General features: G+C 41.3%; 2 protein-coding genes across 6 annotated transcripts; one reads left to right on the top strand and one right to left on the bottom strand.

Moving 5' to 3' along the window:
- Positions 1-22,390: 22,390 nt before the first annotated feature.
- On the top strand, positions 22,391-48,188 carry prrt4b (proline rich transmembrane protein 4b). The gene is made up of 4 exons (XM_079263551.1): positions 22,391-22,476; positions 28,407-29,538; positions 37,171-37,308; positions 45,520-48,188. The coding sequence occupies exons 2-4, from the start codon at positions 28,491-28,493 to the stop codon at positions 47,556-47,558; spliced, it is 3,225 nt and encodes a 1,074-aa protein (XP_079119677.1). The 5' UTR covers positions 22,391-22,476; positions 28,407-28,490; the 3' UTR covers positions 47,559-48,188.
- A 7-nt stretch (positions 48,189-48,195) lies between these two features.
- impdh1b (IMP (inosine 5'-monophosphate) dehydrogenase 1b) lies at positions 48,196-68,574 on the bottom strand. 5 transcript variants are annotated; one of them, XM_079263556.1, is made up of 17 exons: positions 68,487-68,574; positions 68,114-68,409; positions 62,671-62,769; positions 62,439-62,516; positions 57,697-57,745; positions 56,414-56,515; positions 56,250-56,324; positions 55,617-55,823; positions 55,445-55,532; positions 55,151-55,350; positions 54,339-54,429; positions 54,061-54,156; positions 53,507-53,650; positions 53,185-53,329; positions 52,963-53,106; positions 52,792-52,875; positions 48,196-50,139 (listed from the first exon to the last, which is right to left on the bottom strand). In XM_079263556.1, the coding sequence occupies exons 2-17, from the start codon at positions 68,329-68,331 to the stop codon at positions 50,118-50,120; spliced, it is 1,842 nt and encodes a 613-aa protein (XP_079119682.1). In that variant the 5' UTR covers positions 68,332-68,409; positions 68,487-68,574; the 3' UTR covers positions 48,196-50,117. The 5 variants fall into 5 exon arrangements, with proteins under 5 accessions (XP_079119682.1, XP_079119678.1, XP_079119679.1 ...); XM_079263552.1 differs by lacking the exon at positions 62,439-62,516 and having other exon boundaries at positions 53,507-53,668; XM_079263553.1 differs by lacking the exon at positions 62,439-62,516.
- Positions 68,575-72,089: the final 3,515 nt, after the last annotated feature.

Here is a 72,089-nt window from a genome sequence, read left to right as displayed (position 1 = left end):
ACGAGATCTCGTTCTTTCGGTCACGACCCACAGCTCATGACCATAGGTGAGGGTAGGAACGTAGATCGACTGGTAAATCGAGAGCTTCGCCTTCTGGCTCAGCTCCTTCTTCACCACGACAGACCGGCGCAGAGTCCGCATTACTGCAGACGCCGCACCGATCTGTTTGTCGATCTCGCGCTCCATCCTTCCCTCACTCGTGAACAAGACCTCGAGATATTTAAACTCCTCCACTTGAGGCAGGACCTCACTCCCGACCCGGAGAGGGCAATCCACCCTATTCCGGCTGAGGACCATGGTCTCAGATTTGGAGGTGCTGATTCTCATCCCAGCCGCTTCACACTCGGCCGCGAATCGCTCAAGCGAGAGCTGGAGATCACGACCAGATGAAGCCAACAGGACCACGTCATCTGCAAAAAGGGACCCAATCCTGAGGCCACCAAGTCGGATCCCCTCAACACCTCGGCTGTGCCTAGAAATTCTGTCCATATAAGTTATGAACAGAATCGGTGATAAAGGGCAGCCTTGGCGGAGTCCAACCCTCACCGGAAACGAATCCGACTTACTACCAGCAATGCAGACCAAGCTCTGACACCTGTCGTACAGGGACCAGACAGCTCGTACAAGGGGGTCCGGTACCCCATACTCCCGGAGTACCCCCACAGGAGCCCCCGGGGGACACGGTCAAATGCCTTCTCCAGGTCCACAAAGCACATGCAGACTGGTTGGGCAAACTCCCATGCCCCCTCCAGGACCCCAAAGAGGGTATAGAGCTGGTCCACTGTTCCGCGACCAGGACGAAAACCACACTGCTCCTCCTCAATCCGGGATTCGACAATCCGGCGGACCCTCCTCTCCAGGACCCCTGAATAGACCTTACCAGGGAGGCTGAGGAGTGTGATTCCCCTGTAATTGGAACACACCCTCCGGTCCCCCTTCTTAAAAAGGGGGACCACCACTCCAGTCTGCCAATCCAGTGGTACCGCCCCCGATGTCCACGTGATGCTGCAGAGGCGTGTCAGCCAGGACAGCCCCACAGCATCCAGAGCTTTAAGGAACTCCGGGCGGATCTCACCCACCCCCGGGGCCTTGCCGCCAAGGAGCTTTTTGGCCACCTCAGCGACTTCAGCCCCAGAGATAGGAGAGTCCACCCCTGAGTCCACAAGCTCTGCCTCCTCATCGGAAGACGTGTTGGTAGGATTGAGGAGGACTTCGAAGTATTCCTTCCACCGACCCACTACGTCCCGAGTTGAGGTCAGCAGCTCCCCACCTCCACTGTACACAGTACTGATGGAGCACTGCTTCCCTCTCCTGAGCCGCCGGATGGTGGACCAGAATCTCCTCGAAGCCGTCCGGAAGTCTTTCTCCATAGCCTCGCCAAACTCCTCCCATGCACGAGTTTTTGCCTCGGCAACAGCCGAAGCTGCATGCCGCTTAGCCTGTCGGTACCCATCAGCTGCCTCCAGAGTCCCACAGGCCAAGAAGGCCCGATAGGACTCCTTCTTCAGCTTGACGGCATCCCTCACTGCTGGTGTCCACCAACGAGTCCTGGGATTACCGCCACGACAGGCACCAACGGACCTACAGCCACAGCTCTGGCTGGCCGCCTCAGCAATAGAGGCACAGAACACAGCCCATTCGGACTCAATGTCCCCCGCCTCACTCGGGACATGTTCGAAGCTCTGCTGAAGGTGGGAGTTGAAGCTCGCTCTGACAGGGGACTCAGCCAGACGTTCCCAGCAGACCCTCACAACACGTTTGAGCCTGCCAGATCTGACTGGCTTCCTCCCCCACCATCTGAGCCAACTCACCACCAGGTGGTGATCAGTTGACAGCTCCGCCCCCCTCTTCACCCGAGTGTCCAAGGCATGTGGCCGCAGGTCCGACGATATGACTACAAAATCGATCATCAAACTGCGGCCCAGGGAATCCTGATGCCAGGTGTACATATGGACACTCTTATGTTGGAACATGGTGTTCGTTATGGACAATCCATGACGAGCACAGAAGTCCAATAACAAAACATCATTTGGGTTCAGAGGGGGAGGGACCATGCCTCCCAATCACTCCCCTCCAGGTCTCCCTATCATTGCCCACGTGAGCATTGAAGTCCCCCAGCAGAACAATGGAGTCCCCAGAAGGAGCACCCTCCAGCACTCCATCCAAGGACTCCAGAAAGGGTGGGTACTCTGAACTGCTGTTCGGCACATCAGCACAGACAACAGTCAGGACCCGTCCCCCCACCCGGAGGCGGAGGGAAACTACCCTTTCATCCACCGGGGTAAACCCCAACGTGCAGGCACCAATTTGGGGGCTGATGAGAATGCCCACACCTGCTCAACGCCTCTCACCATGAGCAACTCCAGAGTGGAAAAAAGTCCAGCCCCTTTCGAGGGTACTGGTTCCAGAGCCCAGGCCATGCGTCGAGGTGAGTCGAACTATATCTAGCCGGAACCGCTCAACCTTGCGCACAAGCTCAGGCTCCTTCCCCACCAGAGAGGTGACGTTCCACATCCCTAGAGCCAGCTTCTGCAGCCGGGGATCGGACCGCCAGGGTCCCCGCCTCTTGCTGCCGCCCAGCTCACATTGCACCCGACCCCTACGGCTCCTCCCGCAGATGGTGAGCCCACGGGAGGTGGGGCCCATGTAACCCTTTCGGGCTGAGCCCGACCGGGCCCCATGGGCGAAGGCCTGGCCACCAGACGCTCGCTTTCATACCCCACCTCCAGGCCTGGCTCCAGAGGGGGGTCCCGGTAACCCGCGTCCGGGCAAGGGAACATTCATGCCCAGGTTGGTCGTCATCATAGAGGTTTATGAGCCGTGCTTGGTCTGGTCCCTCCCCTAGACACCTCTTTGCCATGTGTGACCCTACCAGGGGCATAAAGCCCCCGACAACATAGCTGCTAAGATCTTCGGGACGCACAAACCCCTCCACCACGATAAGGTGACGGCTCAGGGAGGGGGCAAAACGAATTGATTTGTGGAAATATTGCAATAATTCTTTAACGCCACCGTAAACACCAACGCTTGTTATTTTGGGATTTGTGACTTAAAAGGATGATATGCAGTCCGGAACACCTCCACAGGGAGGCGTCCAGGAGGCATTCTGACCAGATGCCAGAGCCACTTCAACTGGCTCCTCTCGATGCAGAGGAGCAGCGGCTCTACTCTGAGCCCCTGCCAGATGACCGAGCTCCTCACCCTATCTCTCAGGGACAGCCCGGCCACCCTGCGGAGGAAACTCATTTCAGCCACCCATATACGAGATCTCGTTCTTTTGGTCATGACCCACATCTCATGACCATAGATAAGGGTAGGAGCATAGATCGACTGGTAAATCAAAAGCTTTGCCTTTAGGCTCAGCTCCTTCTTCACCATAACAGATTGAAGAAGAGTCCGCATTACTGCAGACGCCACACCGATTTGCCTGTCGATCTCATTCTCCATCCTTCCCTCACCTGTGAACAAGACGGCGAGATATTTAAACTCTTCCACTTGAGGCAGTACCTCACTCCCGACCCGGAGAGGCCAATTGGTGATAAAGGGCAGCATTGGTCCAACCCTCACTGGAAACAAATCTGTCGTACAGGGACCGGATAGCTTGTACAAGGGGGTTCGGTACCCCATTCTCCTAGAGTACCCTCTACAGGAGCCCCCGGGGGACACGGTTGAATGCCTTCTCCAAGTCCACAAAGCACATGTAGACTGGTTGGGTAAACTCCCATGCCCCCTACAGGACACCAAAGAAGGTATAGAGCTGGTCCACTGTTCTGTGACCAGGACGAAAACTGCATTGCTCCTCCTTAATCCAAGATTCAACTACCCTATGGACTCTCCTCTCCAGGAGCCCCGAATAGACCTTACCAGGGAGGCTAAGGAGTATGATTCCCCTGTAGTTGGAGTACACCCTCCAGTCCCCCTTCTTGAAATCCCGTCCTCCATCGGAATACATGTTGGTAGGATTGAGGAGGTCTTTGAATTTTTCCCTCCACCCACCCACAATGTCCTGAGTTGAGGTCAGCCACTCCCCATTTCCACTGTACACAGCGTTGACGAAGTAATGCTTCCCCCTCCTGAGTCACCGGATGGTGAACCAGAATCACCTCGAAGCTGTCTGGAAGTCGTTCTCCATTGCCTCAGATTCATTTAACTTCTCCCACGTCAGAGTTTTTGCCTTGGCGACAGCACAAGCCGCATCCCACTTAGCCTGTCGGTACCTATCAGCTGCCTCCAGAGTCCCACAGGTCAAGAAGGCCAGATAGGACTCCTTCTTCCCTTGCATCCCTCACTGCAGGTGTCCACCAACGGGGAAATGCCACCATGACAGGCACCAACGACCTTATGGCCACAGCTCCGGCTGGCCGCCTCAACAATAGAGGAACACAGCCCATTTGGACTCAATGTCCCCCGCCTCACTCAGGACATGGTTGAAGCTCTGCTGAAGGTTGGAGTTGAAACTTGCTCTGACAGGGGACTCTGCCAGACGTTCCCAGCAGACCATCATGTCATGTTTGGGTCTGCCAGGCCTAACTGGCTTCCTCCCGCACCATCTGAGCCAACTCACCACCACCAGGTGGTGATCAGTTGACAGCTCCACCCTTCTCTTCACCCGAGTGTCCAAGGTATGTGGCTGCAGGTCCAACAATACGATTACAAAATTGATCATCAAACTGCGGCTCAGGGAGTCCTGATACCAGGTGTACATATGGACATTCTTATGTTCAAACATGGTGTTCGTTATGGACAATCCATGACGAGCACAGAAGTCCAACAAAAAAAAAACCTTTGGGTTCACAGGGGAGGACCATGCCTCCCAATCACTCCCCTCCCGGGTCTCACTGTCATTGCCCACGTGAGCACTGAACCGCTCAATCTCACGTACAAGCTCAGGCTCCTTCCCCACCAGAGAAGTGACATTCCACGTTCCTAGAGCTAGTTTCTGTAGCCGAGGATTGGACCGCCAGGGTCCCGGCCTCTTGCCGCCGCTCAGCTCACATTGCACCAGACCCCCACGGCTCCTCCCGCAGATGGTAAGCCCATGGGAGGTGGAGCCCCTGTAACCCTTTAGGGCTAAGCCCAACCGGGCCCCACGGGTGAAGGCCTGGCCACCAGACGCTCGCTTTCGTGCCCCACTCCCAGGCCTGTTCTTAACCATTTCAATTATTTGTGGTAAAATAGACTACATGGTTAGAAGTAATAGAAATTTTTCATAGACTTGTGCATTAATAGAGACAATACTTTTTCCCCCTATTTTACTGGTTTAGCACAAATTGAAAACAGTAATCCATTGGCATCAAAAAAAAAAAAAAGAAACAATTTTCTAAAACGTTTATGTGTGTTTGGAGCTTATGGTGTGTTTATCAACATTGTTATTATTACTTTTAAAATTTTAATTATAAATACTGTCAATTAATAATAATATTTAATAATACATTTATATTGAGCTTTTTTGACGCACAAGTCTTGCAATGGCTCTATTAACCATTCGTTCTTCAGTCACACTTTTTTACAGTGTGTTAGGGCTGATTTATGGAAACGTGGCAGCCAATGTGCACCAACAGCCTCTCTGACCACCATCGGCATTATACACATTCATACAGTACACACATACAAATAGACCAGCAACCAACCTTTGTACAAATGATAATAAGTGGAATAGTGAAATCAAAATACATCAGAAATTCATTTGCTGAATGAATGAATTTACTCAAGTTTGACCCCCTCTTTCCTTTGAAAATTAAATCACCTACATCTGCAAAACTTCCTTCTTTCACCTTTGAAATATTCCCAAATTGTGCCCTTCCCTCTCGCTCCCTGCTGCAGAGAAGCTTGTGGTTTTATCAGTATCTGAAATTAAAAGAAAATAGATATATTGGATATTCGTAAACAAAAAAAAGAAAAAAGAGAGAAAGCCAGTATTGGCATTCACGATACAAAAGTCAAATTTGTTTCAATAGAAAATTACATTCAATAGTGCTGTCAAAAATATCGCATTATTATCGCGTTAACGCTAACCAATTATAACGGCGTCATTGTTTTTATCGCACGATTAACGCTCAGAGTGACCTCGTTATCTTGTAGTTTTTTGTAAGTTGTGGACAATAGTGGTAACATGAAAAAAAAAACTACAGCACGGGACCCGGAAACAAGCCTCCCGGCAAGGAGAAGAAGAACCCGAAAACAAAACATACGCATGTGCTTTTCACTGTCCTAACAGGCATGACCAAAGAGTATCAAAATGGACGAGAACAAGATTCTGAATGGAAAATTTAATTTCAAAAAGTTGCCAGATGGGTTGACTGACAAGACCAAGGTTATCTGTGTATACTGTCGCTGTGAACTGAGTTATCACCGTAGCACATGCAGTCTGAAATACCACTTGATGGCCAAACATACGGCCGATGCTAATTCTCCGCATCCTCCTCGTAATAATCAGACGACAATCGACAGCTTTAGACAGAGGCATATGGATACAGCAACCAAGAACACGCTTATTACAACTATAGCCAAATGGGTGGCTACCGCATGTAGGCCCGTTAACATTGTGGAGGACGAAGGTCTAACTGAGATCATTCGCATAGCATCCAATGACTGGACCTATGAAGCTCCTTCAAGAGCCACTATTACAAGCCGCATAGAAAGTTTGTACGAAACGGAGAAGTCGAAGGTACAGCAGGCATTGGACCAAACAAAGACAGTCACCCTCACTGGAGATTACTGGACGTGGCGCAGTAACGATAACTACCTCGGGGTAACAGCCCAATATTTCGACCCACGGTGGGAACTACAGTCGCATGCTTTGACTGTTATGAAGACAGAAGAACGGCACTTCGGTGACGTTGTTGCAGAGCATTTCATGCAAGTAGCCATGTAGTGGAACATTGCACAGAAGATTGTGTCACTGACTACGGACAGTGCACGCAACATGATAGCTGGGGCCAGGCAGCTCCCTTATGAGCACATGCCGTGCATCACACACAGTCTGCACCGAGCAGTCACGGTTTCCTTGCACAATAGCCTGTTTGACAGCACATTAGCAAAATGCAGAAAAATTGTAGGACACTTCAAGCATAGTCCAGCAAGTGCCGTGGAGCTCGAACAGCAACAAGTTGCACATCATCAGAAAAAAGAGTCGCTCACACAGGAAGTGTCAACAAGATGGAATAGTACCCTTGAAATGATCAAGCATGTCCAGCGGAATGCTGAACCTCTGAGAGATGCACTGGCCCTTCACTCAAACAACGTTGCCATGTCAACAGCTCCCGAGCTTGAGAAAATGAAGAAGCTAGAAGCAACGCTGGAGCAGTGCAGGTAACTTATTGTTTATCCACGTCGTGCATGTTTTTTTTTTATTTATTTATCAAAGTAGATCTGTGTCAGAACACTAATGTATGTGTATACAAGTGTAAGCGAGTTGGAGAACTCAATAAGATATCAATAACACAGAAGAGCTACTTTTCATTATTCTTGCAGATATGTGTCAGAACTTCTGGGTGGAGAGAAATATGTTTCTTGCTCAGTGGTGCTGCCAGCATTGTGTCACCTGTCCCGAGTGATGGAAGTCACAGAGGACGACCCAGCTTATATGATCAAGTTCAAGGGAACCTTCACAGCAGACTTGGATGCTCGCAAGGAGAAGACCAATGTCACATGGCTAAAAGTTGCAACAGCACTTGACCCAAGGTCAGTTTATCATGCTACTCTCTTTCTCTCATTCTCAGTAGTGTTTCTCTCTACTCTGTTTGTTTTGGGTTACTTTTTTTATTTTTACTTCCTAATTTACATTCTGATTTTGGCATTGTAGAGATAGGTGTGTGGCCATAATTTTGTTATGCCTGTTCCTGTGTTTGCATCATGAAAAACATTAATTTCATTTATTAATGTTTAATGTTTATTTTTTCTTTTCAAGGTTTAAGGACCTCAAGTGTCTCAGCAAACCTGAGAGGGTTCAGGTGTGGGATTCAATCCACGCCTTGCTCCTGGAGATGGAGAAGGAGAAGCCTGCACCACCTGCTGAGCTGGCTACAAAGAAACTAGCGCTCTTGCCTGCACAAGGGTCTTCGTCCGAAGAAGAGGAGGACAATATTGAGCAATGTCTGGAGCGCTACAAGGCAGAGCCACTTATTGGCATTGAAGATTCGCCCCAGGAATGGTGGTGCACACATGAAGTATCACACAGTGAGATGGCCAGCCTTGCACGCAAGTACTTAGCAACACCTGCCACATCAGTACCTTCTGAAAGGTTGTTTTCATTATCTGGACAGGTTGTTCAGAATAAGCGAGCTTCCCTGTTGCCTGAAAATGTCAACAGGCTTGTCTGTTTGAGTAACTGGCTCAAAGAAAAGAAGCAATAGGCTAGCACTTCTTTTTTGTAACTGTTTTTGGTGAATGCTTCTTCTTTCTGGAGAAAAGTTAATGGCTGAGTTAATAAGCCTCTGCTAGTATGTTCACAGGAAACGTAAGAAGGAAAGGTTTAAGCCATGGTTTAACTGTACTACAGGCTGAGTCCTAGTTTACAATGATGTGCACTTTATTTTGTATTATCAAGTTTATCCCTTACAGAATTGTGGAAGGGCCTTTTTTTGTAATCAGTTTCCCAACCAAATTTTGTCATTTGTTTACTGACAGTGTTCTGAGAGTCTGCTTCAAATGTGAATGACTGCATTAAGTGAGCATGTTAGTGTAAAATATAACACTGTACATTGTTGGGAATAAAAAACAAAAACATTTGCACAGGGCAAAACTTTTCACTTTTTCTTAAGTATTAAAATAATTCAAAGAACATTTAGAATAGATAAAAATTTTCGATTAATTGTGATTAATCAGGAGTTAACTATGACTTTCATGAGATTAATCGCGATTAAATATTTTAATCGATTGACAGCACTAATATTCAACTAAAATATATTAAAGGACAAGAAAAACAGGAAAAAAAGGGTAGGAGGGCAAACAGAAAATGATTAAGTCCCATTGACCACAACAAATTAAATTAATATTATAAAAAACTTTAGGTTGCTTTAATGATTTAAACATCATATTGAATCACAGAAGCTCACAAACTCTCCAACCAGTGGAGTTCAAGACTCATTGTAAACCTAAAGCTGATTTATTCTGCTTGTCTGGATAATCACATGGATTTTCATTTCAGTATTTTCCTCAGTTGCCATGGGAGCATTGTGTAATAGTAGCGTCACTTGTGATCAGCTCTTTCCATTTAAAATAAAGACAGTTTTAGGTCATCAGATCCTCTCCTGCTTGATCCAATTCCCTCATCAACACACAGAAAAACACATGAACATTAACTTTTATTGTCAGACTTGTGTTTAACATTCAGCCTTTGCCGTGAGTGCATTTATTTTTTGGTTTGTTTGCAAGCATTACTGTCATACGTAGTTGTGATCAGATTTATGAGTCCTCTCTTGGCACACTCAACATGATATCCTTGTTTTAAAGCTCTGGATCAGGCTTTAACCCAGTTTTCACCACAGAAACTGGGATGCTGTGACGTCAAAACACATTCAGGTTTATGTTGACCTACCTGTTTAAACCCTCACAGAAGCAGACAGAAAAAAAAAAACACACCTAAAAGCAGAATGTAACTAACTGGTGTCTAAACTCAGAAACTAAATTAAATTATAACATGCTGGCAAATTCCACTGAATGACACTGGCATTCATTTTGAGTTATGCTTTTCATTAACTCAGTAAGATTGAGTGATTTTCACCCATGCTACATTGATTTCACTAACAACTCATGCTAAGTTTGTGTTCTAGGGTTAATGTAGTCCAATATTTGATTTTTTTTAAATCTCCATTTTCTCGATGAATGAAATACACGGCTCTATAAAAAGTCAACACATTTGAATAAAAAAGGCCAAGTAAACATGATCATGTCTTGTTCAAAGATGAAGTAAGCCATCTTTGAGCTTAACAACAACCAAAGCATGTTTTGTCCACAAATTCCTGGCTGCACACTGCCAGTGACATTACACTGACAACATATCTGAGGATATGCAGTCTGCAACCAAACATCTATTAATTTTCTATGCCACTTATTCCAATCCAGAGTCATGAGGAGCTGGAGCCTATCCCAGGAACTAGCAGGTTATATAAGCAACACAAGCAGACAAATAACTACTCCTAGGGAGAATTTAGGCAGACCAATTAACATCCGTGTCTTTGAAAGGAACCAGAGTATCTGAGGAGAACTCGCACATAGTCCAGGAGAAGCGGAACCTCCCCCCATCAGAGGCTCAAGCAAGCGACTTTCTTCCTATGAGGCTGCAGTACCAACCACCACAAGCCCATATAGCCTACAACCAAATATAAACTGAAAAGTCTAACCTAACAATAAAAAATACATGTTTATCTCAATTATGTTGTGTGTTGTGTCAGGTTCTTGTCTTGTCTAGCTTAATGACTGCTAATGGAGCTTTTCTTTTGTTTTAAGGCATTAAAACAAAACATTTCTCAGTAAGATGATTGCAATAGTCTGCTGGCAGAGACAGGCTAGCATGATGTAAGTAACCGGTCTGCACATAATGCACTTTAACACTACATGTCACATTCACACACACACAGCACGTCTACATACTAAGTTCCTTAACTAGTGCACAAAACTTTCTTCTGGAAAAAAAGATGTGATATATTATAATCTGTGCTGCTTTTGTATCCATCTACCATTAAGAATCACAATGAGCGTTATCTGTCATTGAGCCAGCATCCCAGCGCAACAAAATTACGGTCATGAAGCAGTTTTTTCTAGTTGAAAAAGCTTCAAATGATCTTTTCTAGGAGTGTAAAACAGCAACGTTCAACCCAGACAACAGATCTGTCAGCTTTACTTCCCACAGCCCGCAGCTTTGTGGTGTAAATCGAGCCTCTTAAGGTTCATTGCATTGATTTCAGATTGTAAATCTTCATTTTGCTGCTCTGAATCTGAAGCTACACAATGCATCTGGATTTAAAAAAAGCAAGAATGCTGAAGAGAAGATATTGAGTTTTGTCTCCTGTGCATTTACTTAAACTCATTGCCAAGTGGTTGCAAATATGTTTGTAGATCTGTCCGAGCCACCTTTTGATAGAGATTTTCCTCCAAACAGGCCTAGCAGAGGAGATATTAAATTAATCTGACAAAAAGCCAAGTGGATAAGAGTGCTTCACTCCCCTCTAACTGCTTGAGTCATTCTGTACTCCATTTGGCTCTGAGCTGGTGTGGCAATCAGAGCTTGCTTGTAAAAAATAACGCTGCCTGCTGTGGCTGGAAAAAAAAAAAAAAAAGGCTGATGAAAATGGCAACTGTGGCCTTGAAACCAAACCAACGGGACTTACACAAGTGTTTTGGGAGTCCACAGAATTATTCTTTAAAACCTGACTGAATGACTCCTTTGACAGTGATCTGCAGTCAGAGTGAAAATATTGATAAAAGCAGCTTTATCTCTGTCTTTGTAACGCATGTCTCTGTGCAGTTGATTTAGTCTGTATTGCTTTTCTGGGCTCAGCATGATCACTTTCAGGTTCATTCAGCCAGAAAAAATGTTTTAGTCCCACAATAGCAGGTCCCTCACCCCTCGGGCCATGCATCTGTGGTAGCCTCAACACCAGCTTCCCCCTCCTCTACCCTTCAACTCTTATTCCCGTCTTACGTCATCCCCTTGAACAGCCTCCTTCATCCCTGCTGGTTTTCTATACATTTCCTCTCCTCAAAACTCTCCATCTGAAGAAAAGAGCCAGCTAGGACCACCCCCTTAGCGCACAAACCCCTGGTCTTTCCCTTTTGCATTGTTTCATCACGGCCTCAATTGTCCACGGAAAAGAGGAGCTGGGAGGGAGGAAGAAGAGGGGGAAATGTGCCCTCTCCATTCTATAAGCGAGAGGGGTCCACCCACATCAGGGTGTGGAATTCCGATGCAGCTTCCTGCTTTTTCTCCCAACATTTCTCCCTCAGTCATCTCTGTCACACGTGATTTATCGGCTTTTCATGTTCACTAACCAGCTGTAACTGATGTGTCAAAAACATTGTATTGTTTTCACGAGTTCATGCACGGCAACGTTGTATTTATGGCTCAAATCTGCAGCTCGAGGAAGGAAAGTTTGACCAGATGAAATGATGGGAAATGTGGAAATTAGCATTCTTTGTGGTCACTCATGCTTGGAGGGTGTAGCAAACTCAAAATGAACCATGACGCAAACTGTCTGAGGGTGCTGTTGTCCAAGCGTTTGTGTGTGTAAGAGCCACTCTTGTAAAGCCGTTGTCATTCCATCTGGTTGCTATTTTGTCAGGACTCCTGGCGTAAGATACACAACAATACACAAAGCAGCCTTTAGTGTCACTTTTTTACACACTGCCGAAAAATACTGAGCATTTCTATGTTTTTATCCTACTTTTTATGCTACTTTAATGTTGTACATAGGACTATATGGTCTTTTCCTGAACCTAACTGAGTCAGATTGTTTTTCCTTAACCTAATCAATGCAGCACATAAATAAAATTAAAGATGTGAAAATATTTACTACACAAGCAGTGAGTCATTCGCTTTCCAGCACATCTTATAAGGTTTGTGTTTTGGTCTCTGCTGTTTGCTGGCATCTATCATAACAGACATGAACCAGAAGTTGTAAAATATTAAACATTTGTCAACAAATACAAAACATAGTCACAATGTAGGGGTAAAAATGTAAAATCATTTGTTTTTATGCAGCTATTTTATGCTGCGCATGTTTCAAGAACTGTGACTAATTGGCGAAAGCTTTCCAAGTTCAACCACTTGGCATTTCAGTGGGTCGCAGGTGGAACGCTGAAGGTTTCAGGAATGCCAAAGAGTTAACCATATTTCCCCCTTATTTTAATTTAAATTAACATCTAAAATGTACAATAATTTTAACTCTAATGTATTTCCAACTCCTCACCGTAATGCGGACCAGAAGGAAGCAGAGTAAGCAATAGAAGCAGAAAAGCAAACAGGCTGACAGACTGCTGGTGATGCTTGGGATTTAAACCAGCAAAGTCTTGCTTAAGGGTCGGTTCATGTCGATCATACCAGCCTGCTTCCTTTCAAGACGCGATTTGATTGGCACCTGTTACAGCCATCATGTTGCAAACATGAATGTGTTGAAACATCAACTACTAGCATGAAGGGAGCCACGTCATGGTGGAGAAAAATGGAAGACAGACATATAATGCACCAGTTTTGAGCCTTCAAAGTGAAACTGCAAAGGTTTTTTGGTGCATACATGGTATACAATTACCATATTGTAGAGACACTAAACATTTTGTCAGAAAGCAGAATTGTTTGCCTTCAATACGATTGGAAACTGCTTCAATGTTTTTTTTCTCAGACAGACGTCTTGCTATTCAGCTGATTCTAAGCAGAGGCAGCAGCATATTTCTCCACCCGAGTACAGAAGGAAGGAGTTGTAACAGAGTTACAACTAATGTGACATATGTAGAATTTGTTTGCTGCATGAACTACCTGCTCTTCTACAGAGACGCTGCTGCATTTTTTTGCTAATTAAAAGCGACAAACTGCAGTTGTGATTTGCAACTGTTTCCACTGAACAGTTTTTAAAGCAGAAGCTGCAGATTTGCTGACGAGATTTTGAGAATTGTGGCTTATTCGAGGTAGCCATGTAGCATTATTTCAGGGTTTTCTATTTGCTAAAGAGGATTTGTCACAACTTTTCAAAGCCCCTCTCCCTTATTTCCCTTTCTATTTGTTCGTCACACTATTTTGCTGTTTGCTCCTCCTGCGCCATCTTTACAGGAAATAATTAAGTCACAAGACTTCTACGTCACTCCCAAAGACCTGTGAATGTGCAAAAAGTTTTTCAAAATTTCGGCGTTTATATTGCAGGTTTTTATGGTGATATTTAGGTTTTCTGCAACTCTAGGAGTAGCTGAAATGCAGCTTCTCTGCTAAACATCGTAATTCCAACATCCTTCTAAAATCAAGTATAATCTTTAACCAGGGCTGCACGGTGGCGCAGTGGTTAGCACTGTGGCCTCACAGCAAGAAGGTCGCTGGTTCAATCCTTGGCTGGTTTGGTCAGTGGCCTTTCTGTGTGGAGTTTGCATGTTCTCCCCGTGTATGCGTGGGTTCTCTCCAGGTACTCCGGCTTCCTCCCACCATCCAAAAGACATGCATGATAGGTTAATTGGTCACTCTAAATTGCCCCTAGGAGTGAGTGTGAGCGTGAGTGTGGTTGTTTGTCTCTCTGTGTGGCCCTGCAATGGACTGGCGAGCTGTCCAAGGTGTACCCTGCCTGTCGCCCAAAGCCAGCTGGGATAGGCTCCAGCTTCCCCGCAACCCTGAATTGGAATAAGCGGTTCGGAAAATGAATGAATAAATGAATCTTTAACCATCTTCTTCCTGTTTGGACTCCCACACACCACCTTGCAGCTTTCACCCTTTTCTAGGGCTGTAATCTGCATTCACATGATGACTAAAGGCTGTTGCAGCGGATGTGTGACACCTGTCATCTGAAGTGGGAGGTTTTTCATTCCATCAGTCTTCATTATTGGTGTGGACACCATGTGAAATCCCCAGTGTCAACCTGATGCATTAAACATACACTCATTGATTACAGATGACACTTCACGTTTCACTGGACCCCAAATCCCATTTTAAGCCTCTTTTGCATTTTAATCAGTCTGCAAAAGTGTTGCGGGTGTTCCGCCATGAACACACAGTAGCCTTTTATTATTATAAAGGATAAATAACACTAAAAAATTGTTCATTCATGAGGTTTCCTTATTAAAGTAACTCCTGAGAAAACAAATATTGTTGCTGTTAGTTGCTTTTGAACATTTTGACAACTTTTTGCATATTTTACGAGTCGTGACTAAACACTGTGTAATGTGACAGCTTTATCGCTTGGGTTCAGTTTTGTGACTCCTTTTTTGTCATTTACAGACAAACACTGTTTCCTAGCTAATGAAACTGTCAGAATATTTATAGCATCTGAAAGATACCAGCTGTGTTTCCATCCAGCTGTTCCTGACTTGAAGCTAAACAGAAACAGGAAATTTTGAGCAACAAAAAGATTGTTCATGAAAGCTGGGGTAGGTAACGTTGGCGAGCTAGCAAGATGTGAAAGCAGCGCCCTGTCTTGGCTCCTACCCCTCTGGTTTTGCTCCTTGCGTGATCCAAGCTTTTTCATTTGCAGCTTTTTCCACCAACAGTTTTCTCTTTCTCTGCTGTTTTGCGGGAGGAGGCAAATAAACCGAGCCGGGTCGGGGAAATCCTTCCACCATTTTCTCAGCCATGTTTGCCTTCAGAGTTTCTTCTTCACTACTTTGTATTTTCATCCTAACACGCTGTTTATATGCAGGATGTTGCTATCAGGTATGCGCTGCAGGAGGGGGAGGAGGGGAGCCGGGAGAAGAAGCTTACAAAATATAGGAACAACTTCAATTTGGTCTAAACGTTTTGATTGGTCAGAGTTTTTACAGATTTACAGTAAACTGAGGGGTCTAACTAGATTTCTTATTGTTCATGATTACAAAATGTATGGACTACTATCAGGACGAGGAAACACTTCACCAAGAGTAAAAAAAAATAATGTCTCAACATTACCTACCCAGCTTCAGTGTAGAAATGTGAAAAGTTCAATGAAATGGATTCAGCAAAAGTAACTACAGTAACTACATGAGCTGTAAAAAGTCCGTGGCTGCAATATGAATAGCTCCAAAGTCTTAGTTTCCATTTTCTAATGTGTGGTTTGACACTGGGCTTTCAATAATTTTCATTTATTTGTAATTTGTTTTCCTTCATTTGTGGTTTGACTGATGCCATTTCTATTACATCATGACTTTGTGCCTTGTTGTTCTGCTGTTGCAGTGGGACTTTTACAAAGGCATGAACAGACACATACTTAAACATGTGCTCACTCATCAAATCCTTAAAAGCACTCAAACTCCGTGTACAGTATGTGATTATTGTTAGTACTAAAAATAAATGAAATCCATTTTTGAACTCAAGAGGCATGATTTATACTGGCCATGTCAACGTACTGTACATGCAAATGTTTTGGCCTGCTGACCTTCATAGGAGTATAAAGGAAGGTCATGTACATACAAAGGAGTATTCTGAGTGTATGTTTATTTTACTGCATTGTCAGCTCCCGTTATAAATAAAAACAACAAACAAAGTTTACATGTTTCATTCTATCATTTTTTTCTCTTGATAAAATGAATGTCATAGTTATACGTTTTCCCAGTACAGCACCTTGCTCTCAGGCTGCAGGTTTGCTTGTGGTATGAAGTACAAGTAGAATGGGAGGCAGCATTTATTGATCCAGTTCTCAGTTTGGGTCAGGAACTTCCCTTTTTTAATAAAGCTTATAGTCAAAGCTTGTTTGGTGAGCCTTAGCCATCCTCTTAGTTACACTGCCATAGACTTGGACTGCAGGGAGACATCCCATCATGTACTGGGAACTTCCCCCATTTTTCTTTTACTCTTTATTTTCTATATATAAAAATAAAAAAAAAGCCCAACAACTTAGCAGATTTTCTCACTGAATCATCCCCTAACAACATCTACTTGCATCCTGTCTCTTCTCCGAGCTCTCACTAACCAGTAAAATTCAACTGGAACTTGTCTTGTCTTTGCTGTTCTTTGCACTTTTTTATTTGTCATTTCTAGAGTCTCCTAAAGTAGAATCGCAGAAGCCGACTTCTGCCAGAGGTTTATCCCTCCTGGTGAAAAGGAGTTTTCCCTTTCCACTATTACCTACCGCAGGGATCCCCAACCCTGGTCCTCGAGGACCGGTGTCCTGCAGGTTTTCCAAGTGTTCCTGCTGGAACACGCCTGACTCAGATAAGCTCTGCACATGCATGCTACATTGATTTGAATGAGGTGTGTTGCAGTGAGGACACTGCAACACACCTGATTCACAGGACACCGGTCCTCGAGGACCAGGATTGGGGATCCCTGACCTACCGCACTGTGCATGCTCAGAATAGTAGACAAGATCTGATGCAATCCAGTAGTCTCCTTTGCAAGGCAATTTTTTATTTATTTATTAGCTTGTTATAACTCAGTTATGAACATGACAAATGTGGATCATGTCATGGATTTGTTATTAGATCATAATGGGGCTACAGCAGTGTTTCTCAACCCAGGTCATCTGGACCAACCACCCTGTATGTCTTAGATATGTTCCTACTCAGACATACCTAGTTTAAAATAATCAGCTTCCTCATCAAATTCTTTGCCAGCTTGTTGAACGAGCCATTCAGTTGTTTTAAAGTATGGTTACCTCTAAGGCTGTGCCCGACTGTCCACACTGGTAACCATCACCTCATTTACAACACAGGGTAACACTATATAGCGTTGGCAATTTGGACACAAAGCGGGCTTTTCTTCTTGCCGCAAATAACATGACTACCAACTCACCATGGAAACCACCACGCGTTGCTCCAAATCCAGTCCTAATAAGTGTAATAATGTTTTATTTTATTTTTTGTTGCCCATTTATTTAACAAATAAGGATATAAAATGATCTATCGTTTTTGTTTTTTTTTTTAACCTGCTTTGATGTTTGTATCATCTGCGCCACTTTGAGCTCCTGCCTGCAATGCATTGTGGTCTACGTTGACCTGTCCAGCGACCATCATGCTTACTACTATTCAAGATGCATTGTGGGTAATTTTGAGAACATCACTTTTTTTCTTTTTGTGATCGTTGGACACCCATAGAAAATGGCGTGTACACTATTTAGGGCTGTATGTGGGGAACAGTGTGAACATTCGGAAACAAGCCCATAACATACCAAGCAGCAGGTCCTGAGAAACACCAGGCTACAATGAATCGGATTAAATGTGATTCAAATTGTTTTAAAATGACGTGAAGTGGTCCCACACAAATAAAGCAGAATTGAATTCAATTGACTTTAAAACCATTTTTAAGAGGAAAGATTGAGGGTCATGGGGAGAAAGCAGCCACGAGCCGGCAGCATTTGTTCTCCAAGAGCCTTAATGCGATTCACAAAAAGCATATAATACAACAGTGCAAACTCACAGCAGAAAGTAATCTTATTTCTAAAAGTTGTAAGCAGCTGTATCAAATCATCGGGGAAATCTTGGTCTCTGTTCTGTTTACAGCCTACATGTTGTGCTGTATGTAAAATTATAAGCTGTATATGGATCCACACAATTTTTTTTATCTTATTTTATGTATCAACAGCTTGGCTAATGGCATGTTTGTCTTTATTATACAAAAAAAGTTTAACAAACAACAATATTACAAACAACAACACATGGTTTCACAAAGACATCTGACTTTACTCTGCTGCAAGAAGCCTAACTGTTTTCAAGACATCTGGGATCTTGATCTTGTCATTGCAAGAAATATGAAACAGCTAAACGACCCCAGGCATGGTCTGCAAACATGAAAGAGCCAATAAACTATTGTGAGTGCCTATTGTTTCCTCCTTTTTTTTTTTTTTTTTTTTTTTTTTCCATTTTTCTTTTTTAGACAAAGAAACTTTCTTTGACCTGCACAATTAACCATTGTCTGGCACTTTCCTTGTGCTGGAGCCAGAGGCCTGTTCAAGGAGAGGACAGTCACACACAACGAAATGGGTTTTTAACATCCTCAGGACGCGAGGGAGACTCGAGAAGTCACGAAAAGCACACTGAAGTCCACAGCTGTTAGTCACAGTGATAACACAGGAATATGTGTGAAAGTGCATGCAACTATGAAGAGAGGTCACGGTAATTTGGAAGAGGAAGAAGGTTTGCAGTATGGCTTTGATGGGCCAGGAATAGATGCAGAGTTACTACACACCAAGGCAAAGGAAAAATACATACCGGTAAGTCCCTGTCACTTCAATTTAAATTGGTAATTAGGATATTTCTTTTTTTTAAGAAAAATCTGTAGGTTCTGTTTTGCACTTTACTTATGAATGTGCAGCAGAACAGTTCACTCCTAAGGAAAAAACAGATAATTGAACTTATATTTATCGAACATTTCTCTTTGTGAACCTTTTTAACCACATTCAATACTAGCATCTAGGCTGGATGACTTGTAAATGTGACATTATTTCATATCAAGTATATTTATTTCATGTTGAAACAAAACAACTCATAAAAATGATAGGTTTTCATATGACTTGGGTGAAATGCAGGTGATAAGAATAGAAAGGAGAGTCAAGGTGAAATGCATTATCGAGGCGATCTTCTCTGAGCCGGTGGGACTTCATCACACACAGCGCCAATCAGACACCATTCAGGAATTTCCTCACTTTTCTGATTGTTTCTATGTTTGAAATTCCTGGAGCCCATCAAGCCAAGGATCCAGGGACTGTTTTTAAAATGTTACAACACCCTTTCACTGGACATTTTAGATGTCACCTGAGATAGGCTCTGACGCCGGTTAAAACAATACCGCAAACTGTGCTAAAGGTCAACTTCTTCTTGCATCATTGAACTCTTTTAAAGGTTGGACATGATGTTGACTGTTCCACAGCTGGATAGGGATAACGAGTAATGATACAGATGTTTGCAAACAGATTTTCAACTTCAGAAAAATTAAAAGGAAGGATTATACCTTTTTCAGTCATGTTTGGACCTGATTATTATCCAATAGCAAATTGACACCCGCACATAAAGCACACAAGACATTAGAATTAAAAAATAACACTGTTTGACTTGTTTAAAGTGAGGAAATTATCTGTTAAATGTTGACTTTCATTAAAGCAATGAAAATATTGAACATAAAAATGCTCAAAGCCTCTGCAACATTTCCATCCAGGAGTTTGTGGACAAGGTTTTCACATTTTCCAAGTCATCTTCTTGGTTTATTAAATCAGATATTACAAGATTATGCTGTATTGAAAAGATCAATCCATCAATTTTCTTTATCACTTAGTCCAATTTATGGAAGCTGGAGCCTATCCCAGCCATCATTAGGTGAAAGACAGGATGCACCCTGGACAGGTCGCCAGTTCATCATAGGGCCAACACAGAGACAAACAATATGTAATGCTCACACTCACTTCTAGGGACAATTTAGAGTTACCAGTCAACCTAACATGCATGTCTTTGGGCGGTGGGAGTAAGGAGTACCTGGAGAGAACCCAGTTGTAACCACTATGCACCGTGCAGCCCATATTCAGGAGATTCACCTGAATGCAGGCATTTTTTAAATTGCAATACCAAACACAACCACTAGGGCATACTTCCATACCCCCTAGTTTAAATCAAATGGCGTAGTGCCAACATCTTGATGAGATGAGATTTTATCAAAACTCATTAAGGTGTTAGTAGCTACATTTGCATCTTTGGATTCGTCTGCTCATGATAAATTTTAAAAATCATTTAATCTAATAAATATGACATCTCAGACAAAGGGATGGGTTTTTTTTTTTGGTTTTTTTTTCTATTAAGGTTTAACATACTAACCTCATTTTTCTCATCTAAATGTGGCCACTTCTTCTGTGTATAAAAACTAAATGTTGGGAACGACTAAATGACAGTACCACTGGAAGTGGTAATATGTCCATCTCTGACTGAAAACCTGTACTGCTATGCATTGTAGATGAGGTAGCTTGAGAGCCAAATCAATGTACTGTATGTGTGAAAACATGCACAATATATGGATATATTGAATGCAAACAAACAACACGCCTGTGATTATTTCTGTGATGCTGATCCCCAGTGCAAAGATGGAAGCTGCGTGATATTGCCACAGACAGCACAACCACATGATGAATCATAAAATAATAGAGTTGGGCTTATCGATTTAATTTGATTCACAACAGCCTGATTTAATGAAATCCATTTCAATTCGAGATTGATTGCTCTGAATATTTATGTAACACCAACAATTTTACTTGAATATCAGACGTTCTCAGACAGCTCTTATAAAAACACCAAACCTGTTTACAAGAATGTCAGTATTAGATATCTTAAAAATCAGATTACTGTAATAATGTGATTTTACTCATCTACACCCACTTCTGATATACAACTGCTGTCCACATTATCAGACTTATTTTATGGTATGTGCACAGTGACTTTACTTCCTGTTATTTTCCATATATTTCTTGTGTGTTGAACATTTCATTGTGTGTAGAAAGATGGCGCAGTGCGAAGCAAACAGCAAATTTCAACGTTTTAGAAAAGAGAATGAGGGAAAAAAGCTTCGAAAATCTGTAGCAAATTCTCTGCAGCAAGTAAAAAAACCCCAAATAACGCTAGGTGACTAAACTGCATAAAAACGCAATTTTAGTAAAATCTCACAGGTGTAACAAGACTTTACGAGACTTGAGGCTCATGTTTAATGGAAATACTCACAAATTGCAATAGTTGTTTATCAAAATTTATAAATATCGCTATCATTTTGCAAAAAAAAATTAATTAGAAATGCAGCTAGTGACAAAGATGATGGCTGACAGTAGTTACCACCATTGGCAAAAGTTCCATGTAAAAGGATTGTGGTTGGTGGTATCCCCAACACACTCCTGTGGCTTTTCAGTGAAAGATAAACCCTTATGGCTAAAATTACATGAAAGAAAATTACATTACTTTTCTACTCTACATCTCATAACTCAACTTTTCCCATTCACAGCTTTACTGGTTTGGTTAGTTTTCCAAGAACAAACATGTACAACATTAATATTTTATAGATTTATCCGATATTATTGGCATACTGATATTATCGGTAAAATTGGTATATCGAATATCGGTTAAAAAGCCAATATCAAACATCCCAACTATTTTTCTGTAGCAGCTGGGTTCCTAAAGAGGAGGTCAGGGTTGATGGCCGGGCCAAAACAATCAAACCCCAAAGCTTGTTTCCTGTCATTTTCTAATGCATAAACCTTACACACAACACCAGAGTTGACTGGATGATATTTTTCCAGTTAACTAGGGCACCGACAGCTTTAACTAATCTGAATATGAATCCGTAATTGTTGACAGTTTGTTGTCAAAGTCAAAAAGTTAACACAAATGTGTAAAAACAGGTCAATATTTCATTGTTAACTCTTCATTGGGAGGCCAGCAGCTCTCTCAGAGAGTGTATTTGTGCATGTATGGAAAAGCTTTGCATGTCATTTCAGGATGTGAGTTTGCATAAGCCATTGTCGTCGGACCAATTGTGTTTCCTGGAGCTCTTGGTTGTGGGTGATCTCCACTAATGAACAATTTGCTCAGTGAGGTGTGACCGCAGGCATTGTGACAGGAGCCACACGGTGGACTACTGATGCAGTAAGCGAGCAAGAGAGAGAGAAAGCGAGAGAGAGAGAGAGAGAGAGATGCAAATAGAGCGACAGAAAAAGAGAGGGGGGGGGGGGGGGGGGGGGGAGAGCAAGTGGGAGGGAGGTAGACTGGAACTCTATTCCAGTCAAACCCACATAAGCTCGCAAATACCATCTCGCCTGCAGCACGGGCACTCTCTGTCTCTCTCTCACACATACATACACACACACACCGCTGGCTGTGGATTCTCCATCTTATTCCACACATCTGCAGGTAAGCAGCTGACATGCTTTCATGTTCCCGTCGCTGTCTGACTCTGCATGTTTGCTCTAAGAAGCTGGTCTTTAGAAACAGGAGATGTACCTCTCTGACTCTTACATGCTACTACACACTGAGGAGCCCAGGCTTGATGCAGTTATAGATAAACACCTCCACACACACACACACTGCTGTCTTTCAGACACATAAGGGCTGCTATGTTGTCACTTTTTAACCTCAGGATTAAGGAGATGAAAAAGAACCATGTAGCGTTAATCTATTAGAAAAAAAAGCAATGTGTGTGTTCAGTATGAGTGTGTGTGTGTGCGCCAGTGAGTCTGACATCTGGATAAGCATCACACAGAACGGTGATAACATCTGCAATCTGCATTAATGTACAGCTTTAATTACATTCTTTCATCCACGTTTGGACATTCTGTTTTAGATTAAGATGGTAGAGAATATAGAAAGGTTTTTAGTGAAAGCAAATCAGCAGGTGTGTGTGTGTGTGTGTGTGTGACTGCCTAATAAGATGCAAGTAAAGCAGACTTTACCAAACTGAGCAACAGAATTCAAAACGTGCTCCAATCCGTGGGATTAGCACGATGTCTTTGGCTTCTGCTGTCGCCACGGCAAAGGCAGCCACTGGAAGATTTGTGTTTGAGAGTCCTGTAAAATAAGCAGGTTCACTACATTCATAAGCCTTAGAGCTAATGCAAGTATTAACCCGGCGCAAATGATGTCATTTAGGAGTGGGCAAAGTGGGGCTTTGACTGGAGCTGGTGTGTCTGATGCATTGGGATACAGCTCAACTAACCTAATGGGGGGAAAAGGGAGTAAATGCATAAGTTTAATACATGTAGGAAGTTTAACTCCACTGCTAATGTTCTGAGGAGAATTCTGCATGCGGAAACTGGGCCTGCAAGAACACATGCCACAGATTAGAGCAGCGAGGGATTAATCTAGTTTGTATATAGAATGACTCAGGATGCCGTGTGGTTGTAGAGGCGACGGGATACACGTCACCTGTTGGAATGTTGCAGCTTTTTTGGAAATACCACAATGGCTTTAGTTATTCTTAGACCTGACAGCACCTCTCGTTATGTTTGATAGTGTTCAGGGACTGCAGCTGGTTACATAATTCTATCTGATAATAAGTTTCAACTCATAATTTAGTTACAGAACATTAGATTTAGAGCATAAATTTGATGAAATTATGAAAGCTGGGGCCTGCTTGATATTTGATGTTTTGGGGTCATTGCAGTACTTTTAAAAATGACCAACAACTAAGAAATGATATGACGTCAATATGTCAAAATATACCCCTGCAGGGTACCAAACACAGGGAGGGAGAAAATGACCACACACAAATGAGGACAAAATGGACAAAACATGACTTTTAAGACATAAAGAAGAGAGAAACTAGATATAGTAATGGAGATAATGAATGTATGATAGTCAGTAAGTAAGGATTTGGTGTGAATCAGCAACATAAAGTTATCAGAACAGAACAAACAATGTGGCAAAGCTGACTAATGAGAACGTAAAGTTAATGTGCAGAGGGCAAACTGATGACAAGCTAAGATACAAAGCATCCATCCATCTATTTTCTATGTAAGTAAACCTGTTAAGGGTTGAAGGGGAGCTGGAGCTGAAACCAGCCACCCTGGACCGGCCACTTGTTAAAGGACGCTGATGAAAATCCAAAACAACAAAGCAGCAAAGACTAAAACCCAGACACCACAGCAATCAGCCACTACAGCATGCAAGCTCATGCTCACACACACTTGTAGACGCATCCCAGCAGAATCTTTTTAAAACTAAATTTGCTGAATTGATGTTGCTGTTTTCCTTCATCTTGCATATCTTGGGTAAAATATCTGCAATGCTTCCACATAACATGACTACTGCAAGAAAGGCTCTCAGAGAACTCTCTGGAAACAGCGAAATGTATGGCTGCACACCATGCAGAGCCAAACAAATAAATAAAAATCCCTAAACTTTAAAAATCCCCATAATTTATCCATCTTCATATGTATCAAACCATCACTTCTCAGCCAGAAGCAGCTTTCTGCAGTCTTTTTTACCGCCGTTTGGTTGCTTATTTCAACTAAAACACAACAAGCAGTGGAAATGTCTCCGTGGTGAACATGTTAGATCCTCCAGTGAGGATTTCACCCTCCAGCAAGCACAATAATTCATTTTCATTGATAACACTGACAGGAAATGTAATCTCTCATCATTTTTATGACAATTGATGAATAAATTCTGTTGCTGCTTGTAATAGAGTTACAAGCTAATCATGAAGAGTTGTCCAATGATTTCACTGACATTTTTTTATATATTAAACAAAATAAAGGAAATTTTAAATGACTATATTCAAATTTTTTTTTTTTTTTTTTTTTTTTACTTTTCTTCCTGACAAATGAAGTAATAGATTTCTAAATAGACACATTCTAGCCAATGAAACTAGCAGGAAGATCTTAACTTCTGGTACTTTTTCCTGCAGTAAAAACCTGCTGGGATATTCAAGCCATCAGATCTAGTATGTGCACCCCTGACGTGCAGCATAAAGTCAGAAAATGACAACATGGCAAAGCCACTTGTTGACTTCTCAGATGGGAATCTGTGATGTTAAAGAGCTGCAATAAAAACACACAAACACGTGGGAGGAAGCACATGCACTCGCATGTAAACGGACCAACATAACCATGGAAATAATACCAGAGGGAAAGCGAGTCGTGGTTGAGAATATGCACACCCACACAACAGTGATCCAGAAAAACACAACCCACAACAGTAGCCATTTGCAGGGAGGTAAATTACTCCATTATCTTGGACCGTCACCGATCTGCAGACCGCGCCGCGCCGACAGCAGGTTTGTTAAATAGTAATGGCATCGACCACAGTCGGTTCATCTCCATTTGTGACTCCCCGCGGTGTAGAGCTTCTTTATTACAGTCAATCAGTAGAAACACACACCTCTAAGTCTGCCACAATGTGTCTATTTCACCTCCTGTTTCAAAGCCTTTTGCACTCCTCCTTCCAATACATTAGCTTCCATATAGCAGCATTATTTATCACAATAAGGGCCTTACAGTGTCAGATTATTACAAAAATAGGACATTTTCTGATAGAGGAGCCACAGCAAACTGAAGGCAGATTGAGATCAAGATGGCTGATTGTGCTAGGAGACATTAAGAGGGGGGCTTCTCAAGAACACACACACACACACACACACAGAGGCTCAGGCCAGCAAACCAACATTAGCATCAAGGAGACTGCAGCAGTTTCCTCCACTGGATTAATAATGTCACAGCAGCATGTCAATATGCTGGGTTTGTCTCTTTCCTTCTCCTCTGCTGCCCTTGTCTTTTGCTCTCTGCCCCTCCCTCTCTGCTTCACTGAATGCAGTACAGTGCCCCCCCGCTTCCTCCCCAGTCTTTGTCAGGAACAGTGAGACAAAACAGCAGCAAAATAATAGTAGGGAGTTGTTGCAAAATTCCCCACAGACACTTTTTATGGTTTTGTTCCACTTGCTGGGCTGCCTGTCAAACCAGCCTCCGTCTCCAGCAGGCATCCTTCTGATGAGGCGATACATGATGACAAGGAAGTTATTTTAACTACTGGTGAGGCGCTAATCAGTAACTTAGCTTGGGTTGTTTGTTTACAGTTCAGCATCTAAACATATAACACACAGAACAAAATTTATGATGGTTTAATTGAACATAATACTTGTAAACTGGCTCAAACGTGCAAAGCTGTTCATACATGACACAGCCGTTCAACATTGTTCCTTTGGTTCAGCCAGACTGTAATGTTTTGATTCCTCGTCCCTGTTTTCAGCAGGGTTTTCAGCTACAGCTTTGCAGCTGCATTTCTCCTTGATTTTTTTTTTTTTTCCCTCTTCAGGGTCGACCGACAAGCACTGGAAAAACACATGAGGCATGTAGGATAGCATACTGGGACAATGGGCTTCTGTGAGATGGCACAGCAGCCCAGTGTGCAGTTTATATTTGTGCTAAAAACCTTCTCTTATTCCGCATGTTCACAGCTTTCACTGAAACAGTGAATAAACTGGGATTAGCTTGCAGACTCAAATGGCACAAGCAGGTTCAGGAAAAAAGCTTTAATAACTTTCTGAACTAATATATATTATAGGAAAAGTTATGCAAGATCATCTATCTTGTTTAACCAAACGTAACAAACTGGTGCATTTCAGTGCTAGAAGATGCTATGGGCTTGTATCCTAGAATAAACCTGCATAATTAGTTTACATTCCTACAGTTTATTGAGAACATTGTGATCAAATGATTACTTCTCTTCTGCAAAGTACACTGAACTCTAACGCATTAGATGAGGTACTGTGGTAGTAACAGAATATACACACCAGATGATACAATCATGCCAAAGGAGATGAAATGAGGCGATTGTTTTCACTCTGCGGAGGCTTCCCTTCACCATACGACACTGAACCAAAGTGATACCCGAAGTGAAATATGAGAACATTTGGCAAAATAAATTATACATTATCCCAGCTGTTTAAACAATAGGAAATTTATGCATTAAATCAACAGCAGGTCAACAGTGGGTGAAAGACAGCTTGCTTAAAGCCTCAGAGAGATACGAGCCATTTTATTGCACTTAGGTTTGTTGCTGTTAGAAATTACTGAAATGCCTTGATGAAAACGATAAAAAGTGCATGTGTGGGTGTTTATACTCAGCATGTAGGTAAACAAGTACTTGTTGCTCCTGATGTGCAGAGCCAGGTCAGATTTAATCTACGATCTTATATGCATGCATAAAATTTGACTGTGCATGTTGGTTTGTGCAAGCTCAAACACACAGGTATCTAAAAACAGCCTTACCTCCTGGGAAACTGATTTTCATGCTGCTCAGTCAAAGTGCTAAAATTGGGGAGTGTGTGGGAAGCTCCCCACTGGTTGTCAGACTTCATACTTGGAGTATGTGACTGTGTATCCAGGCTGGCTTCAGACCCCCCCCCCCCCCCCCCCCCCCCCAGGCGTAAACACAGGAGGGAAGATGACTGGTCAAACCTTTTCCCTCACCATCAGGAAGACTCTTGCAAAGACCTGGCGTGGATTGGGAAAAGAGCAAGCTGCAAATAAGGTTGACAATGAAGTAGCAGCATTGAGGAGGGGGATCAGAGCAGAATAGAGAGGCTGGAGAGAGCTTCAGTGTGTTAGCTGCTTTCTCTGAATATCGATGCTTTTTTTTTTTTTCACTCCCACACAAACATCTCTCTCCATCTGCTTTAAAGAACAAATGAACCTGAGATTGAAAGAGAGCAAGGCCAAAGCCAGGGGTTATTGAGGGGGAGTTAAGTACAGCTAAAGCATACAGGTTGTTGTTCTCGCAGGGGAAATTCCTTTGGTGCTGCAGTCTTTTCACTGAGGCAACAGGCCTAGTGACTTTGAACCATTTGGTGCCAAACAAAAAGAGGTCAGTCTATTGTTAGACGGGCTAGCCAGACCCTGTTCTTTACCGACCTCCCCCCCTCCCAAATCTGGCATTACTTCTTGACCACTCCTCACTAAATAGGACACATATGGATGAAAGCTCGTTCTCTAATCCATCAGTCATTGAAGTAGCCAAACCACCGGGACAGTAAGCAACAGCATGACATGATCACTGACCATCTAATAGAGCACCACTAATTGCAAGGTGTCCATAATACTAAAGGTCTTGTTGGGATTTGTGGTTGGGGACATTTTGTTTAGTCTTTCTATTTGCAATAGGTGTCATCGTTTCTATAGCTGATTTACTTAAAGGAGGTCATACTGAGACTAAAGAAACTAAAGTGCTGCCTTCCAGAAGCGTTTGATGAAAAGAAAAGTGAGCAGATGCTAACCAGCCTAAATGTAGCTGTCCAGCAGTGGAGGAGAAGTGTGTCACTAAGCGTCCTGTGTGTTCTTGTCTTCTAGGGCATTTTATAGGCAAGTCAGCCAAACCAGGTCAGCAGGAGAATGGAGATCATCATGTGACGATCCGTGCAACACTGCGGCAGCATGCTTCACCTACACCGGACCTTGGCTCTCTTCTTCTGGTATTTTTTGCTCACCCACAGGCGGGTTCTAGCCGACGAAGACGCCCTCTGGGGACCTACACCATCGCCTAAAAGCTCACCTGAGAAGAAGCCTAGCTCCTTTTGGTGGACGCCGACCTTACCAAAGCTTCCTTCTCTCCCTTCTCTTCCATTCAAAATCCCTTTTTACGGGAATTCGGGTGGTAAAGATGAAGCAGCTGCCTTAACCACGGCTGCCAAAGGACTGACAAATCCAATCGATCGCTTCCAAGACCACACTGCATCAGGAGAAGGGAGCATTTCAGAAGCATCTCAAGCACCCACCACATTGACTCAGGGGTTGCTTAGGAGCGTGACTGAGATAAGGACCGGATCGCTTCCCACAGGGACATCAGATTCTCCACGCAGCAGCATAACTCACACTGACAATGATGCTCTTGTTTCTCCTACAAGCAGCTTTATCAGAAACACTCTGTTCACTAACAGTCCCACCAACACAAACACTCCTGAACAAAATGCAACACATACCCACTCACCATGGGGCACTGCAGAAACTGAACCCAGCATGGGTGCCACTGCACAATATCTCCTTAAGGAACACAGTGTTTATCGAGAGGCTGTGGACATTTCAGAGATAATATCTTCAACAGTACCAGAAACTACAGTTCCCACTACCCTGACATGGACAACAGCCCAATCTATTACGCCAAACTCAGGATTGGTAAGGTCTACACCATCCAGCACACATGCTTTGATGTCTTTAACTCATCCAACCTCTTCAGGAACCCAAGTTGTCAGAGGACCAGAGGATTCAACTGTTAGCGTTTCCTTCCTTACAACTGAAGTCACAACGTCAGAAACGTGGCCCACTCAAACCAAAGTGGACCTGAGCCCGTCAGAGACCAGTATGGGGAATACAGAGGAAGAGCCAGGGGAAACTTCCACTGCCCCAAGGATCGATCATAAACCAGTCCTTGAATCCATAACAAGCACATCTCAAAGCGAAAGGGCTAACTTTACAATTGCAGAAGGTAAGCAAAGTTAGCCAAATCAATAAAGGGTTGATTCAATGAATGTGATCAATCATGTGCAGGCAGGTCTGTAGCATTCAATACAAAGCTGTCGAAGGGCCCAGACAATTCGGCTTTGATCAATGACACTTTGACTACGAAAAGTGGTCAAAGGCCTGAGATTTGCATAAAAATCAGATCCCGAATCCGACTTTCAAAAATGCAAGGAGGAGTTATCAGCTGGGATCTTCAGGCTTGGAAAGGGATAAATAATGTGATGTTTTGCTCTTCTTCAAACTCAGCACCACAATGACAAACCTTTATTAAATTTCCAGTGCAACCATGTTTGAAAATGAAGAATATGTTGAGCAATGTCTTTGGTAATTAAAAGGATACTTTGCTGTTCTTCACTACTGTAAAACCACAGTTAATTTTGCATTTCACTGTCACTACCAAAGAATAATTTGTACCACCCTATGTAAAACTCCATCCACCCTCCCAGAGCCATGAACTCTCTATAATGAATTTCTAACAAGCGATACCACTTCAACGCTGCATGAGTCATTGCCTCGGAGAGTGGAAGAAAAAAAGGCTGTTTGATTGAAATTCAATATGCATGCTTTTTACTTCCAAAGAAAGGGAACGGTGGACAAAAAGAAGCCAGTTTTTGGCTGAATGTTTCAGGAGACCCCGATGTGACACTGAGGCAATTCTAGCTTCTCATGGACCCATCCCCCCCTCCCAACACTATGGTAGTCTAGGGTCTCTATACCTAATGAGTTTTCAGAGGGCACTCCTCCTTCAGGCACAGACACATTCATCATGTTGGGTCAAAGGTTGGGGCAGAAAATTATGAGTCGATTATGCTGGAGAAGGAAAACTGGTACCCATCTGACAAAATAAAGACTGATGAAGTTCTGCTGTCTAATATTGCCATCCCACCAAATGTCTATTAATTATTGTCTTTCAAAGGTGACATTTAAATTAATCTGTGTGAAATTTGCATGTTCTGTCTGAGCCTGCACAGGTTTTATCTCAAATCATAAGCATGCTTCCTAGCTTTAAAAATACCTTTAATTAGGCTGCAAACTGCATGTAAGTAAGCCTTGTGACCAGCCAGGGTTTAAAGTGGAACTATTATGTGCATTTCAGGCTAATTTATTTTTATGTCTGAGACCAGAAGGGCTGGGATTGATCGAGTTATTGTCACAAATTGCTTTATTTACTTCAGACCAACCCTCTCCGTAGGCTGTCAGATCAGCCTGTGGGCAAAACGAGTGGATTGAGACTCTTCCGCAGGAAGCTCCGCCTCCCGCCACTGCACTACATCGGGAGCACGCACCGCAACTGCTTTCGCCATCATTGTAACGTCTCATAAACAGAAGGATTAGGCTAATATGAACTCATTAAAAAACAAAATACAATGTCAACACATAGCATACAGCCCTACATGTTGGAACCTGAATCAGACCCTGAAAACGAAGTGGAAAACAGCAACGCACAGCAACGAATGCAGCAGGATGTCTCTCTTTGGTAAACTCACCAGCCATCGTTGGAAATAACTTTATCCCACGTTTTCCACCCGCCTGATGTATTTGTACATGCCCTTGTTAACCTGTAGAAGGTAACCAATCACCAAACCTTATCCCCCGGGACGTCACAAGGGTTTCCAAGTAGAAAAAACTCTTTAAAACGACGCGTTTTTCGTCGCCATGGAAACCGAACGGAGAGAGTGCTGGAAATCAAACTCAAACTCAAACATGTGTTTAGGTGATAAAAAACGGTGCCGTTGACATGTTTGATGAGGATTCAACACTGTAACACTGTAGAAAGCTCAGAAAACTCCAAATACCATAATAGCACCCCTTTAACCTGAACCTCTCTCCATGCTGGTGGCAATGAGGAGAAACTCCAGTCCACATGACCCTGAACAGGACAAAACAGGCGTACATGACCTGAAAACAATACATTTGGCAGAAAAAGAAAATTATCTTAATATTACAAACACTAATACATTCACTAAGAATGTTTGCAGATTCATACAGCAATCATTGATACATTCAATATTTCATCTATAATAAACACAGTTATGCTAAATTGCATCAAACATGGCTGCTCTTTGCTTTCATATTCTTCTGGATCTTTGCTTTTCAACAAGTTATAGTCACAGCTTAAGCTTGAATTTACATCTGCAGTTGTTTTTTCAATGAAAGGTGTATTTTTCTGCATTTAAAAGCAAAAGTCTTTTACTGCACCGACTTGACCACATTTTGTTTATCGTCTTCCACCATTTCCAAAGTCAAGAACACATTTCAAGCCTCGGCTTTTTCCTAACTTACAGGCAGATGTGCGTCCTGACATGATTTTACACTTCCTGGACGTGGCTGAGAACGAATGTTGGGATTTTTTTCCCCCCGTTTTACATCAGCTACGTTGCAATTTGACCCCCTCTAGATTTTTATCTCTCACTCCGAGCTGAACCGGGTGGATATTTTGTCTGCAGTGATCAGTGTTGTGTCTGCCCTTGTTTTCATCTGTGTGGTGGCACACAGGAGGGGGAGACGGGTTCAGGTGGGAGGGGAGGGCTGCTGTGTTCATGCATCAGTATTCTGAGCGCACCGTCAGCGAAAACACCAGCTCTCCTGCGGGACTGTCCACACGCCGGCCGCTGTTTTGGATGGTGATCAGGCTTCTTGCCATTTAGCCTCACCCCTCCCTCCCACCGTCCCCCTTCTTCCCTGTTTGCCTCTGTGCAAACACAAATCCCTGTCACCTTATTCTGTGGACATGCACGTCAGCTTTGAAGGTCAAAAATGTCTAGACAGCAGAGATGCTGCTAGTTGTGAATTAGAAATGGAATATTGCTTTTGCGTTTCCCCCTGATGTGCTTATTGAACCTTGCAGTCTTGCAGTGTTTCAAAGACTCCTGCTCGCCAAAGGATGCAGATGGAGAATAACAAGAAAACATAAGCAGAACAGTCCAGTATTATCATACATTATCCCAGTATGAACTCACAGCTGCACAAAGTAAATCATTCCACCATTAGAGGTGGCGAACATCCTCAGCACATGAAGAAAAACAGCCATCTATTTGTGACTGTAGAGTGTTTGCTATGTGGCCTTGTCCTTGAGGAAGCCGTCAGGTATGAAAAAAACAGCAATACTCTGCATCTGTCACATCATCTATTAACAGAGGGGGGAGTGCAACATGACATAGCAAGGACAATTATGAGAATCAAGAGAGGTGGAAAAAAAAAGAGGGGAAGGAGACTGTAGGTTAGAAATGTGGAGCCTCTGCTGTAAATTTTCCTCAAAAAAAAGAGAGAAGCTGTCACATATTCTGCTCTCATTCCCCTCCTCCCACCATTTTCATGCTGCACTAACAGGCAGTGGCAAGAAAAGACCCTTAGCTAAGACTCCATTAATACCTGCGAGGATGTATGTCCTCTGGAATCAGAGCGTTAGGCACATAAAGCGTGGCCCGTAATGGCTTGATTGATTATGGAAATGGGTTTCTTTAACACACAGAACATGCTAAATGAATATCTGATGCCCTTTTATAGATTTTTCATAGAAAATAAGCTTTAATGCAAATAGAGAGAGCTGTGTCGGCTTAAATATTATGGTAATCTCATAATAACATCCTTTTTAGTCCAGTGTGTTTTTGCAGAATCCAGCGCATGCTTTTGGTTTCTGCTGCACCAACCCCAGGAGGAGACTGATTGAAACATCACAGAATAATGAGGATTATTGTAGTGCATGATGAAAGTTGATGCAAGAAGCAAAATTCAAGATCAGCTCCTGTGCTTGTTTTACACTGCTTTATTTTGCATGTAATTATGACCACACAGCTCTTCTCTGCACCAGCCCATCTCTCTTTCCTCAAAGTCAATTTAAATTTATAAGCATATGTATTCTTAGCATGAACCCATTCAGGCTTGCATAGATAATGGTGTAATGGAGTGCTTTATAATCTTTTTTGTTGAGTATAATTAGAAGCTCCTGAGACATTGTACCCTGCATGATAACTGCTAGACCAAAAAGTTCACCTTTTGTTTTGCAGAAAGGCCTCTCTTTAGCTACATCTATGGATGAGTACTTAGTTTTCTTAGTTGGCATGTGAAAAAGTAAAGTTATCACCTCTCTTTGTGCACTAAAGACAAACAGAAACGCTTTGTCTTTGCCTTTAATATCAGATTTGAAAGAGTTCATTTTTTGCTCATTCATAAGAGAAAAAAGTGTTTCACATGGGTTCGGCTGCCACACAGGGGAAGGGACCTCCTCTCACATTGTTAGCATAATAAGTTGCATTGAAATCTGCATTACAAGCAAACTGCAGACTTATAGTAAAATTGCTAAATTTGTCTAACTGCACCCTCCTCATATTGCTGCATCATTGCTTACAAAACCCTAAAACATGGCCAAAGTTATTATGCTATGAGGCTAACGTGTAAAAATTAAACCACCGTCATGATTTAGCTTATGGTGTCGTCATGACAATCACAAACAGCCAGAAAAACATGTTGTCTGTGTCTGAGTTCATGCTTTCCTTTCTGGGTTTATTATGCATTAAGTATTGATCAGTTCATTTCAGACAAGAAATGGAAGTTTTTCACGGCTCAGAAAATAATAGTGCAAGTGTACATAAAGGTATACGACAACCTGAGAGGTTGAGACAAACCTGGAGACTTATCTTATCTGTGGATCTGACCAATCCTCAGGAGTCGAGCTCTGCATCCAAATAGGAATCTGCTTCTTCTAATCTGATTAGAAAATGGGTTTCATCCATGCGGCTTGGGGAGGAATGTTTTCTCTCATCCAGCTTGTCCTTAAACAACTTCTACTCTGTTATTTCTGTTGATAGGGCAGTGTTTTACTTTTGGGAACAAATATTCAGAATCTGGATTAATCTTTTTTTTAGCTAACTGTCCTTCCCTTTGTTCACTCTGATTTCTCCATCTGAGCTGCAGCACGTGATCTTCATTAGGTAACTCTTCCTCATCTTGCAGCTCAGGTGTGACTAGTTCATCATCTCCCTCCCCTTTCCTTTGAGCTTCATGCTGTAAAGGGCTATTTTGTGCATTTTTGGTTTTATTTAGCCCAACCTGCAAACAATTCACACCCTGTTTTATAAAAACACTCTGCTGTGTTACTTCAAAAATGAGCTTGCTGTATTTAGTCACTGAATTTCTGCTGCTTGAGTTCAGAGCAGCAAGATCAACAGAGAACTAACATTTCTAGTGAACTGAGGATGGACTTCAAAGTCCAACCACTTAGAAAAACTGGTCAATATGTGTCTCAGAAAGCAGAATATCATGACAAAAGGTTGAAAATATATAAATTCCTTCACTTATGGGCTTCAAAATCATTAAATGCAGCATCTGTTTTTATAACATGCCCACATTTTTCATTATTTGAAGGTGTCACATATTCTTTTAAGGCTTTCAAAAAAAGATTTACCCACATTTTCTTTTGAAAATATATATTTTCATGTCCATAAAACTGATACTGCACAACTAGATGTTTAGAAATGTGTATAAGGATGTAGAAGAGTGTGTAAGGTAGCTTGATCATGGAACAGAGTTTTATTTTTAATTATTTCTCATATTATGTTGCCTTATAATTAAAACAAAAACCAAACAGCAGCAAAAAACATCAGTCTACCACAGTTGTGGGACATGATCCACTTTGCACCACCTGTCATTATCTCAAATCTCACAAGTCCAATTGTGATGCTCAGAAAAAAACATTTTTAAGTCAGAGGTACTGAGATGGATAAAGAAATGAGTATCTTAAACTGTGTGATACACTGTTTAATGACTGTAAATGAGGGAAGAAAAGCCGTGGCCACAATGAAGACATTTCAGCCAGTTTGGAGGTACAAATAAAATCCTCTGTGAGAAGAAAACCTGGCTGATGTTGAGTTTAAAGTCCTCTTTCATGTCTGAAAAGCGATTAACTCCCCCAAATCATTACAGTAGATGACCTCTATTAGAGCATCATGAAAGGATATTATGCATGTTTTCATTAGTTAAAATGATAACTCAGCGTTCGTATTTTAAGTTAAGCAGGTAAAAATAAGATCTGGCTTGCATCTTCCTGCTTCTCATTTGTTATTTTGCCCTTTCAGCATTCTGCCCAAACAGCAGGTCATCAGAAATGCTGCCTGTGATGTGCTAAAGACGTGCTTTCCGCTGCTTTTATGTGAGCGAGTTAGTTGGGCCGCATGTTTGCTCTCAATAAACCATTCGTGGAAGATTTTATTAGACGTAATTTAATTTTCTGTCAGAGGAACATCTTGCTGTCTGTTGCAGATCTAAGAGGCTGCTCTGATTTTGTGTTGTGCTCGTACTGCAGTAGGAGCTGTCTCCTTACAATTTGTGAAATCTGAGCTGACCTTTACATATCAAACATGCAGCGCCTGGATTTCTAATATCAGATTGGTAAACAAAATGAAAAGCCCACAACTGATGAGAAAAGAAACAGTTTTAGGACTAACGTGTGAAATGAAAAATGAAGATTTCAGTGATAATTTAACTATTTAAACCTTAAAAATATAGCGTATATCATCTTATCTAAGATCATATATGGACTGCATACGCAGTCCATATATATATGTATATATATATATATATATATATATATATATATATATATATATATATATATATATACATATATATATATGTATATGTATATATATATACATATATATGTATATGTATATATATATACATATATACGTATATATACGTATATATATGTGTATATATATATATATATATATATATATATAGAGAGAGAGAGAGAGAGAGAGAGAGAGAGAGAGAGAGAGAGATTACTTCCGAATACTCAACGTACTGTCAGAAGTTGAACCTTAAACAGTTCCTGGATTTATGATAATAAATTGAGTCGAATAGCCCGGTTACTGGTTATTCTTCAGATTTTGACAAAGAATAAGAGGATGATTATTTTTTTCAGTTAGTGGCTGGCTTTGCTACAAAGTCCACATCTTCATCGTGGTCCTATTTTCCCCATCAGTGTGACATAATTCCTGTTTTCTGGTTGCCCCAAATGGCGGCATAAACTGTTGTTTTAGGGACTGAAAACATGTTTTGTTATTGTCTCATGTTGAAACAAAGGAAATGGAAAAGTCCTGACTGCGTATGCAGTCCCTAATTTGTGTTTGCTACGTCTTGCCGTCTTTCTTGGCTCTTTTTTCCTCGTCTTTGTGCTCTTTATTAGATGTGGTGGGGTTTTTTCTTCAGTTCCACTTTGTTGCACTAGAAAGGAGTTTGGATTTGTGGTGGTCCAGGATGTACACACCCATCCACTTGCACAGAAGGATGTCAATGTAATTAGACCACAGAGGCCCTGCGCTATGGATGACTGGCTACAACTAAGTGGATGATAGGCCGATCTCTGACAGAACTGGGTTAAGAAATACAGTTCGTTCATTTTTATTCCTGCAGAGTAAAGTCTCAGACGTGCTGTGATCAGAGCACACAGAGGGTTAAAGTGACCTCTGGTAAGCTCCAGGTTTGCTAATCTGTTTTACTCAGACTACTTCGGAGAAGCAGCGCTTTGTAAATTAAATTATATTCCCGTTTGCTTTGAGATCACTCAGAGGTGAAACTGTACGTGTCTTCCCAGAGCTGCCGGGTAAAGAGGATAAGGAAGAAAAGGAAGGTGTGGCACCCTCAGCTGCAGACAGCGATGCTGACAAAAGTTTGCCAGACGGTTCCTCACCGTCAGCTATGCTGCTGACAACATCTCCAACACGAAGTTCAGGTGAGCAAGCACCATGACTTCACTAAATTCACTTCAAGCATGTGACGCGTTTACACTTCTCGCCATGAGGGGGACAGTTAAACAAGGCTTCTGCTTCAAAATAATACCTGTAACCTTGTCATGGACATTGTTACCCTGTTTTCTTTGCCAATTACTTCTTGAGCTTCTTTTGGAGAACTCCTGCAGAGCAGATGAAATAGGAAGTGATGCATGACGACTCAGCATATATGTATCTGTACTGTCTCCAGGACTGTCAATCACCGGCCTGATCAGAGAGCTTTAACGTTACATTTATCTATATGAAATAAGAACTTATAAAATTACTAATACATAATACAATTATGTTGGTTAGAAATTAAACACATGAACTGTGGGGCATGCACTCAAACAATTGGAGTTGGACTAATATGAATCATTACAATAATTCGATTTTTTCTGATGTGATGTATAAATACTGGCAAATGCCAGCAGCTCTCTGCTTCTAAATGCGGTCTTTGGATTTTTTTTTTTCTCTGTCCAAGGATTTCTGTTTGTACACATTAGAAAGTGGAGTCATGGCAGATGTAACTTTCTGCAGACCAAAGTGAAAAGGCTGCTGTAACAAAGTAAAATAATTATAATGCTGCAAAGAGATACTAAAGCAGAATGTGCAGGATTAACCTCTGCTGAAGAACTTTTATTGGGTTAAGTGGGAGGTGACAATAACATTCCATAAATAAATACAAACAGAATATGTCATTAAATTACAGCATTTTTGTCATTTCTTAATGTTTTAATAAAACTTAACCTTGCACAAAAATGACAAAAATTGACTTAAAAGCAAAAGAGAAAAAAGAAAAATGTCAGATAAAATTAAGCTTAAAGGAAAAATTTAAAAATGAAAATAAAAGATCTTAAATTTATACGCAATTATGAGAATTAGTTAAAGAATTAAAATCAAAGTACTACATATAGTACTATATGTATATATATATATATATATATATATATATATATACATATATATATATATATATATATATATATATATATATATATATATATATATATATATATATATATATATATATACACACACATATACATATGTATGTATGTATATATGAAACAACTATTTAGATGTGCATGTTGTGAGATGAAATATGGTTGAAATTGCACTTATTTTTATTTTTATTCATAATATCTTATGAAAGAATATTTAATTAAATGTAAACATAGCGCTAGAATGAATTTTAAAATGTGCAGGTTTCATTATTTATGGCCTATTATGCAGCTTTTATTACTGGTCCTAAAATATGTAAATTGACACCCTGGTTCAGGTGAGCAGAGAACCATTGATCTAGTATAAAGTCTGATTATCAAAAAATAAATCTGTAATTGATTTTTTTTTCTAGTGAAAAGGACATCAGAGGGGTCCCCAGATCAGGGGCGCCGGTGGGAATTTTGCACCCTATGAAAGACCCAACCACTTGATTGCAAATTTTAGATTTTTTTTTTTTTGTGCTCCAGCTGCTTCACGCTGATCAAATAAATTGCTTTTCATGGAAATAATAAAGATCTGTGGCTTTACTTAACGGATGAAATTAAATCAATGTGTCCATAGGCTACTTCAATATTGCCACCTCCCATAATACAGGCAGCTGTAGGATACTCAGTGTTTCCAGTCAACTGTCCAGTATCCAGTAAAACAATTACAATTGTTTTACAATTACTGATGAAACTGATGCGTTCTGATGAGACAGGGCTAAACCATTTCATGCAACCTACTTTCACAGGGGTGTTTGGTCAATATCAATATTATTTTATGTTTTTATCAGTTTATTTTACTGCTATATTTTCTATAGCTTCTGAAAAAAATGTACATTAATTTTAAAGAAGGTTTTAATAATGTTTTTATATAGTTTGCACATCTTCCTTGGGCTCCTATAAGTCATGCGCCCTTGGGATCTTTCTAACTTCCCCCCATTTGGCGCCCCTGTTCCAGACCATCAGTGTCCTTGACTTTCACAACAGACGCCTTCATCAGCTCACTAATCTATAGTTTCATTTCAGTTCCTGAACCATTTTGGTTCCCGTTCCCTTCTCTGGATTAATGCATGTTTTGTCTCCTGGGTAACATTCATGGCAACACAGAACCAGCAGGCATAAATAAATGAAAGGAGCATGTCAACCTATGTAACAGTAAATAGTGACGTAAATGATGTGTAAATGGTAACAAATCAATAATTTTTTTATGATTGCACAATTGATTATGATCATCCGTCATCATGAAGCGGGTTTTCTCGTCAGATATGTATGTTAAAAGATCCACATTTGGCCCAGTTCACAGCAGCAGATGTAACCCACATTACCTCGCCCAGAATAGCAGATGATGTCAAATGATTAAAAAAAAAAAAAAAAAAATAGACTTATCAAATGTGCCTTGCACTGATGATGGAACGCTGTAGGCATATTGAGTTTAGCGTGTCACAAGTTAGAGAGCAAAGCCACAATGTTACCAGTCTGTGAGTTCTCCCTGAAGCAAAAATCTGTTTGTGAACATATCGGCGAAACACGTTTAGCATCATACAAACCTGTCAATCCTTTTGTCCTGAATATACTCTATCAGAGGTATTTTCAACATGCCTTACACGTAACTATATTCTCCTCTGCAATCCGTGTGATATTTTGCCTGCTTCCAAACGAAGGCAATCAGGTTGAAATTACTCAGAGCCCTCAGGTCCATGATGCAGAAGCAACTAGCAGCCAATTAAGGATCAATGTGAGTTTGTTTCAGTCCTTGTACCATTAAAAGAATCCTCCATCTTTATTGCTTCGGCAAAGCAGCAGCCTCGAGTGAGACCTTTCACGATTTATTAGCCTGGCTGAAAGAGATTTAAGACATAAATGTAGCTCTGTGCACTGAATGTGTTTCCATTAATGATTTGCTTATTGATCATCCTGTTTTCAGCCTCCATTATTAATGGCCTGGTATGTCTTTAGAAAAATTTAAGTCAGCCATCTGAAGGCGCTGTGGCTGTCTGTTGCAGTAAAAGAGAGTTAAACCTGTAATTTAATGGCATTGCTCAATCTGAGTCTTGATTTATTACGTTTTTCATGTCCTGCGAATTTTGTACAGCTAGAGGGATACATTTATGTTTGTAAAACCATCACTTTTCTTATCAGATTTGAAAATGTGACATAAATATGCCCACATTTCTTTTTTTTTAACAACCCTCTGTGAACTTTATACCTATTTTTACAGACTGTGCAGACATTTCATCATCAATCAATACACTAATACAGCCAGAAGTCATATTGCAAAACAGAATAGGGGATTTAAGTTGATCTGTGCATCAAAGCATATGTCGACTACAAGAAGCAGTGCAATCCAACACCTCCTCAATGCTGCAGAAACATCCCATTATCCCTCTATTGACTCCACATGGCAAAGCGGGCCCACTTACACTGGTTTTTAGAGGTGTTTGTTTACAACTGAGGGGCATATTGGACATATTATCAATATCAGATGGCTTATATGAAGCTCTGTGCAGATGTGGTCACAGACTGAAGCTACCATAGCAAATAATCCCCAAAACATACCATCTGATCCATTCTGATCTAATCTACCAATGCACAGAAATCATCATTTTATCATCTGTTGTTTCATTTCATTGATTACAGATTAACTATTTATCTGAAAGAACAAAATGACTAAATGAGATGTTTGGCAGGAAAACTGTAAATATAATGTTTCTACCAGGAACAAGCAGGTCTTTAAAATATTTAGATATTACATTTTGTCCTCTCAGTTGGGATCCGTGTTAAATGCTGTTTATGTCATCTGTCCCAAGCACGAGGGTCCTGTTCCCACAGGAATGTGTCACATGACCAGGCAGCATGCAGTGGAAAGTAATGCTCACAACCCTCCTTGTGCTGCAGCCACCAACCACTGACCAAACCTCATCCGGGCCGCTCAGTCAGCCCAACAGCTCAGATGTGACTCGAACTGACACGAGTGTGAGGCAGAAAAAAATGCATGGCACCGATTCAACACCGTCATGTTTTCCACTCAGCCTGACTCACTGGCATCCCAGTCATCGCCCTGGAAAGTAAACAAATCGGCAGACAAGTCACTGACATCACGCTGGGCTGAACCGCACCTATTTTATCCCGCAGTCTGTGTTGTTTTTCTTCTTACTACTAAAGCCACATTTCCCACACAGAGTTGTCTGTCAGGACAAGATTGCACTGCAGGAGCAATCATACAGAGCAGGTTTATGACCATGCTGCTGATGTCTGAACGCTCAACAACTCTAAAAACAGACTTGAATGATGGTTGCTGGCACAGGTAATGGTTTTCACTGAGGCGGATATTTGTCTTCACAGTTTCTTGATGTAGCCTGAAATCTAGAACTAAAACCTTTCTAAATCGCTACGAGTCTCAGGCATACTTCCTGATTAGAGCCAACTCTCCATGCAAACAGTGAGATTTTGTTTCTTTTTCAACTACAAGGTAATAGCAGCTTGACTGTGAGCACCTTAGGGTTGCCAGGTTGGCCTTAACGATGATGCATACAGATGGTATCTAGACATTTACATTAATCTTCATCCAAAAGTCTGAAAAAGCTTAGACTCCAGATCAGCTTGTAACAGGACATGCTGTGACACCTTGTGCATCTTACCCACAACAGGAGTTGAGCTTTTTGAGCTTTTTGAGCTTTTTCTCAGAGGCATGTTTTAAAATCTGGCCATTATGCTGATTTGTCGCAGAGATCTGGTAACTCTGGGGCATGTTGACTCTTTTTTTAGCTATTCATATGTCATCTGCATTCATCTCATAAAACATTTGTTACAAAGTACATGACAAAGATCGTTCAGTTTTAACCAATTAAAAACATATAAACTCATTAATCAATGTTAGATACAAATAACCGTTTTGTTTGTTGGGTTGTTGTATTTTTCATATAGAGGGGAGGGGGAAAAAGGAAATTGGGTGTTTATTTGCTTTTAGTTTAAAAACAATAAAAACTAAAAATGAAATATGACGCACACTTTTGTTTGCAGAACAAACAATGAAATTAAAACACAAACACAACTCGTAAAGGCAATTCTAGTAACATCAGGAGTGTATCTCTGCAACCACAAGGTCTGAATTATTTTAAAGTCATAATAAAGGCAACTCCTGTGAAGTTTGTTACGACATGTAAATATCCAAATGTGCTGCATTGGTGAAGAATAAATGAAGATGGCACACGGCACAAATGAAATAGGTTTCAGGCTTGCCTAAAAATATATCTATGGATGAATGTAACTGTAGCACTAAAACCTATTTGATCATAGACTAATATGTGGACATCATTTCTGCAAAATACAACTCTGAAAAAGTAAATAAAGACAAAAATAAAGAGTTTTTACTAGAGATGATTCAGGAGATCTCTTGGAAATGGCCACAGTTTGGTGCCATCTGTCTTTATAGTCTCCCAATCAATGAACATCATGTATTAAAGGATTAATAAAAGAACAAGCTTATCCCTTTATAGGGCACTCAATGAAATACCTTGAAATTAGGTATGTACCAAAACCTTCATTCTGTTGTTCCACTAACAAAAAATAAAATAAAATAAAAGTTTCATGCTGAATATGAAAGAAAACGAAGTGAACAAAAATAGTCACTTCCCCCATAGTTAACAGCTTAGATGAGTCCTGTTTGCCCGTTTTGTTGCATAGGCTCGTAATTTTACAAAGAGACCGATTGAAAACAGTCATTTAAGTTTGTAATCAGTCATTCTTAAGTTTAAGTGATTCATTGTCTTTAACTGCAGATTAAAACATATTTTAGAACTTGTTTAAATATAAATGAAAGGGCAACGGGTGGTCCACACATGCCAGGATACTGTGTTTACATTTTCCTCACACCCTCCTGCAAATGATATATCAGCATGAAACAGGATGTTTAATCCATTTGCTTTGCTGAGTTAATGGCTGGACAGCTCGTGCTTTCCGGTCAGAGCTGAACGGTACGACCGCTCTCACACGTCTTCCTAATTCTCCTCCCCGTCTTAACAATACAGTGCTGCACAGAAAAGACAAAGATGCACAAGGGAGAAAGCAGCATTTACCAGTAAAGAATCATCAGGCCTTAATTAAAAAAAAAAAAAAAAAAAAAAAAAAAAGGGGGGGGGGGGGGGGGGGGGGGCGTCTGTCAGCTCAAAAACTGGTCGTTGTTTTTCCTCATGCAGGGTAATTAATGAAGCTGAGGTGAGATAAACGTGCTGCTGATGCAAACGCAGCTTGTTGTGAGGTCATATTTCCTCAAGCTTGACATTTTCATCACAGCCAGGTTTAGGACTGAGGTCAAATGAGGAGCATCATGAAGACAAACAGGTAGCAGATGCTGCAGAGGTCCTGACCTCTTGTGAAACTTTGTCCACCACTTGTGTAGATGTGTGGTCGAGAGTGACCACAGCTTTCCTGCAAAGGTGTTCATGTGAAGACAAGCTGTTTGTATTCTAAAATTTATGAATAAACCCAATGATTCTGTAAAATTTGGTGAAAAATCGTTGCATGTCAGGACTCGTTAGGAGCATTTTATTCCTTTTCTGCAGCTGCAGAGCCAGAAGTCGCAAACTGAACAGTAGCAACTGCTACACACAGTGTCCACACACCAAAAAATAAATAAATAAATAAAGAGCATGGGGAAAAAATTATAGATTTAATAGCAGCAGAAGAGAATAATGTCATTTTTAAAGAAAAATGTCCCTGTTTAACAATAATAAACTCACCTATGGGCGTTCCTCCCTTTTTCAAGGCATGCGGTGAAGGGAAATCATCAACACATTGCAAACCAGGAGATCAGGACAGGGTGGGGTGGGGAAACAAAAGAATACAGCTTATTAAAGACATAGAAGAAAGACTTGAAACAAAAATCCATAACCACATGAATTCACTTTTAGTTCTGCGTAGGAAACAAAGTGGACATCCTCCAATTACACACAAAGATTTAGGGATTTTGCGGTACTGACGTCTGCACATTTAAGGTCTTAAACTGGCACATACGATCACCACCAGCCTTAATGTATCCTCCAGGTATCTCAATGCAGTTTAACCACTTGCTTTGTTGTGTCATGCAAACCCACAACTGGGCTTTTTGTTCTTGCAAGACCTTCAATTTAAAAAAAAAAAAAAAAAAAAAAAAAATCATCACTATTTTGCATGAAAAATGCACATTCCTGTAAACCTGCCATGAGATCAACTGTGCTGTCAGTTTATGCAGCTAAAACGTCCCAGTCACTATGGTCTATTATAGCTGCAGGCAGTTTTATGGAGGAGTTATTGTCTCTGATAAGCATGCAGCAAAATGACTAATGAGCCTGCGTGTGCAAATCAGAAGCTGCTGCTCCCGTCTGTTGTATTATTGCTGCTTGTCTTTGGAAGGGCTGCCACTATAAAATGTATGCTGCACTGTGGTGAAAAGGGATGCATGTGGTGATGTTTTATGAAAAAGACCACGTGGATGTGAAGTTTAAAAGACATGAAGGCTAAGAAAGTGACATTTTTTGGGGTTTTTTTGCCCATCTGTGATGCATTGCGCTGTGTGAAGTGACTCATCTGCATCCAGTAATTAGGCAACATTATGTGCAGTACAAATGAGCTTTGCAGGCTTCTCTGCAAGTTGCACATACAAAACACAACATATATAAATATTCCTTAATCCTCAAAGCCAAACCACTTCCTTTGTAGTGCTAAAACATGTCTTAACAGTTACAAGCAACTTGTATGGAAACTCCAGAAGGCTTATGTAATGCAGGAAAACCAGCCATGTGGTTCTGAGTGGGCTGATCTGACAATCACACACAGTAACACACACGCACGCTCATAGCCTCTTTGCCCTTGCGGAGTTTGAAGTTGCCTTCTTACAAGCTTTTACGCAGGATTAGCACATTAGAGAAAAAGCATCCTTTCAGGATCTTGGATCAGAGCCGGTAGCTTGTATATCTATTAAATGCAACTCTGTTCTCATTAATGCATGCTCTTAAGTGTAATTAAAGATTTTGCATCTGTTTTAATCTTGCAGTGGAGGCATTTGAATAGTAATCGAAATGATAGACATGTTTGGGGAAACATTTAGACCCAATGTGGGTCATTTTGACCCAAATATTCTTCATAGATTAAGAATCTTGTTAGTTATATGTCATAACTTTGATCAACTCCCTTCTTTTTCTTTTCCAGGTGTTCCGTCTGAAACCTCGTCCGTTCTTCTCCACACTGAAGACTGGCTGTCTAACCTGGCAAACAGTGACACCACCTTACTTCCAGACTGCAATAAAGAAAGCTCAGGAATCTGCAACTTCTCCTACACCTGGGATGCCACAACTTTGTCAGAAGTCAAGGAAATTAAGCCCGTGCAAAACACCACTGCCACGAACCGGTCAAACAACCCCTTCCTGAACCCATCTCCACACATGCTGGTGCCCTTGTACACAGACTGGAACAGTGCCATGGCAGCCTGGGGCCTGGCCTGGGAGGCACACATCTACGGTGCTGGCTGCATCTTTGCGATGCTGACTCTGGCTTCAGCACTCAATCTGCTCTGCTTACCGCTGCGATGCCCATCAGGCTGCGGCTACTTCGCTCTGGTCAGCATATTCCTTCTCGCTGCCGGTTGCACCAGGTCCTTCTCACTCCTGTATGATGCTTATGGCCACCAGGACCGCATACCCTCCACAGAGGCCTCGCTGATGCTCTATGAAGCACCTTTCCCCTGCCTAACTGCAGCTTTTGGTCTAGTTTTCCTTCTTCTATCAATGCGCTCAAGGATGCAGCTCTCCTACTCGGCCTTCCAGAGACCCTGTTTCCTGGCCTGCCTGGTGTTCTTGCACTTTGCTGCTGCATTCGGTCCAGTAACCTTACTGAAGTTCTACCAAGAAAAGCCTCCCTTGTGCCTCTTTCTGTCGCTTATCTCCCGCGGAGCCTTCGTGGGACTGGCAACATTCCTATCTGCTGCTTATTTTGTGTTCTACATCTACGTACGGGCAGACTCAAAGCACATCTACCACCTGAACAACACATCTCCAACTCCTGCCGAACGCTACAACCGCTGTCCCTTTGCCGAGAGCCGGGACTGGAACCGTGCAGCTGTCACCGTTTGTCTTTCAGCATTGTTTTCTTTAGCTTGTGCTGGACTTCAGTTGTATGCGATGCTCAACGCTATGGGAGTTGCAGGTGGAGAGGAGGTCTTCCACCCTTGGCCGTGGTGGGCTTTCCAGTTCAGCTGCAGACTATGTGAGCTCGGAGTTTGTCTCACCTTGGCCTTTGTGGTTGCACAACCAGTCTACTGCTCCGACCAGCTTCCAGCTGCTGGAAGTTGCTGGACCGAACTCCTAGCATCCAAGTCGCCCATCCTACCTGGGAGCTACCAGTGGACACTAAGCCAACAAGAGAAGCTTGCCATCGTCGACACTGTCGGCCTTGGAGAGACGGAGAGTCTTCCTCTGTACACTCTGATGGATGAGAGGCTTGGTAGCAGCCTAAACGGTCTAGACCTCCTCTACCATAGCAACCGGGCCTTGGCATACAGAGACCTGGATTTGGATTTGGACTTACACGGTTCAGGAAAACCTGAGGATGGTGGAGGCAGAGAGCCCTCAGGTGGGTCATCTTTTACCAGTGACTCCACTGCAGATCTGCGTCCACCTTCACCCATCAACCTGCGCCGCAGCATAGACGAAGCGCTCTTCAGCGAAGCCCTGTTTCCCATGAGCCTCTTCGGCCCTGCTCGGCCGTTTTGCTGCAGTGACATGCCAGCAAACAACCACTGGACTCTTCCGAGCAAGGGTCTCTGCGATCCTCTCTCAGCCGATTCCGGCCTTTATCGGACTTCCTCCTGCATGGAGATGACTTCTCAACTCCAGCCCTCTTCCTCCCAACCACAAACAGAGGGTGCTCCAGCATCATCGTCAAGCTGTTCGTCACCAGAACGCTGGAGAAGCAGCTCCTCCACGTGCTCCCTCTACCGAACATCCCTTGGAGGCTCCTCACTGGTCCTCTGTCCAAGTCCAGAGAGACATGAGAGGGAGCTCCATCAGGAAGGAGCCATGGGCCACGTGGCGTCATCTGACCCACACAGGCAATACCAAACTCTGGGAGCTGCGTCACAGGAGAGCCTGGACCTGTCCAGCGAGGCAGATCGATCTGTGCAGGAGGAATTCATCAGCGTTTGCAGACAGATCGATGCTTTAAGCATCTGCAGCGAAACCATTGATTTATGACTCTAAATCGGACCATATTCAGGACCTAAAACGAGTGTCTTCTTTGTGGGGAAAAAAAGCTGGATTTTTACAGAATGTTTGATAGTGCATGTTCGTTATATGAGAATTATAGCTGCCAAAAGTTTTTTGAAAGTCTGCTGAGATTTTGTGTGTGGTTAATGAATGTCACTGCAGGTCTCAAGTGCCAAGACTGTTTAAAAAAAAAAAAAAGTGGTTTGTACATTTTACATGTTTGATAAAAAGCTGGTGAAGTTTGTTACAGTTAAATTAAGAGTAAGATTTTACTGAGTGGTGATATAACGATTCAGATTTGTATGTTTTTATTGCATTTCAACATTCCAATAGATAGTAATGTGACTGAATCATGCACTTAAATACTACTGAAGTCATAACCTTTACACCTGTAATATCATTAAACACTAAGCGGGGTTTGTTAAAGTATAATCTCCCCTGCTCCATATAAATACATCTTCCTCAGTTGTGGTGCAGTGGTGCCCTCTACTGGTGGAAAAGCACACTTTATTTATCAACTACTACTTCCAGACTGCATCCTCTGTAACTGGCTTACTAATTTATTTGTCTAAAAAACATTTTCCTAAATACACTGTTGAATAAAGTTTGTTTTATAAGTGACAACAACATGACTTTGCAACTCGTGCTGAAAAAGACGACAGTCCATACACAGTATTATGCTTTTTATTCTTTGACATATTGAACGGCAAAGCAACTTTCCTCTGATGTAAACATGTTTTTGAAGGGATCTTCCTCATAATCCCAAAAAGGATTTACAAAATAACAAGTCTTTTTCTATTTATCTAAACAAAAACAAAAAAAAAAAGTTGCTTTTTTTTGTTTTGGTTGTTGGTTGCACTGTGGTACGGCAGATGTTGAGGAGCTAAAATCATACAAAAGCAACACATGAAAGAGAAAAACAAAAACAAATGCATCCCTATTGTGCTTTTGAAATCGAAAACCAGGACTCAGAACTTAACAATTAAGACATTTTAAAACCTAAATCACATGGAAATTTGAAAGCAATATAGGCATACATTTCTCAATATAGTTTCTTGTACACTTTTTGTTGCACGTTACCAGTCCAGTTGCAAGATCTGCGAGTCAAGTGAACCCTGTGAAGCACGACATTAGCAGGACGGAAAGCAAACTTGCTTTTACGTTTCGGCACACTGAAGAAAATATAAGTGTACGGCAACAACATCCAGTATGAACAATTGTTCTAGAAAAGCCTGCTCCTATACCGGCTTCATAATAAAGACAGATGCAGAAGAAAAGGAGGTGGAAAAAGTCAGAATCAGTTTGAACGCATTTTCACTGAGCTGTCTTGTGTCGCTTTTATCCATCTCTGTCTCAAGGCATATTTCTGGTGAAAAAACAAAATAAATAAAACTTATTACAGGGAATCTAGGAAACACCATGAGAGCACAGGAAGTTGGCGAGACAAAACCTGTTTGCACCAATTTTGGTTTTAAGTTACAAAAGAAGAGAGTCGAAAGAGGTGTAAATACACTTGGCAGTACGTATGCGATTAAAGCAGAATATATAAATACAGCCACGTTTGGCTTCGTGAAAAAGCAAACATGCATATCAAAAACCCTTCATGCTCACTGCAAAGCCCCCGCACTATACAGGTTTCATATAAAGACGTTTTATCTAAAAGTATTTCAATTATGGGAAAACCAATCATTGTCTTTATTATTTACCTTTTTCTGATTGATGCATTTTAGTTCCTTTAAAAACATACCTGATCTTTAGACCCGAGATGGGACACTAGTTGGTTGGCTCTGCATGTCTGAGAGGTAAATGACAATCCACAGTGGTAGAAACCGTGGGTCTGCTTCCGTGTAACATTCGAGCTGACATGATTAATGACGACGGCCGATGTGACGAACCTAATAATGCAGGAGTGAACAGCATGTGGTGGAATATAAACAGCTGGGATGACTCAGGAAAAAGAAAAGAAAGTTTGCTGTGACAGATAAGCATACTGCAGATGTAAATACAGACATTCGTTGTGTATTCTGCACATACGCAGTTGTGTGTTGACGGACTGGGATGATTGAGGTTTCTAACAGAAAGCTTCACTGGTACGTGTGGATCCCACTAACACTGAAAAGAGATGGCAGTTTCTGACAGGACAAATAAATAGGATGTACCTTCACTTTGTCCCAAAGATACTGTATCGCACAACCCTTCAGTCACACTTCACCACTGTCCACACACACAAAAACCGGAATAGGGCTGCATACTTGATACAGATGTGTATGTCATTCCAAAAAAAAAAAAAACCCTGATGCGCCACTTCTTAAGTGCAAAGTCTGAGGGGTTCAGAGGGTCAGTGGTGATTTAAAGATTCTCACTTTGCTACGATGCCCCTCCTCTCTCCCCCCAAAGCCAGCTGGTTGGGATCAGAGAGCGAGAGAGAGTGGATGAGATGCAGGGGAGGCCAGAGAGGCTGATGTAGGTGGTATGTGTTTGGCAGAAGTGGCGAGTTAACATTTGGTCACCGTTAGATTGGGTATGATTTGCAGTTCACGTCCCCATTCAGTAAAGTCGCTTCTCGTATCTGTGAAGAGACAAAGTGGACATTAAAGTTTATTCATTTACTATTCTGTGTAGCCCAGTTCAGGGTCACAGGGAACAAAAACAAAAAAAAAACCTGCAATGTTACTAAAGCCAGCAACAACAGTAGAATCTGAAGCCAAGCGGTTACCAAAGAGGTTTTAGGTTGTTTTGAGTAAATTGGGATGCTGGGGAAATGGAAACAGACTTTTAAGCCTTATGTTTAGCCAGAAACATGCTAGTGTCAAACAAATTTAGGGCTGGGACGTGTTCACCATCCTGTTGTGTCACTCTTGCAATTCTAATGGGAAAATATTTACCATTATTTTTCCTGCCAAATTGGACACAAGCATGAATTTACACTTGAAATCCAGATGCAACATTTTTAAAGCCCACCACATTGATGCTCAAGGCAAGATGAATAAATATGGAGGGATTCTGAGAAATTGAAGTTTAAGTGGAGAGATTTAAGATTTGCAAGAAACTTGTTTCAGACCAACTCTCATGTTTAGATGATTCACAGACTTTAGAATCATCAGGTGACAAACCTGGACTGCAAGAAGCCAGTTTTGCACTTAAGGAGTCAGGATGTTTGTAAAATGTGCAGCTTGTGGTTTGGCTTTATCTTGCAGAAATGAGCAGAGCCTTCCACAAAGACATCATCTAGATGGCAACACGTCAGTACCAACACAGATGTTGGATAAGGCATAGTGTGTCTTTGGTAAGGCATGTATTATTAACCAAGAAGACACACATTCAAGATGTAACAATTCATTTATGCATCTCTTCTGTCAGAATACCTTTCAACAAATAAAAATTACAGTGTGGAGTAATTACTGACATCTAGTCGCGAAGGTGGATATTGACAATACTTAAATACTGACAGTATTGAAGTAGATATAAAAGGACTCACTGTAAAAGAATAAAAACCAGTTATTTATAAAGTGATGGAAGTAAGGCTGGGCGATATGACCTTTTAGTAATATCCTAATATTTTTATGGCATGTCACGATATATATCTCGATATTTATTTACCTTAGCCTTGAATGAATGCTTTGGTGCATACAATCACATCAGTAAGATGATTTTGTGTCTCCATTAAAACATAATTGTTCATACTGCATGAAGATATGTTGATTTTAAACATTCATGCCAAAAGGATAAAATTGTAACGAAGCAAATTGATCAAAACTGTATTTATTGAACAGTTAAAGCAGTAGCAGAAACATGTCAATTTAAAACAAAATAAAGTGACTTTGCATGATGTAATAAATGCAACGTATGAAAATAGGTGCTCTAGGGGGGGACTTTTCATATGATGAACTATTATAAGGCTTTGCTTTATGGATACGTTTCTGAGTTGTCGTGTATTTTTTTTTAATCGCAGAGTTTAGCGTAGAAATCAGTCTTATAATCCAGGCAGAATGTCCTCGTATCGTTTCCAATAAACGGCTTCAGACAGTTTTTAATTCAGGATTTGATTCCCACTGCTTTCTGGACTTTCTAGAGACATGACGAGCTAGATAAATATGCTTGTGTCACACACACAGTGGATGAGGTGAGTAAGTGACAGAGACTGTGAATGTTATCAAATATAATGAATTATTTTTGCGTGACGTGAAAAACTTTGTAATTTACATCCCACTCTGTAATCCAGAGCGGGATCAGTGGCAGATTTGGCTGTTCATTGTGACTGTAGGTGGAGTCGTGCAGGTGTCCTCTCTGCTCCTCTGACTGGCTGCAGCTGCAGCCGGAGCAGACTGAGTGCTTTAGGACGGGAAGAGACTCTCGTTCTGACAAGAACTTTACAATATGCGCTTTAAAGTCAGTCGCCAAAACACCAGGAAAGTCTCCAATAACTCCTGTAAAAGTCGCTAGATTTGTCGCGAGTCGCTTTTCACAAAAAAAGTCGCCAGATTTAGCGAGAAAGTCGCCAAGTTAGCAACAGTGGCTCCACGCTGCCTCTCATGACGTAGCACGTAGCTCACGTTATGTACGTAACGAGGTGCGCTTGCTTTAACTCTCTGTGCAAAGCGGTGCAGAGTCGAGGAGGAGGGAGGAAACCCCGCCCACAGCTAAAAACAACTGCGTGACAACAGGATACTCGAATATGACGAATATAGGCATTTTCTAAATCGCATAGAGGACTAGCCACGATATCTCCAGTATATTCGATAAATCACCCAGCCCTAGATCGAAGATTTATAAAAACTGTTTTTTCTGTCATTGACTTTAGATTTTGATCCAGGAAGCAGCTTCTCTACAGAAACAGCAGCTGTGACACACTACTAACAATAGTTTTCATTATGCTTATGAGCATATGCGGTGAATACCGTGCAAAGCAATGTCAGGTTTTTAAGACTGCATTGCGGTTAGTTTTCAGTTTCACCACTTTATAAAAGATTTCTCTGAATCTCTGCATCGTGTACAGTTTCAACGCTGATTTTCAGTATTAATACTGTTGTGCCCTTCGGAAAGGCTGCTTTCATGTGATGCTCTTTTCAAACCTTAACCATGCTCCTGACAAGATGCCAGTCAGTTTCATCAGCAATTAGTTGTTCCACTGTAAATTCTTAAAACTAAAACGACAGGATTTCAGTTCTCTACAAATCTGCGTTCGGTTTCGTTTTGAGGAAATATGACCGGTTCTACTTACGAGTGGAGTCCGTGAACACCTCCTTCAACTTGTGCGGACATTGTACGCTTCTCAAACTTCAGCTCCCCGGAGTACATCATAGACCTGAGAACAATTCACAACATTAAAAAAGATGCAAATACAAGTAAACATTCATATTACAAGTCGGTAAACTTCACGGGGACGACTAACCGGAGAACAGAAAGGCTCTTTGCTCCAATGTCCTGGCAGCCATGTTGGATACCTGCTATGAGGTAAGGTACAAACTTGTGGATGGAGCCTTTGTCCTGGACTGAGCCTGAAACACCCTGTGCCACCTTTACCTTGTCACCCTCACTGTGGATGAAATATCACTCAATTATTATTTTGTCTCTTTAATCACAAACATTTTGGGACTTTTGTGCTCCCACACACCTGAAATAACGTTTCTGACTGCTGGTGTTCTTCTCCATGGCATCCAGGGAGCCCATGCCTCTGTATTTCTTCAGCCTTACACCATCTGAGAAGAAGTACTCTCCGGGAGCCTCAGTGGTTGCCGCTAGCAACGAGCCCATCATCACTGGAGTGAGAGAGGGAAGAGAATTAACTGTGTTGTTGCAGTAATACAACCAAATGTCTAATCTTCTGTCAACAAGCTTTGTTGTTATGAAGTTTAACAAACTGGATGAAATATTAGAAGTCAAGATGGAGGACTTAGTATGTCCTGATGTTACACAATCTGCGTCTCAGATCTCACCGGTTGACGCTCCCAGAGACAGAGCCTTCACCACGTGGCCCACAGTCTGAATGCCGCCGTCAGCAATGACTGGCACGCCGAAACGCCTGGCGTACTCCGCCACCTTGTACACCGAGGTTCCCTGAGGTCGGCCACACGCCATCACTGGAAGGTGGAAAACATCTGACGCAGTTGCCACGGAAACAAAATGAACCAATACGGGCAGAGCTTAGCTCAGAAATGATCCAGGAAGATATTCTAGATTTTGCTAAGACTCATTTCTTCTATTCTGGTTTGTAAATGTGACCCAGTCTGCAGCTGGTTGTTTCCATGGAAACACAGAATGGAGGCCTTGGTAAATCACCATGACAACTAGGAGTGGTCTCAGGGTATCTCTTACAAATAGAAACTGATAACCTTTCCTTCTTACTGTAGCCAGATACAGAAGAGAAATAGCAGTTGATTTCATGTTTAACTTTTGCTTAAAATTTCAGCTGCCTGGTCGCGCTCTACATTAACAACCATTAAAAATCTATTTCTGCAATGTCACTGCTGTGTGTTCTGAAGTCCTGTACCTTCCTGTGTGATGCAGATGGAGCCACAGCCCATGCCAACTCTCAGAGCGTCCACACCAGCATCGATCAGGTTCTTGGCCTGGGCTGCCGTTACCACTGCAGCAAAACGGGGGCAAGAAAAAGGAAATAACAGTAAACACTCCCATGTTTATGTCTGATTCAGAAGAAATGGCAACAAAAGCATTCATGGAATGATCGATTCATTCATTTTTCACCTCAACTTTGCATATTCTAAGAGTCACAATCAAACCATTATCATGTTTCCTAATCCAACTCACCATTTCCTCCCACTACCTGCAGGTCTGGATGCTTCTGTTTGATATAGTTTATCATGTTGATCTGATACACAGAGTTGCCTTGTGAAGAGTCCTGCAAACAGAAAGATAAATCATTTGGTTTAAAGTGAAAACAGCTGTTTACACAGAAATACGTTGTACAAATGAACACACAGACACGGCAAACCATGACGTCCACAACGACAGAATAGATGCTTCTCTACTATTTTGTTCCCTCTTTAAGCCTTTAATTAACCCAGTATTCGACTGAAGACACTAAATAGCGTTTGCATAGAAATCTCAGCACAGAAATGTCCCTACAACAATATTTTATAGTTCTTTAAATACTATAAAACACATGACTTGTCATGTCAGAACTGAACAATTTTTTACATTACTGGTTATAATAAGATAATAATAATAATAATATATATTACTATAACATTACAGGTTAATAAAGTATTTTTCATTTCATTCATTCATTTCATAATGGTTAGATTTCAGTCCCACAATGTGGTCATTATGTCCCATTCTGTTAGCACAGAGCTTCCTGACACAGACATGGTGAAAATAAGAGGAAAACTGGAACCTGCTCTTACAAAAAAAAAAAAAACTTGCTCATGCTTGTATCAAGTTTGTCATTTATGTTCTTCTCTGAAACACATTAAAGACAAGAAATGATAGAAAAACTTCAAGTTTCACCCTGCTACTGTCCATCTGACGGACATTACATAACTTCACTGAGCCCTAAGAACCATCTGGTCTGATTGCATCTCACTGTAACAACATTTATTACAACACAGGAAGCAGCTCACCAATACAACAACATCCACTCCAGCTTGCACCAGTAGGTCCAGTCTGTATTTGTCATCCTCCCTGGTCCCGATGGCGGCGCCACACAGAAGCTGTTTGCGTGAATCTTTGGATGCGAGAGGGTAGTCTCTGTTCTTCTTTAAATCCGTCCGGGCAATAATGGCCACCAGCTCGTCGTTATCATTTACAATGGGCAGCTTGCCTGGTTAGATGGGATAGCGAGAGGGAGGGGGGGGGTTAACATTACATTACATGAACAACAAGTCAACACCATGATGTTAAACACTTTAATGCACCTTTTTTGCTGCGCTGCAGGATATCGTTGGCTTCTTTCAGCGTAACACCCGCTGGAGCCACCACCAAATCCTCCCTCTTCGTCATAGCCTGGAGGACCACAGCAAGTGTTTCACATAACCAAAGGAGATTCCTTTAAACTCCATTTCTCTCAAAGAGGAGAAAAGAACGTACCTCCTCCAGGGGTTTGCCATGGTCTTTCTCAGAGAGGAAGTCGATGTCTCTGGAGGTGACGATGCCCACCAATTTGCTGCCCATTTTTCCTGTCTCTGTGACAGGAATACCAGAGAAACCATGTCTAACTTTGGCCTCAGACACATCCCCAACTGTGTGGCGTGGACTCATAACGACCGGGTCTGTTATAAATCCCTGCTCAAACCTCTGAAAACCGAAAAACAGCAAACACAGCAAAGTTTCAAACGGATCGTTTCAGCTTTTTTAAAGCAGCAAGAATAGCACAAAGTCAAACTCCACACAAAGAAAACAAACTGAAAGCAGCACACACACACACACACACACAGCAAAACTACAAAAGGAACAAAAACACACATAAAAAAAAAACACAATCATTACCATAACCTATATAAAAGACAAGATGAGACAAAAAAAGATAAATTCAGGAGTTTGGTAAGAAATTAGAGATGATTTTTACTTTAGTCCACTTGATATGGATGATTATTAATTCAGGTGTCAAGAGATGTGAATAAAAAACAAAATGTAAAAAACATCTAGTGCTGCAGATAAATAAGACTTCATCAGAAAACACAGAGATAATAGGAGGAGGAATAGTTGCAGATCATAGCTTACCTTGACCTTGCGGACCTCATTAGCCTGGAATTCCGGGGTGCAGTTGTGATGAATAATACCGATGCCTCCCATTAGCTACCGGATTGACAAGCAGAGTCATTTAAATTTAAAATGAAGCATCTTTAAAAGGACAAAATAAAAGAAAACTTTCTGCAGTTTCTTACCGCCATAGCAATGGCCATGGCCGACTCTGTGACGGTGTCCATAGGAGAGGAAATGAGAGGAGTTTTCAGCGTGATTTTCCTGGTCAGTGCTGAAGTCAGATCCTAAAAGACAGAAAGGTGGGCCTCCTTGTAGTTTCACACATTCTCCACCAGGTGGCAGCATGCACTCAAAAGCTACTATATTCCTCTACACAGTTGAGGTTTCTGCATATAACAACAGAAGGACGTGGCCTAAAAACAACAGGAAGCCAGTGGGTTCGCTTTAAGCTACCTAACAGTTAAATGACATCCCAGCAGAGCTTGTTTTTAAGTAAAAAAAACCAAAAAAAAACAGCCACTTTGTCTCCATCTGATATATCTTCCTCTAGGGGGCAGAAACTTGACACTGTCTAGACTCGTGGCATGGCTCATTTCCAACTGTCCAAACAGCGACGTTTACCTTCACTTATCACAGATTCCCACAAGAGCCAGCATATTTTTGTATTGTTTCACGGAGTGAGAGGAAAATAATGACATTCCTTGTAAATGGGAAACCGGCAAACTTGTTCCACTGGTGTCTAAACCTTCCTCCTTATCTGACACAGACAAACTATGAAGGCCGCTTGCAGTGTTTCTCAAACGGGTCGCAGTGAAGGCAAGAAAAAAAAAAAAGAAAAAAGGTCCCACCACATCAACCTGCCAAATTCAACAGAGTTGGTGAGGCATGTTGACCTCGCCGAATGTCCGACAATAGCACTGAGCATGCATGGACCCGTGTCATGTTTCTAACACCTCAACTACAACTCGTGCTTTAGTGTTAGGAAGCTATGACTTCGTTTGACTCATTAACCAGTGGTAAGACCATCAACACAACGTAGCAGGGAAATAATTCACTGTAAAGGAGGCTGTGGGACATGAATGCAAACACAAGGGTGTGAGAGCAGCCGGTCGGTGACCACGGTAGGCAAAAAATAGAGCAGCAGAAAAAGAAATGATGCAGACAGGAAGTAAAGGGGAAAACAAAAGACTTTCTGTATAAGCTGTAATTACAACATGAAGACTAAAGAGCTAAGTCTATGAGAAGATGCTCCACTCTGCCAAGACTGCTCTGTCTGCCTGCCAACTGGCTGTGCCACATCTGCCGTCATGAAGGGAAGCCCGAACTGAAGAAATGGTTGGCTTGTAGGAGAGAAAAACAGTTTCTACTCTGATGTTACATTTACTCGCAAGCAGTCACCGACCTTGCATGGCCTTTTTGTGCTCTCAAACATGACCCTCACACGTGTGTGTGTGTGTATACTCACCACTTCGTCCGAGGTAAAGTCGATGAAGCCAGGTAAGATCAAGAAGTCACTGAAAGACATAAAGGAAACGTACAATGAGGAGCAAATGAGCAGCTTTTATATTTCCAGGAGCTTAAGATTCTGTACAAATCAGGAAACTGCGTTGATGGAAATGTTTCTCTACTTCCTGAGTGGCAAACGGGATGAACCAAAAAGTGAAAATGGTGTGGTCTAATGATGGACAAGCACAGATCAGAAAGTGACAAAACTTGAAGCTGATCCAAGTAAATTGTTTTGTTTTATCCAAAACCACAGAGATACTGAGACTTGGACCCCATTCTTGAAATAAATTTCCTCTTTGTTTGTTCCTGTGGTTCCTGGAAACAAAGTGGCACAATGGTGGACACCACATGCAGCTGGATACCGCCTGAACCTGGTGGAAGCTGACCTCTTTTAGCTCTTGCTTTGTACAAATTACGCAAAGTAGACGGAGATAAGTTTAGGACAGAAAGTCAGACACTGGAATGGTTTTATTTGCTTCTCTGGCTGAGTCTGTATGTATTTAGTGGTTTTTGAAGATGGGCGTGAAAGCAGGCAGAGGACAGATGGAAAGACACAGGAATAAGGGAAGCTTTATATACAGCGAAAAGTATGCAGTCAGAATAAATCCAGATGGGTAATGCCACTGGTGGGTGAGACTGGTCTATAGAAGAATGAACAGCTACTCTTCCTCATTCTGAAAGGACAAAAGTCTGAGATGCTGCAGGGGATGAGTTGCATTTGCTTTACTTTATTTGAAAAATGCAAAACCTCAAACAAAAAGATGAGAATTCACATCTGTTAGCCCTTAGCAAGAGCCCCAAACCTCAGCTGCTGGACTGACTCAAAGTGTGTGCGTGTGTGTGTGTGTGTGTGTGTGTGTGTGTGTGTGGAGGGGTGTAAACCAGAGTCGACTGTATTGGCTTTCAGTCCTAAAGAAAACATTGGCTACATCACACACTTATTATGGTTTTTATTTGAATGTTAAATGTAGACAAATGCACAATGCTAAGTGAGAGTGCTCAGCCAGTCTGTGTGAGAACGGCACACATGCATCTGGAATTTCTGTGGAACTGTGTGTGTGAGAGTCTACAAGTGTACTCATTTTACCGGGATCAGCAGGAGCAATCCACTTTCCAAAGTTAATGAGTAGGTAGGTATTTTGAGTATAATCTGTTCTGTAATAACTACTCTGTGCATAATGACACTTTTAAAGACGCATTGCGTAACTTTCTGATCGTAAAACTCAGCTTTCCAGACTTGTTTGATGACACAGTGACATCTATCGTGTGCATTTCTAGAGCCGCTGCAGCCCTGCAGCGCCCTGAAGCTGAAAGACCGAACAATACACCTTTTCTATCTGGGACGTTGCATTACGTAACGGAAGAGTTTTGCGATGTGCTAGAAAAAACACTGGCTGTTTTGAACATGCAACATGACTGATTCAGCAAAGAAAAACAGGAAGATCATCTTTTGGTGGCCCGAGAATGATGCCTATTTAGCCGTCATTAGAGGGCGCAGCATGACAGGGAACATGTTCTGTAGTGAGTCTTTAACATACTGTAATATTATTACTTCCACCAAGGAGGTCATGTTTTACCTGCCGCTTATCTGTTTGTGTTCAAGATAACTCAGAAGGTTATAGACGGATTTTCATGAAATTTTCAGGATATGGAAATGGGAAACGGGAGAACTGATTTAATTTTGGTGGTGATCCGGATTACCGTTTGGATCCAGGAATTTTTTAAAGGATTCTTTAATATTGTGAGGTAGGGTCATTGGCCCTTGGCGGAGGTTTGCGCTCTCTGAATGCTTTTCTAGGACTAGGTTAGGTTTTAGCCTGGCACTCAGAGAGCAAACCGCCGCCAAGAGCCAATGACCCTACCTCACAATCCTTTAAAAAAATTCCTGGATCCAAAAGGTGATCCGGATCACCACCAAAATTAAATCACTTCTCCCTTTTCACATTTCCAACAACTCCCGAAAATTTCATGAAAATCCGTCCATAACCTTCTGAGTTATTAAAAGGATGCTTTAACATTGTGAGGTAGGGCCATTGGCCATTGGTCCTTGGTGGAGGTTTGTGCTCTCTGAGTGCTTTTCTAGTTTGGGCGACATACCAAACATCTGAATAAGATTTTATTGTTTCAAAAAAGACATTTCTAAGAAATAAAAAACTTTCAAACATATTGTCTTCATCTGCTCCTCTCTTTGGGAAATATTATGACAAAATAACAATTGGGTTAGATTTATATTCAATGTAAATCTTTATTACATTTTATCTCTTTGTGTATTAATATGTGCATACAGTATGTTTAATGTTAAGCACAGAGCATATAACCATTTTTAATGGGTTTTTTTTTTTCTTTTCAATGTCCATACCAGTATCCTACATCACCGGACACAGCAGAACTCCGATCCATCAGACATAAAGGGCCTTCCCTCTGAAATCTTTTAGCTTCTGCCTTCAGACCTGCATCTACAATGGCTTCTATTAAAAGACAATAAAAACTAATTATCATTACAATTATTTAATTTTTTAAATGATGAAATGTCTGCAGTATGAATTAACTACACTAGCCTGCTAATTATGCTGGTTTTCATTTGTGATTATTTTGGGAAGGTGGTTTTACAAGACAGTTTTTTCACTCTCTCCCGCACAGTAGATTATTTTAACTATTGTTAGAAATGTACCTGTTGTTACTTGTTTGTGCAAATAAACACAGACAGAATGAATGAAAGAAGCTTTTAACACATTAACACTACTTGAGGTAATTAACTGTGGTTCATGTTACTCTACTGACAAGATCCTTCTCAGTAACACGATTAAGTTACAAGTACTACACGGCTTCATGTAACACTGGAAGCACTTAAAGTTTGTTGTTTTGGTTCAACCAGATGTAAAAGTAGCCTTCAGTCGGGCAAAGTTACCCATTTCTGTAACCTAATTATGATTTTTTTTTTAAATGCTCAGATTCCTTTCCATGTCTTGTCTTTTCTTGTGAACCCCTGGGGTTAAACTGATAATTTATGGTCCAGCACCTCTAGTTATGCAATGTGTAACTTTTGTAAAAAATGATGTATCTGAAATCACAAGCCTGGGCTTGAGTGAGGCTGCGGCTGTGAACGGCATCCAGTGGTGAGGCTTTCACAAAAACACAAGAAAATCTCATTTTATGATAATTAAACAGCCATCCAGTGATGGGTGTGTCTTTTTGACAGGTTTCCTCCACAATACACACATCCAGAAGATCAGCTACACAGCAAAGACTTCAGCCTTTTGCAGCATTTGGCTTCAGTTGTGTCATTTGCCGTCTGGATTCTCAGCCTCGTGTGAAGAACTAGAAATAAATTGTCTAAAATTAACACTGTATTTTAAAACGTCTAGACAACACGGACTCTCATAATGGGTTTGTGATACATCTAAACTTTAAAACCGTTTCAGGAAAGCAAATAGAAATCAGAGGGGAAATTTTTGAGTGGTTTTAAAGGTTGCAGGAAGCTGCTACTTTCACAAAGCAGCTCCTGTTTTTTCACATCATTTCATGAGAGAAAAATAAGCAGATAAACAGATAAATATAGACTTATCCAGGCAAACACTGCAAGTTAAACCCTCAGCCATTGCTAAGGTGACATTTCTGTGCATATCAGAGGAGGACGGATGAGAATTGGACTGGTGCTTTACTTCATGAAGACCGCCGCTGTCTGACACTGAGCTGGACAGTGGTTGACGCTGTTTGCCTGCTGATGGCGGTGTGTTCACATTGGAAGGGAACACTGGCCACACCGAGAGCACAAGAAAGTGAATGACCTTCCCATCCTCATTCACCTCAAGCCCTCCAGTAATTCACATATCAGCTGAGGCCATCACATGTGCAACCTTTCCTTCAGACACGACGCTCTTGGTTAAAAACCATGCAGAAACACTCAAATACTCTAACATTGTCTCCTCAATTAGCAAACCACATGTAGCATGACTAAAGCCTCAAATTTAAGGCCATCCAACTGAAAAATGATGGTCCTTTAGGGAGTGCTGCAAGGGCATTTTATGAATTGATTATAGTTATGCGATGATAGATTGTAGTGGTTGTTAGGGGGCAGCGGAAAATGTATTCATGAGGTAAAACACCATGATGGATTTGTGGCAATCATTTCCAAGAGTGAAAGCAGAAGGAAAGAACACATGCATGCATCTCGGTGTCAGATCAAAACACTTGAGCAGCACACTGCCTTGATTTTTGTTATTTATGTCCACCAGGAACAGAAGATGGGTTTCAGACTAAAGTCAGCTGATCCTTTAAGCTTGTGCCACCTGCATGCTGAGAGGAGTGGAGAGTGAGAGATGTTTAGAGGTGAGAAAATGCTGCTTGATTAGAACCTCTGTCAGGGCAAAGCATCAGGGGAGAGAAGGCGTGAGGTCTTATGTCATGCATTCTGTGTTTATGGGACAAGTCGTGCACTTTGCTGGTTAGTTGAAGTTAATAGTGTGGTTACGTTGGAAGCAAATTTCATCCCCATGACCATGATCAAGTTAAGCATTCAAACAAGCCCCGCATTTACCTTCTGCATTCATGCACTTCAGTCCATGACAAAGATTGAGATTTATTCATAATCAACGTGAAAGTTGCTTTAGAAGGGCAATAATTTGCTTCCCTCTTTTCATTTCACCATTCGGAGAAACAGAGGATTGGTTTTAACAGTTTGAAGATGACTGGTTTACTCACTTGTAAGTCAACCCATCTCCTTTAGAGCATAGCTCTTCAGCGGTATGACCATCCGAGACAACACACTGTTGGTCAGATCTGCTGGTTCAAAATGCGTTGGCCATTACAAAGCACTGGTGTGTACACGTCACCCACCATTCCGCACAAGTGAGGTTTTAAACATCAGGAAAGCTCATTACTTTACAGAGATTTTCAGAAAACAAATCAAAGCTGGCGATGCAGGGAAACTTACTTGTAAGTAAGGCCGTCTCCAACTGAGAAGAGCTGCTGTGCTGAGAGTCCATCATCAGGGACGTAGCCTGTGCCACCGCTGATTAGATAGTCCGCCATGCTGTCACATGATAAAGAGAGGCCGCTTCAGTCAAATGTGCAGCAAGAAAGACAACATAAACAATCTTTTTGCAAAGTGCAATGATGCTCTGTAAGAACACCAGGCATGCACTATGCAGGCAGAGCTGGTGACCTCCTGCAGGAAGACATAACCATGGCAACATCAACATCCCTGGCCAGCCTACTAGGTCAATGCGCATGTTAGCTGCTAAACACATCCATCCTTTTTTTTCCTCAACTTTATTTCTTGTATTGACATTTTACAAAGAAAAAACATAAATTAAAAGAAAAAAAAAAAGAAACAATGAACGAGAGGGTAGAGGTAATGCGGCCTGTCCATTCAATTTCAACAGTCAGTGTCTTTGTGAGTCAAAATAATGTGCAGTTCTATTAGTGCTTGAAGGGTCCTTATTGCTTTTTCACATTTTGTAATGAGTTGATATATAATTTCAGTTCTGCATGAAAGACATGAAAGTAAGGTTTGTAGCCTTTCCATTTGCATTTGTGAACATAGTATTTTCCAATTATCATTAGCAGTTGAATAATGGTGAGCATATCTTTTGATAATTAATTCAATGTTACATACAGTACAGCATCAAAAACATTTAACTGAATACCAAATACCCATCTTAAAACATATATATTGTTCCATCTCTGACCAGAATCGTTTGGTATGAACACAGTGGGAAAAAAAAGATTAATAATAGTTTCCTTGTCTGAGTGGCAGAAAACACATTTCATCAATAAACACATCCTTCTTCTATAAATAACACTAATAAAACTTGAAACTGTCACCACTTAAAAGTCACTGTAAAAGCAAAGTTCCTCACGATTAAAATTATACCACACTTTAGAATAAACACGTGCAACTCTAAATTTACGAACCAAGTATGTTCATTCTGTCATATTGTTTTTTTTTTTTTGTTTTTTTTTTAAGATAACAAATATATCAGATTTGTCATCCATAAAAATGTCTTCTATGATTACTTTCCTTTTAATTAACACAGCAAAATGACAAAACAACAAGGCTGCAACATCTCTACACTGCCGCATGCAAGGCCGGATTATCCAGTAAGTATTATGGGCCCAGGGGCCAATGTCCCCTTGGGGCCCATGTGGGGCCCACGTAGGGCATATACCAGCAGTTTGGACATGAAACAAAATGTACATAAAAGCCAGACAGTTACACCACAGTGTCTAGTGTATTATAAATGGTACTAGTGTCTGAAAGATGTTAGAAATGCGTTTTACGGTGTTTCATTTACAATTTTTACAATGTTGCGGTGGGGAAGGGGGCCCCTATAATACTCTGGGCCCAGGGGCCTGTGCAATTTTAATCCGGCCCTGGCCGCATGTGTAGCAAAACATGGCCGAGTGACCCACTAACACAAAAACTGCGCCTCTGCAGCTAACAGGCGGTTCAATACCTCGATCCCTAAGCGCTGATGTCTGAAACGTGGCAGGGAACTTCTCATGGATTAAACGCTGCACAAAGGACACTCAATAAACCCCCAAACTTTCTTATATATCTGCGTCAACTCCACCATTTATTTAGCAACTGACCTAGATTAGAGATTATCAGCAGCTAGCAAACATTAGCTGCGTGCACTGCGAACCATAGATAACAAAAACATGGTACTTCAGACCCATCTCTGCTGTTTCCACGGAGGTTCGGCGGCGACGCAGCATCCACGCTACTGGTCTTACTGGTCTTCGGTGTTACTCGGTCCATGCTAGCGCTTTGCATTTCTTATACTTCAAAAGCACATGTTCTGCTATCTCTTGTCACTGCTTTTTGAGAACAAAGGCACCTCCCACCCACAAAACAGTACTTTCCGCTTCTTTTTGTTTTTAATCTCCGTGTTTCGCTTCTGCGTTACAACACACGTTATCATATAGGATTAATGTTGTCTTACAGGTGAATCAACCATAAAGGCTGAAACCTTACAAACTAATTTCTATATTTAAGACGTGTCTAATAGAGTTTGATTTATATGAATATTTTATCTGTAATGTAGGATATTTCCTTAAACAATGCAGAAACACTGAGAAATGGACAGTTTTGAAGCAAGTTTGGTGATGCGTTCAAAGACGCAAGTGTAGTTTTAACAGACTATATGTGACATTTTAATGAAGTAACTCAACCAAGCTCCCTTTAAAGTTATTAGAATAATCATTACTATTATTATTAATATTGTTCAATTCAACACAAGAAGAAATGTATTGATGCCAGTTTGAGTAGTCGTCACAACGACTGAGTTAGTTTGTTCAATCATTAACATTAATAGCTGAGAGTAATGTCTAATGCCAGTTACTCAGTCTATACATCCTTATCACAAGCTGATAATAATAAAAACATGACTGGCATTTCTCTAAACTAACATTCAGCTATATAAGTGACAAATTATTACAGAAGTTAACCAAGACCTTGTGTTTATCATGGGTCACTGTTTAACCAAAATAACTGTTTTCACAAGCTATTTACATCCTTGAGCCTAAAATTTAAGCTAATGCTTTGATATTAAATTAATTATGCCCTTTTTAATAAATCATAATCGAGAGGTAAGTGTTAACTTTTAACAACAATGCTCTGAAAAAAGATGAACTTGTGGTCGAGCCCACAAGAGCTGTGTCCAGACTAGTTGCAGACATGTGGGAGCTACTGTTAGCATTTAGCATCCACGTCTTGCTTGCTGAGACTTCACCTGCGTTTGAAGCTCACGAGACCGCAACGTGGATGTACTCCTTGTTTAACCCGCACGCGAGCTTTTCAAACCATTTGGCGTGTTTCTTCACGGAAAGTGGAGCATCTTTTCTTGGAGACGAGCATGCTAGCAACCTCAGAGTAATGATGCCCACGTTGACGGAAAGGAAGCAACTTTCCAGCTGTGACTCTTCTGCACGCAGAACAGATGGAGGAAACAAACGACTGCAGAGACAGGTGTTGTTACCTGGTAGAAAACACCGGGTGAAACGAGTAGTTCGCGGCTCCAAGATGTAAATGACCGGTCTGCAGTGAAAGGAATCGGGAGTGATTGCCTGTCGCTGTCTGAACACAGTGTTGGTGTTATGTACTGGCAGCAGCGTCACATCCCCTCTCCCCTCTGCACCGAGCAGGCGAGTTAACCCCCTGCATCCTGCTGGACCAGTTGTGGAATGGCAAGGGTTAATGTGCAACAAAAAAAATAGCTTCCTACAACTTCAACTTCACGCAGGTGTGCCTGCATAACTGGTTTAGCAACATCATTGTCCTGCCCTTCAATCATTGTCTTAGCAATGCCCCAAGAAACCTTCGGTTTTGAGTTCTTTCCATGTTATACTATTTTTTAAATCGACTTTTATTCCTTTTATGAAACATTTAAGTTCAGTTTAGTGTCACATTCGTTCTAATTCAGGTTTAAACACAATAAAAGCTGAATATTATAGGTATTAGTACTAAGAGCACAGTTTTAGTCCTATGTGTTAAATAGCTGTTTCTAATAATACTTTATAGGACTTAAACAATCTAAATGAGCAATAAATTTAACCACAACTTATTTAATCTATTTGTGCAACTAATTGTTTTTTTTTTCCTGATTTTAACGTGTTAAATGTGCATTGTAATTATTGCGATAATGGCTGAAATGTTAGACTTATTAGTTAGTACTCTTAATGAACATGTGCAGCAGTGCTGTCTCATGTGAGCTGTGTTGAAAAGATTTACCAAAATGACAATGCAAAAGTTCTGATTAAACTCTTTATCTTATCAAGTTATCTTTCTTTTAACCACAATATATCCCTTTCCCCTTTTAGTTTTTAAGGTCAAATTTTGCAGAGATACAATGACACTGTTCCTTAACCGAACACACCAGCATGACTGATACGATCTATAGTGTATTGGTAAAACTTTAAACACACACACACTTACACACAGACAAATCACATGCCTTAACTCTTCTCTCAGATGTGCTGTAAAATACAAATGAGTCTTTTGATTGCTTCCTAAAATCAAAAATGCCATGCTCAAAGTTACTAACATGGTGAGACATCTTGAAATTCAGCAAGACTCTCTGAATTTAGGTCAGATGAAAATTACCTTAACTGGATTAAATGTAGGGAGAAGCATCCCCCAACCACTTTTTATTCACATGATGACAGCTGCAGAAACCAAGTGGGGAACTAGCATGTACTGTAATGGTCTGTACGGTAGCTGAGCCATGCAGTCATTAAAGGAAAATTCTTACTTATTACTGATGTGGATCAAAGTTGCTGTTTTCTTTTGCTCTAGGATGTTTTTGTAACATGCATATTGTATGCAAAATGGTTCAAGTAAAGTGCATTTCAAGTGTTTGTAGCAGTCTCTTTAAGAAGCAAGAGCAAGCTCATTCAGCAACAAATAGACATTAAAGCCTTTTTAATTTATTACTGGAAACTCTGCAAAGAAGGATAAATACAAACATTTTTGCACAAATTTCAGTCAATGCTTTTAATGTAATCCACTGTGATTCATATCCCTCTTTTTCTCTGTATTAATATTATGTTAGCTCCACTAAATGTCTACCAAGGTGACTCAGGAGGTTCTGTTTCCCTCTCTGCATTAGTGTGACATTAAATATGGGTCATTGCTGATATGGGTCAGTAGTTCCTTTATGCACTGTAGCTATTCTGAGTACATCTTTCAGCCTTGGTTATCCTCCCTGTAGCATGCTGCTCGCTTTTGCCTCAATGGTGCATCACTGAGTGTGCACAAGATGCTGGAGGGTCAGGGTAAAAATAACACCTGCCAACTTAAGATAAGCCATTTTCACTGTGTTAATAGTTGCTTATGAGCCAGACGTATCATGTGCATGGCCTTCAAAGTACTCTAAAATGAAGTGAGTGAGTCAGAGTAATGGATTTGTAAACTGATCTTGTGCAAGAGTGAGGACATGTAACGTGACCGAACAACAGGCAGTTCATTTACATGTGTGTGACCTTATAGGGTACAGCAGTGAAGGCATGACAATCGTAAAAATGAGCCCAAAGTAGTTTTTTATATTTAAATGATTTAATAAGGAATTTTGCTTTTCTTTAGAATCAATTCAAATAATATTTATCTGTACAGTTATGCAACTACCAAAGTTGACAAAATTGACAAATTTCAGAAGCAAATGAAAAACAACAATGAAACATTTATTTAAGAGATACAGTTTTAGTAATAACAAGGAATAAGTAATTAAGTTTTAAGGGTTAGGAGAAAGACCAAGGCTTTTGAAAAATAAATCCATTTTGCTTTTATTTTGGAGAGTTTTGGCAGACTACCTTAAAATCTACTTTGAAAACTGCAACATTAGTAATGTTTCGTATTTAATATTCACTTTTCTCACCTCTCTGGACCAAAACCTGCCTGGATCCTGGTGGCACTGTATCGCTGGGCTGCAGTCTCATGGCCATGGCTGTGTGAGATTTGCCGGACGTAACGTTCCCCTTCCCTGGGTGGGACACTGGTACAAGACAGCTGAGTATCCCCCACGACCTTCCGGTAGTCCACCTGCTGGCTCTCTCTTGCTTCCTCTCTGAAGTGCTCATATCCAAATCCCTCCATCGTCTCCCCGGGGTCAGACTCTGAAGCCAGCGGCCCCTCAGTCTCGTTTTTCAGCTTCTCGCAGCAAAAGTTTCTTGTCTTTAGAGCAAATTTACAAAATATCAGAAGATATCCAACAGCTGAAGGTTACTTCAGGGAGAAGAAATCAGACTCACTTCTTAAAAGTGCTTCCTGAATCCTTGTGAGAATCATAATCCAAGTTTAATAAACACTACAGAGTTTACAATTTGCAAAACAAACTTGGATGTCAGAGTGTGTTGCTTTCCAGGCTAGCTTAGAAGCTGAAAAAAACTGATAAACCTGTGCCAGGCTACTCCGTCTGCCTGTGCACAGGATGCACCTGCCAACAGAGAGACACCAGCCACCTCTGGGCGTGTCACCAGAGGGCGTCACCTAGGAGATTCTCCCACTGAGAGGGTGTCACCGTGGTAATGATGCCAGCAGCAGAACGTTGCTGTGTGGATGTTTCTGAAATCTTAGAGCTTTTTTTTTTTTTTTTTTGCACAGTAGTATTATGCAGGATAAAGCACTCACAGCCCAGAGCCCTGAGCGGAATAGAGTGAGTGGAACTGTCCTGTTGAGTGCTCCATGAAGCTCTATTTATGACTTGCTCTCTTTCTATGCATGGGTTAATCCTGCTTTCTATCAGTGGCACCACGTCATTATAGCAAAGAGGATTTCAGCATTAGAACGAACCGCAGCTCTGCAAAGAGAGCAGCAGATAGCTACAGATTTAAGAGCAGTATCATCATTCTGCTGTTATTTGCATCATGTACAGACCTAAAGTCAGATCTGTTATTGGTTTTTTTGTTCGTGTTTCTCAGGCTTTTTGCAGGCCTCATGGAAGATTTTTATTTTCATTCCAGAGGCGAGAGTGTGTAAAGTGAGTTTGTGCTGAGATTCAAAATAAGAAGTGTGATTACCCTCCTGTGTCTGAGGTCAGACCTGTAATCTAACACACATGCATTTGTGTCTTCGACAGAGCAGAAAAGCAATTGCATCGATGTGTGAAGTGTTGCACAATCTCTCCAAAGGGTTATGAAAGTGTTTCGTTCTCAAAACAAAGTCCCACATTGCTGCAAGAATGTGCATCTTGTCACATGCGCTTGGTTCCTTTTATGCTGAAAAGACTGAAACCCTTTTAGCGGGATGAACACTCAGTGGATGGCGTTGGAAACTCGTGTTTGTTCTTAGTTTTTGTGGGAAGCATTGCAAATGATAAAAGATCCCCGTCCACAAACACACACATCTGAGCAATCCCTCATCTCAAAGGGATCACCTCCAGGTGACAGACTGGTTGTGACAGTTGGTGAGAAGTTAAGATGGAAAATCCTCTTAGCCTGTCCTACAAGCTCCAGGAAATTCCCCACTTCCAATCACCATGTCTGTAACACAAGGTAACACAGGCCCCTCACCCTCTAAATCAGGACAAATACAAACGCTGATGTGGAAAAAAAAACAAGAAAATATATTTTCTTATCTATCAGGTTGGACTTTAATCTTCAGCACTTAAAAGGATTGTGTCACATGTGGACGACCTTGCTCTTATTTCCACATGCACATGTCCTCAGGTCATCTCCATTCATTCAATTACATTTGTCCTAATGAGCATCATGCGCACAGTGTGGACAGTCATTGACTTGTTGAGACAAATCCGAGTCATAAGATTTAACACACAAGTGACTATTCTCAACAAAAAAAGTTCTGCTTGTGTGGGTAAATGTGTGTGTGAGTGACTGGCCACTGAAGCTACAACCTCTCAGATTGGATGAATTGATTTCACATCAGACAAATCCGATGAAGGACAGATGTCTCTTTTTTGTTTTAACCACAACTAAACCAAAAGAAATGCATTTTTTTCACTATCATTCGAGCATTTTAGGACAGATTGTCCAACATTTGGCTTCCCTTTTCTGTTTTAAAATGTTTTGTGGTGTGTTAGAGTTTCACTTTCATTTCTGAATTTCACTTTAATCACTGGAGTTATAGCTTGCATATTCACCAGTGTCCCACGCTAATTCAGCACAATCACTTCCATTCATATCACATCACAAAACAAGCAGCTAAAGTATCAAAATATCATTTTATTCCTAAACTCTGACATTTTATTAAAAATAATCTGTTCTTTGTCAAACCAAAACATCTAGAATACATTTCTAATGGTAAACATTAAGGTGCGGTGTGTAAGAATTACTGACATCTAGTGGTAAAGATTGGTATAGCAATGACTTTAAATACCCAGCACAGTTGTGAATGGATGGTGGTCATCAGGGGTCAAAAATCTTCCAGCCATGAACACGTTCTCGTCCATGAGACAGGTAACTATTTCAGCTTTGTACATGTGTGAACAGCCTTGCTCTATGCGTCTTTTAGGGCATTACTCATTCCAAACTGTGCTCTGGTTTCTATCAAACTAAGCTGGCACTGCAGTTTTAAAGCTCACACGGTTTTCACCTCCCACATAGCATTGTTTGTCCATGCAGAGACACCGTAGTGAAAATGTGCCTCAAATATGTAGTAAAATGATCAGATATGAGAGAAACAGAGTTTTTACTATTCTATTATTTAATTTTTCATGTGTACATGCAAATAGAAGTATAAAGATGATTCTAATTTAACCCTTTCATGCATGACAGCACTACAGTGGACACATCTTTTGACGTCATTTTCGATAATAGAAATATGGTTTTGATGTTACAGTTGCACGTCAGCCCCTACAGTGGACCCTACATACAAACTATTTAAGCAAAATCCACTAAATGCATCTGGTCAACGTTCAGTGGACATGTCACTAAAAGTTTAAAAAATAGACATAGAAAAGTGAATTGTTTTTTTATGTGCTTTAAGTTGAATAAAGACACAGAAAAAATTAATGACCCAAGATATCATAATTCATACATGAAAGGGTTAATGCATGAGCTTAAATCAGATGGAGGATGTTATCTGCTTTATAAATATTCTCACAAAAAATATACATTTCAACAACAAAGTAAAATGCACAGATTTCAGTTTTTAGAAAAAGAATAACAAAAAAAAATCTACATTTAAAATATGTAAAATAATAAAAAAAAAATCAATCTGTAGACTGTGTCATAACAGACACAGCTGGGTCAATGCAATCAAGCTAGTAATACTATTCCTGCATCAGAGTTTGATTGTGAAATGAAGCAAAAATGAGGCCAAAGGCGAAAAATAGCACAAAAAATATAAACGAAAAACTGAAAACTTTATGGTAAATATTTCTGGCTACTTATGCTCCTGTAGATGCAAAACCCAATTTCTTACCATTATATAAATATCTTTCACAGATGTTTTTACATGGAAAGTGTACATCATGTGTCTGTTGGATAAAATCTCCTCAATACCCACTGACAGGACGCTAACACAGAGTTTAAAAACAGAAGTAGAATAAAAAAAACAACAACAACAACAAAAAAAAACTTGAAGTAACTCCGGTGTAATGCAGGGAAAATGGATGAATTTTTGTTCATGTGAATGCACACAAGCTGTTATAACTCATACATAGCCTAACTGTAGCACTGTTTGTGCAACTCCTTTTCTTGCCCCTCAATGAATGTAGGCTAAAACAACTAACATAAATACTTTAGCATAAGAGCCATTTGCAAAATTTTATATTTTAGATGTTGTTTTTCTGCCAAAACCTCTTTATCTCTTAATGTAGAAACCTGCTTCAGGTATCAAATTGTCTAGTACTGCCACCTAGTGGGCAGGTGGGTTTACTGCATAACAACTGCATG

This window comes from Telmatherina bonti (genome assembly GCF_933228915.1).
Source record: "Telmatherina bonti genome assembly, chromosome: 23".
Classification (NCBI taxonomy): domain Eukaryota; kingdom Metazoa; phylum Chordata; class Actinopteri; order Atheriniformes; family Telmatherinidae; genus Telmatherina; species Telmatherina bonti.
This window is presented reverse-complemented; position numbering and strand designations above follow the sequence as displayed.

Coding starts and splice junctions, on each gene's coding strand:
- prrt4b (XM_079263551.1), top strand. CDS start 28,491: ATGCTTCACCTACACCGGACCTTGGCTCTCTTCTTCTGGTATTTTTTG. Junction 29,539..37,170: donor TAACTTTACAATTGCAGAAG/GTAAGCAAAGTT, acceptor GTGTCTTCCCAG/AGCTGCCGGGTAAAGAGGAT. Junction 37,309..45,519: donor ATCTCCAACACGAAGTTCAG/GTGAGCAAGCAC, acceptor TTTCTTTTCCAG/GTGTTCCGTCTGAAACCTCG.
- impdh1b (XM_079263556.1), bottom strand. CDS start 68,331: ATGGAGGGATTTGGATATGAGCACTTCAGAGAGGAAGCAAGAGAGAGC. Junction 56,325..56,413: donor CCATGGCCATTGCTATGGCG/GTAAGAAACTGC, acceptor TCAATCCGGTAG/CTAATGGGAGGCATCGGTAT. Junction 52,876..52,962: donor AAGAGCCTTTCTGTTCTCCG/GTTAGTCGTCCC, acceptor AATTGTTCTCAG/GTCTATGATGTACTCCGGGG.